This window comes from Falco peregrinus, chromosome 6, assembly GCF_023634155.1.
Source record: "Falco peregrinus isolate bFalPer1 chromosome 6, bFalPer1.pri, whole genome shotgun sequence".
Lineage (NCBI taxonomy): Eukaryota > Metazoa > Chordata > Aves > Falconiformes > Falconidae > Falco > Falco peregrinus.
The window spans coordinates 58112571-58173518 of NC_073726.1; the positions used below are offsets into that span (position 1 = coordinate 58112571).

A 60948-nucleotide genomic window follows, 5' to 3' on the forward strand; every position below is an offset into this window, starting at 1 on the left:
GGATGGAGGAAACAAAATCACAGCCCCCCAGGTGTGTTTATTGAGGGGTCCTGAAGGCTTGTTTCAAAGGCAGCTGCCCAGGGAAAGCTCATCTGCTTGCCAACTGCAAAACTCCCCAAGCGGTAGAGCTGGTTTCCACTGCTGAGGTGGTTTTCCAAGCAGCGCAGGTGCTGCGTAGAATGAATTGAAAGGTTCTCCACCCCTTAGATCAACACTACAGAGTTTCTAAATGAGACACACATACACACACAAAATCAGTTTTCCTTTAGACACCTTTTTGGCTCACATCTAAGCCAAGATTCAGCTAAAATTAATTGCCTTAGCAAACAGCAATGCACTCCAATCCAAGTCTTGTGAGGAAAATCTGATGAATGACTTCAGCTGTCTAGAAAAATGACATGTAGTCAAAATCGTATTTGAGAAGTGAAGGATAGCATGCATCTCTGTAAGGACTTCTGGTTCCACGGGTGATGGAGAGGTTTTCTTCCATCCGTCTGAGAGTGATGGGGGAGGAAAGAACATCACTCCTCCAAACATTTATGAGAATCATGCCACCATGATCAGAAATACAGAAAACATGACCTACCAGGAAGGTACTGAGCAAAATGAAGCTGTTCAGACTATAAACAGGGGCACAATAACAGTCTTCAGATACATACAAGTTTGCTACAAAAGGAGAAGAGTTCTCAGTTCTCAATGTCCACTGGACTGAAGAAGCAACAACATGTTTACATTGCAGTACACAACATTTGGTGATAAGGACAGTAAGGCATACAATGCACAGGCTGCTTGAGGATGCAGAGCAATGTCCTGCACTTCAGGCTTTCAAAACCAGGCCAGCCAAAACCTCTTGGGAATGATACATGCACTGATTGTCCTGAGATGGATATAAAGCCAGTGACATCCTGAAGACCCTGCCAGGCTTGTCTTCTGTGGCTGTCTAATCCCAAATGCCTGTGGCCACTACTACAATCAAGTGTTGCTATTGTGGTGCTTTTCGGGGAGAAACAGCAGCTGTCTCTCCCCTGGCCATTCCTTCCCCAGCAATGCCCATTTATTTTGTCTTCCTGAGAGTCTCACAGAGCCCAGCATGTGTTTGCAACACTTTGTGAATAATAACACTCATATATCTCCAGAAAAATAAAAAACTGGGTCAGCTAAGGCACATCAGGAGCAGCCAATGAACCCTACAGTGCTGCAAAATCCAACCCACCAGGCACACAGGGGTTATAAGGCAGTGTAGCTCCATGGGGGGAAGAGGGGAGAGTTCAGATATAACTGGGAGAATGCAACCATTTTGGTAACACTTTGTAGGCGAAAGCATGAATAAAACAGGACCTGAGAGGGGGTTCTAACAAATTGCTCAGACTGATATCCTGGCCACTGGGAGAGAGACAGTGAATGAGCAATTACCTCAGCTCCAGAAGCTGCCTCAAGTGCCTCCAACCTGCATGCATACACATCAGAAAGGGCTGGATGCAAATGAAGCCAGAGACACACACTTACCTGCTGTAATCTGCAAGAGGGTGGCTGAGGAGGGACATTCAGAAGGAAAAAGTGAGTCAGGAGCTCTGAGGAAGAGCTGAGACAAGACAAAAGCACAACATGTTGTAAAACAGAGATTCTTTTAACTGGGGGGAATTTAGAAAGGAAGGAGAGCCCTGGCTCACCAAGCTGGAGCAGGTTCCACAGCTGGTGGGAAGGTCTCAGGTGCCTGAACCCATCAGTGCTCAACTGGCTGCAGCCCATGCCAAAGCAACCACAACATATTTAAGAAAAGCTGAGCTTGGGATGCTGGCCAAGAGACCAAGATGGGGCATGTTTGATCTGTCTCTCTCCAGTGAGCAGGACCTTGGACCACCACAAATGGGCCAAAATCCAGACTGAAATTAGACCCTCTGCCAGAGACAAAGCTGTTTACTGCAGCAAGGCAGCCAAAAGTGAGAGAGAAAAAAGCCTCAGTAGTGGGACACATGGGTAGGAGCTGCCCAGCTGATTCATCTGGCCATCTCTCTTGCCGTATCTTACAGAGGCCTGGTGACCAGCATCAGGTTCCCTGAAAATGCTATCCTATGTTATCTCATCACGGATCCACGTCCTGCCCATTAAGGTACAGACCCCAGAAGGCAGAGAACTGTCTGATGCTACCCGTCACCCCTCAATCACCCCCGATTACCTTGGTGTAACGGGCCTAGGCCAGTTCCCCCCCCAAGGAGTGGATGGGAGACAGGAGAGAGCAACTGCCAATTTTAATGCGTACAGTGATAATCAGGCTGGCAAGGGCATACAGAGCACAAAATCAGGCAGCAGGAGTACACAGGCAGGGAGCCGGAAATAATTACCATGATACTGTAACCAGAAAACACAAGGCCAAGCTATTTACCATACTAATTACTGTTTATCCCTGTTTATGGCTCCACATGGCAGTGGGACTGGCAGCCTGATTGGAGGTGTAAATGCTTAAAGGAACAAGCTCTGGATATTAGAATTAGATGCCAGGTCAAGGGAAGGCCTCTGCTGAGCTGCGGACAGGGAGAGACGCGCATCCCTCTCTCTTCTGCTGGAGAGCTGGAGTTGCTGAAAGGAACATTCAGCTGGTCCTCTCAGCACATAGTTATGGGGAAGTGCCCAGAGCCTGCTACATGCTATTTATCTGCTAATGCATCTCCATATCTTCATCTCCCTCAGGTCTTTTTCTCCTACACTATTTCTCTTGGATGCCTCTATCAGATTAAAGATTTCCCCAAAGTGTTCCTTAATGTTCCTCCTTCTAAACTGCATCTGTTCCAACAAAATAAGATACAGTTTTTCCCATATTAAAGCAGAGTTATTTTTCCAAGGCAGTTTTCCCACACTGTCCCTCCCTCAACATCTTTTTCTTTTCATTTCCAAACAGGTTCAGAGTAGAGGCGCACAAAAAAAGAGAGGGATCTGCTGCAGACTGCCCAGTTGCCACTGGCAAAGGTCAGCATTAGGATGAAGATTCAGGAGCTCATAGCAGGAGCCCCTGCTCTAAACCCTGGCCCACTGCTCCTTTCTGCATGGTCTCCTGCTGGGATGTTCTGCCCAGCAGCAGCCAGCCAGCCAGCCTCTGCTGCCTGCTACAAAGCTGCCTTGACAACAGCAAAAGGTATCTGAAATACTTCCCTAACCATTTTCAAATTGTTTTTAATACTGTCGGCTATGTCACAGGGAAATATGTCTCTGGAGGTGCTGCCCACGCTAAGGAAGAGTCTGAGTGTCCAGACACTGGGCACTGGTGATTTCTCCAAAGCCTGGGTCCACCACCCCTTCCTAGAGGGCTGATTCACTCCTCTCTTGCACTGTTTATCACTCACACAGTCTCTTCCCTAGAAGCCGTGCAGCTGGTGAGTCTTGTCTCTGTCCCTTGCACTTCATTCTTCAGCCCAGAGATTAAAACAGCGCCTGTCATGAAGCTCTCTAACAAAATAAAATCAGAATGCTGCGTTGGCCCCAATCTGTCCCTATACCTTCCCTCCATGCTACATTACCAGATGCTCTCGTGGAGCTGGGCATGTCCTATTCACTTCCATCGAGGATGTGATATCTGAAAACCCCTGGGAGACAATGGCTTTCCAGTCTGGAGGATTTGCTTCCCCCACTGCATCAGATGTGTCAGAGCAGCATTTCATTTACCTTTTCCAGTGATTTTTATCTGTCTGGTTATTAATGAGGAAGTTTAACCCACTCCTGGGCAAGTATCTGGAAGTCAAACAAGTCACAGTGAGGGGGAACCAGTCTGTAAAGGAAACAATCATAAAGTGAGACAGTCTCCAAGCAGGCACTGATCCTTCAATGCATGAAGAATGATCACCCCGCAGCCAATCCTGCCCTCTGCAAAGGCCCATGGGTGCCCTGACTGCTACCAGCATGAGTTGCTGAGCATTAGCCATGTCACTCCTCTCAGCTCTCCCAGTATCAAGCACCCTGCACCACTGTGATGAGAAACCAACCCAGCCATGGCCCCTTCAAGCCAGTTTCTAGACACAGCCATGACCAAGTCACTGGTGCCTATCTGGGAATGACATTTAATTTCCTTCAGATAAAAATGAACTCATAAAATCCATTTGAGTCTGCTCCTCTAATAACCTGCTTCTCTCCTCAATCCTCCTCCTCCAGGATTATGCCCATGTTTGCCCAGCACCCAGACTTTCACCCCTCTCACACACTGCCCCCACCGTCACTACTGCACAGAAGGATGCCACCACACACCCTTCACAGTCCAGATACATGAGAAAGTGCCATTGTGAAAGTAAAACCTCACTCTCATCCTTCTCCCCCTCCAAAGGGGCTGCTCTAAGCCGTCCAAACTCCAGTGCTTCTAAACCTCCCCTCCTCCATACCCTCATCACTGTGACAGACAAGACCCATACCTGTAGCACTTCCTCTACACAACTGCTCCCAACTCTTCCAACCACTGCTCCCATAATGCCAGAAGATACCACAAGTACATCTTGCATTTATATGTTTTGGCCATTGAGGAGGGGAACCCAGAGCTGCTCACACAGTGTTTATGCTGCAGATGGCCTTGCCCTGGCACTCGTACAACTGTGTGTGGAAGCCAAGCATCTCCTCCATACCCACCAGTCTGTATATAGCTTATACTGACACAGCATGGCTGTTGACCCTGTGAACTATATAAGAAACTCACATGGCCGTATGTTGACAGCTCAAGCAGTACAGACTCACATCTTGGCTTGCAGTATGCAAGGGACAGCTCATGAAAGAGTTAAGGGTAATCACATTTCTTGTATATGCCTTGTTCTCACACTCTCCTGGCACACACGCACTCTCTGGCAGGATGCTGCTCATGGAGATTCGTGCAGCCCTACTGCTGCAACAGAGGCAAGTGCTCAAACAATGTCATTTGTTCCTAATGCCTGTGCACATCTTGCAGCCTTGGCACAGTTGGCTTTAATAGCCAATCTCTGCTGGGAGGCAGCTTAGAGAGGAGGGGGAGAGAGAAAGAGAACAGCAAAGGGGAAAGCAAGCAAAAGGAAAAGAAAGCAAGGTGAATAGGAGTCCACAGAATAGAAAATAACACTGCCAGGCAGAGCAGCAGCTGAATTGGCTGTGACAGGTAGACCCTCTCTGCACCTGGGATTCAAACACAAGCTTATTTTCCTGGTTTCTTCAAGAGACAATGAGTCCTGACTACCTGTCAGCATGCACCCAGGAGATGTCACTGGCAGAAAGGGGCCCCAGGTGCTCCTGGCCTACACAGCTGACACAGGTATGATGGCTGAGGTCACAGGTGGCATTTCCCAGAGATGTGCAGTGAGGAGCATAGAGGGAAATAAAAATTGAACAACGGTGGAAACCAGACACCCGAGGCAATGCTCTTGCCCAGACTCCTGGTGTTCCCAGAGGACACAGGACAGATTTACTGCCTGCACAGCTCCTGTTCTGTGCATCTGAGGGGCAGGGAAGCAGCCAAATGGTGTGTGCGCCTTCAGACAGACACACTTCTCCCCCAAGTCCCAGCAGACACACAAGTAAAGACATTCACTGTCTTTTCTCAGCTTGCCAGCTCACTGTGGGGCCACAAATGTAAGGTCAGGCTGTGCCAAGTCTCCTAACAAGCAAGCTACACCCTCAACAGCCCATCAGAACAAGGGTATCAAAATCATGTTTGACCACAAGGGAACCACAGTGGATCTCTTGAAGAAGACCACTTTTACCCTTCAGCATGGCCCGCCTCCCCAGGACTGACAACTGGTGGGCGACTTCAAAAATTAAGGGGTCACTAGTTGGTACTTTTAGTCTCCCTTCTTGAGAAGGACCAGAGCAGGTCACCCCACATCTCCCAGTGAGACATCCAGCCCGGAACCTGCTCCTGTGCCCTCCTGTGTTCATGCAAAGGTACCACCTGTGACTCACCACCTTCCCCTGCCTCCTCCTCCTCACAAAATCACCTGCACACCCTTCTCTGCTGCAGCAGGCCCAGCAGCTGCCAATGAAGAGCTGCTTTCACTAGATTTTAATAAGAAAAAAGTAATTGAAATTTAATTTAGTCAATGACCCAGCGACAAGGGAGAGTGTGTGAAAATGAACCAGCATTGGCTCAGGTTCCAGCAGGAAAGAGCTTGAACAAAGACCTATGTGAGGAGATCGAGTGGGGGGGAGAGGCGAGGGATGCCTGGGGCAGCTGAGGGGGATCCATACAGGAAGTTTCCAATCAGGGGCTCTCAAATCACCAGACTTCCCAACCAGATTTCTGGCCCAGCCCAGCCCCAGCACTATGTGTAAAGCCTCTAGGCACCTCCCTTCGATTATACTCATACTCCAGTGAAAACCTCCCTTCTCATCCTGTCCCTGCAACCTGCATGGAGCAGGGCACCTGTATCCTGCCCCCTTCCCCTCTGCCTCTAGGGCTGCTACAACCAGAGCCCTGGCAGCGCTGGCAGCCACAGGCCCATCAGCACAAGCTGCCAGCAGAGACAAAGGGAGAGAAGCAGAGTCCTGGGGGGCCAAGAACAAGACAGGGCTCGTGAGTCATCCCCTCCGCAAGCATGTACTCACGGCCCCGCTGGCTACTGCCGTGCTCCAGGAAGATGCTGAATATTCGATGAAGGGATTTTTTTTTTAGATATACTGAAAATGGCAAGGGAAACTCCACTGTCAAATTAAATAAAAAAATAAAAAAAGGGAAGAAAAAGATCACAATCTCATCACCACAGCCGGTCTTACACCTTCCCCAAGGATATGTTAGAACAGCCAAGGGTGTGAGAGGAAAGCAGTTCGTGGGGATCTGTTTCTGGCAGGCTGGGGGAAGGGAAGATGAGGGAACGGCTGTGGGAGGCTGCATGTGTTGCCATCTCCACCAGTCTGAATGGGTGCAGGTGCACAGACAGCCTGGGTTTGCAGTTGAAGGAATGAAGTGCATGCCATGCTGGAGGAAAGCATCACCTGGCTCTGTCACCTCTGCTAGAGGTCTCAGCATCTCTGCTGTGGTTGCCACTATAGAGGACCTTGCTGGGGAAAGGCGAGCTCCTATACCAGATTTTGCAATGCCAACCTGTAGGGCAAGGACAAGGCTCACTGGCTGTTTTTGCAGAGTCACACAAATCACTACAGAAATATGTGGTTACAAGGGACTACATGGGGTCAGCTAGTCTGTCTGCTCTTCCCCCAAATCAATGAGACAGAAGCAACCTTTTGCTGGTGGAGGCAGAGCAGGTCTTTACTCCTTAGCTTGGAAAGCCCCTTCATATGAGCAGACACAGGGTTGAATCTTCACAGTCAGTAAACCCTCAGCCCAGTAAGAGGGGAAAGCACTCTGGTGTGCCACACAGAAAGAGATGTGGCACAAGCTCTCTGTCCCTAAGCAGAGGGCTTGCTAGGAAGGTGGTGGGGATGGTGGGAGCCCAGAACAGCAGGCAGGGATGCGGGGCAGAGATTCTGGGCTGAAGCCCCTCAGCTCATCCCCAGAGGAAACTGCCACCAGGATGGTGCAGGGGGAATTCAAGTCTCACAGCAAGGCTGAGCGAAGGGAGGGCACTTGCTTGTGCGAGGGAACAGCAAGGGAGCAGGACAGAGAGATTTATGGAAATTATAGACATTTTTTTTTCTCCCACTCTCCTCCACACTGTCATTTTCTCTTCTCCACTTTCTCTTCTGGTCTCTGTCTCACCTTCTGTCTCTCCCTCTGTAAGTACTGATTGGCAAGTTTTCTCCAGAACACAGCTATTTTGAACGTGTGTTCCTCTACTTCCTTTACAATATTTGCTCTCTCATTCTCGGCATCTTCCGTGCTGGTGAAGCTGATCAGCTTAATGATGATAATATTGAACATGGTGAAATGGCTTCTTTCCCATGAAAACCAGTTCAGGTACCAGCCCCTTCCATGCCTTTCCTTGTTACATCAGATGCAGAAAGGCAAGTATCACCTTTTTTTTTCCCCCATCATCCTCTCCATTTGGAAGGAAAGGACATAATCTACCATATATTTTTAATCTGCTCCTTGATAAAGCCTGTTTTAGTCCTATCCCTCATTCTCAGTCAGATGTCACTCTTGGGGAACCCAATCTCCTCAAGTTAGTGGCTTGCCTAATGTGGAAGCAGCAAGCAACACATTCCTTGTCTTCATGGGATCTAGATCTCTGCCCAGCTCCTGTTCCCATCACTTTTGTGCTCACTGCAGAGATGCAACTCCCAAAAAGCAGAAGCTGATGGTCCACAGTAAGGTCCTGCATTTTCCAGCAAAGGAAGACCACAGATCACTTGTGCTGTGATTCATCCTAGTGGACAAAACAGTTTGGTCTCCCCATTTTACTGTACATCACAGAACCTGCCCCCAGTGGGAGCCCATAGAATAACTGGTGTTGAAAGGTATCTCTGGAGGCCTCTGGTCCAAAATCCTGTTCAAAGCAGGGATAACTTCAAAGCCAGAGCAGGCTGCTCAGCACCTCATCTGCTCAAGATTTAAGTATCTCAAAGGATGCAGACTCTATAATACCTCTAGGCCACCAACTCACATCTGAATCACCCTCATTATGATGTTTTTTCTTTATATGGAGTTGGAATTTCCCTTGCTGCAACTTGTCTCTGCTGTCTGTTGTCCTTGGTGCACACCTCTGGGAAAAGTCCAGCTCCATTTTCTCTACACGCTCCCCCCATTATCTTACCAATCAGATCCCCCTCAAATTGTTTTCCTCTGGGTTAAACAAAAGCAGTGTCCTCAGCATCTCCTCACATGTTATGTGCTCCATCTCCCTGATCATCTTCATGGACCACCACTAAATTCACTCCACTTTGCCACTCTTATACTGGGGGAGGCAATCCTTGACTCTGTATCTTCTTGCTTGGAACCTCCCTAGGCTGCATTAAAGCCTGCTCTGAATGTTTTCTCTTTTCTTTATTTCACTGTTAAATGGATGGTAAACAGCCTCCAGGGTATCCAAGTCAATTATATTCAACAGAAACCGCAGTTTGGATCACCAAGTTCGTAAGACTGCATCTAGATTTTACTATCAGCAAATCATATTCCTGGAAAAAATAAACCCAAGGCAACACCAGCATGAGGATTAAGATGATTTTGTGAACCTCTTAACAGGGGTGGGGAGCCAGAAAACAGACTCAGTCCTGTCTTCCTGCCCAGCTGTCAGTGTAGTTTGGGAGTTAACTCACTATGCTTTATTTACCATCAACATTTTCAGTCAACAGCCAAAACAGAGAGGCACATTTTTCCCCCATAAAAGGTACTCAGCCATATCACAGTCTCTCTCAGCATTTTCTTCTACCCGGCATCCTAAAACTCCTTCACTTGATTCTTAAACAGGAGGGAGACAAGCTCCAGGAGTCCCAGCTGTGTTTGGTAAAGGGAGGAGGAAGACAGAGTCATGCCATCTTACCATGCAAAACAAACAGAGAAAGGAGAGGACCCCAAGAAGGTGGTATGGGGAAAATTCTGCTCACTCTGTGCCAAGGATGACTGACCAGGGGAACTCACTGCTGCAGGACATTACCAACACAAACAGCTTGACTGAGTGTTTAACTGGAGGTGTTTAACTGGTTTCAAAAGTATAGATGGCCCTTAGGTCTTCCAGTAATTGTGGCAGCATCTAAGGGCTTCTAGGTCAAAGTCTGTTAAGTCATTAGACTTCTCTTCCTCCTTCCCAGCCAGACACCTCAAAACAAACATGACATGGGGGGTAAAATGGGAAGGATTCACCTCCTTCTGAAAGACCTGTGCACTAGCTCTTCCACTTTGCTGGGAGCTACCCAGTGACTTAAAAACACGGTGGCTTGCCCTGCTGGAACAGCTCCATGGAGAACTTCAGTGATGCCCCAAATTCACTAGTGGGAAAGTGCCACAATTCCCGTGAAAGGGTACTATGATTTCAATTACCTGGAGGTATTTGAGAGGGATTGAGAGAGAGATACGAGGTCCCACCTATTCAAATTCCCCACCCTCAAGCTCCAGTTGCCATGGTAATGGTACTGACAATTTCAATGCATAAACCCAAATTTGCATTTTAATGGAACATAATTAGAATGCTGAGATAAACGATTCTCCCTCACTAAAAGGTAACATAAACGCCACATCTCACAAATATGCTCTACCAGCAAGTAGTGCACATACACACACACACACACACACACACAGAGCCTATATATCACTGGGCTGTGGGAGCTGAGAAGTTGCTTTTGGTTCCTTTATGCCTATACTGGGAAGTTTTATATCCACAGCACAAAAACACAATTTCCAGATTAAAACAATAAATTTACCAGATGTCTGCTGCAAACTGACCGTATCACCTCCTGACCCCTATCCTGCCATGCCACACCTCCCCTCCCAGGTCCACGCAGGGTCAGGCCATATCTGCTGTCCCAACACCGAACCCTGAGATGCTCTGTATGCTGGCAGCCCCCAGGGGCTCAGCAGCGGGGATGATTTCCCAGAGACAAAGAAAACCCTGTCCCTCTCTGACTGTCCTAATATTTATTTGCCTTTTGTTTTGTAGCTAGATTTGTAGTGAGATGTGCTCTCACTCAGTTATCTGCAATATGCCCAAGAGTTTATTCTCCAGCTCTTGGATCAGGAAAGGAGTACTGTGTTAGCACCTGTCCCACACTGTCAGCAGAGAGGCCAAGTACTTAAGAGAGGGCAGAGGGAGATTTTAAAAAGGAAATGTTTCCAAGACATCTCTCTACTTCAGCAGCAGGCAGGGAAGAGGAATGGAGGGGGGAGAACCCATTCTGCACCAAAGAGGAAAGCAGAAAATTAATTTCTCCTGACCTTGATACAAACTAAATTCAAAGCAGGCAGCTGGCAGGAGCAAATAGAGATAGAAGAGAGAAAGAATAAAAAAAAAAAAAAAAAGGAGAGAAGGGGAGAAAAGGAAACAAGTGAATCATAAAAGCTGCAAACGGCCTGGAAATTTCATTTGGCTTTTCAATTGAGAAGTGACATGATGCCTGCTTGGGAAGGGGCAATCACATCTGGGAGAAGCTTAAAGTAGCTGCAGCACAGATCAGTTTCCTCCACCCAGCTGAACTCTGCTGGGTCTCCAAGCCCTCAGAGAACTGCAGGTAGCTCTGAGAAGGCAGCAACAGCACAGGATCCACCTCAGCCCATCTACCTCAGCCCACCTGCCTGGAATGAGGAAGCAAAGCCACAAGTCCTACTGAGCAACACTGACAGGGCACCACCAACACTGATTCGCTGTCTGCCAATGCATCAAGTGAACAACAAGAAGTTGCTCGCCAGGACCTCTGTGGCCTGGACCTGCACTTTTATTCCTGCAGAGAATTTCCACGGGGTCTCCTTCAAGTGCTGCTGCCTCCTATCAGCACTGGCTAACCAACTATGCCCACTTCATTAGATCTCCCACAATTAGGCCCCAGAAGGTTCAGGCAACCTCCTGCTCCTCCTCCACAATCACACCCAGTGGTCAGCCCAGAGCTCTGACCAGCAGACACACGGTAGTAAAAAGCTCCATATCCCATGCCTAGAGCTGCCCAATCTCAGCACAGCTTCACATCCAACAGGCACCAGGGCAGACCATTCAGAGCTACTGCTTGCAAAGGGGAAATCCTGATTCCTCCTCCAGGGAAGTCTTTCAGTCCTACTCCTCTGGACTGCACAAAAAAAAGAGCATAGCGCCCCCTCACCATTCCCACCACCCCAGCTGGCAACCCCATTTAATCTCTCTGCCCTCCTTCATTTGCCATAATCAAATATTAATTGGGCTGCGCTGTGATGGAGTGAATGTTAATGTGCCTTGGCACATGATCAAGTGGAGGTGGATTTAGCCTCCAGTGTGGCACACAGCTGGAAGAGCATGGCAAGGCAAGGCAAGCCCAGTGGGCTTGCCACCGCTTTGGCCAGCCCCAAAGGCTGCACATCCTGGGAGTTTGCATCCAATCTTTCACATCCTCTTTAGCACTGATGCACATGCATGTGTAAATGCACATACCCAGACCGCACACAAACACACACCTTTACCTAGAGCCACCCAAACCCCACGCAGTGAAACTGGCTGTACAAAATCAACGCGGATGCATGCTGAGGAGCCCACACACTCTATGTCCCATGGCTCTGCTTCCATGTAAGTACACCAAGGTAGAAGCTCATCTGGATGCTAACGCATATATGGGGTGTGCTCTCACACCAATGTAAATCCTGGTGTACCCAGTGAGACAGGAGGCTGTTTGCACAACCAAACAGAAACACTTTCCCAGAGTTTGTTCCCTTGTTTCTGGCTTTCAGCTGATTAACTTAAAAACAAAAACATGTAGTTCTCCTAAAGATCATCTATGCCACTGTCCTGGTTTCAACTGGGATAGAGTTAATTTTCTTCTTAGTAGCTGGTACAGTGCTGTGTTTTAGATTTAGTATGAGAATAATGTTGACAACACCCTGATGTTTTAGTTGTTGCTATGCAGTGCTTACTTTAAGTCAAGGACTTTCCAAGTTTCCCATGTTCTGCCAGTGAGCAGGAGCACAAGAAGACAGGAGGAAGCAGAGCCACGACAGCTGACCCGAACTAGCCAAAGGGATATTCCATACCACAGAACATCATGCTTGGTATATAGACTCGGGGGAGCTGGCTAGGAGCCACCAATCACTGCTTGGGGACTGGCTGGGCATCAGTCAGCCAGTGGTGAGCAATTGTACTGTGCATCACTTGTTTTTCTCCTTATGTTTTATTCCTCTCTCACTCTCCTCTTCATTACTAATATTGTTATTGTTGTTGTTATTAATTTTACTTTATTTCAATTATTAAACTGTTCTTATTTCAAACCATGGGTTTTACTTTTTTCTGATTCTCCTCCTCATCCCACTGGGTATGGGGGAATGGAGTGAGCGAGCAGCTGCGTGGTACTTAGTTGTTGGCCTGGGTTAAACCACGAAAGCCACAGGTGTGGTTCATGGGGCATTTGTTCACCAGTTACTCTCCCTTAGGATACAGCTTGCAGGTACTGCACAGTGGGACCCCTCAAAGGATAGAGATGTGATCACAAGGTCCAGTTCACAATCAAAGTTTTAGGAAAAAACAGTGGAGGAAGGGAGGAAGATAAGAAAAGAGCTGGCCTTATAATTTAGAGGGACTCAAGTACTGGGAGTCAAGCTCAAGAGATAAAAGGTCAGGTTAAATTATCATCCCCCTATAAATTTCTGACCCTGGTTGGAGAAGCAAAGGCTAGAAGGAAAAAGGCAGGACAAGGAGAGAGATAAATAGGCAACACAAGTCTAAAGACATGTATCAAAAAAGAGAGGGCATGAAGAAAGGAAAGAAAAAGTGAAAGAAGGAAAGCCAAAAAAAATGAAGCAAGTAAAAAGAAATTGTAAAAGCTTCTGCCACCATGTTGAGAATGTTCATGACTGTGGGACAGAAGGTCTCCTCACTCACTGCACAGGGAGGTCTTGTGCAAGCCAGACTTCCCAAGGGCACTCAGGTCTGTGGGTTCCCACCTGCAGTCATGCCGCACGTCTTCAGCAACAGTGGACACATGGCTAGCTTGTCACTTGGCTTCCTTGTTGAGAGAAAAGGCCAGTCCCTACACCACTCACCACAGCTCCACAGCTCTCACCTCAGCTTTGGGGGCTACCACAGTGCCTCCTCAAGGGTCCTCTCTGGTGTAGCCCTGCCAGGCAGTAACATAGCTGCTTATCATACAGAGACGTGCTGCAGCGAGGGCTACAGCTGGGTGATGGAAGATGGGGACAGTGACCAATGATCTGGGGCTGAGCATTAGCAAGGAAATTGCTGCCAAACCGGTATCATGACTGGCAGGAGATAAGCACTACTCAGACATAAGTCCTGGTGGCCAATTCACATTAAGGCCCTGGTGACTACCAGATACAGGCTGGGGTGTTCAGAGGTGGTGGTATGGAGTTGCACCTCAAAGTCCTCCTGCAACTTGCTGGTTCTATGCCCAAAACTTGCCAGGGCTGGGTAAAACCTACAGCAACTCAACGTTTGTCCTGCAAATCTCTTCCACACCCTCCCGCTGCTTCTGGCAGGGCCTTCCTGAAGCTCAGCACCCATCTCTCCTGGCTGCTGTGCTTGTGGCAGGCGAAACCCAGCCTCACAGTGACATCTAGTGAGGAGAGTCCTTGTGGCACCACACACCCGTGCTAGAAATGGCAGCCTGGCCTCCTCTCCTGGTGGCATTTGTTCCCCAGACTTCAGAAGACAGAGGCAGAACAGGAGATGTAGCCCTAGAGGAGAAGGCAGCCTGGCCTGGGGGGACTTATGTGGTGAGTGTATGTGTGCTGTGGTACCTAGTGCCTCCTGGGCTTCCCCTGCACCCCAAAAGAGCCGGGAGGGGGGGGTGCAATCACATGCCAGTGGATCTTCAGGTTTTTCTAAAACTGTCTTTTACACTGTGCTGAGGACAGCTAGATGGAAAGAGAGAGAAAGGAGGAGGAGAGAGGAGAGAGCCAGATGTGTAATTTAGAGGGACTCAACGGCTGGGAGTCAAGAACAAATGGCAAAAGGTCAGGTTGAACTGTCACCCTCCAACAGCCTCAGAAATTGCAGAGCCTGGTTGGAGAAGCAAGGGCTAAAACAGATACAGCAGTCAAGGAAAGAGAGAATAAGACAAGGAAAGACAAAATACAGCTATTAAAGAGAGCAAAGGAAGGAAAGAAAACAAAGGGAGGGGGGAAAAGTGACGAAAGTAGAGTGCAGGGAGAGAGGTCTGGCACCACACTGACACATGAAGCATGCCAGCCTCAGGACAGGACATCTCCTTGATCTGGGAAGCCTCATACGCTATTCTGTGTGGCTCTGAGAAATTCTGAAAAAAAACCCCGACGAATTAGGAAACTGAAAAGTGTGCATTGTGGCAATAAGCATTCAGCCCCACTGCTGCTTGCAGCTAAATGACAAGATGACCCACCTAGTGGATGAGGGTAAGGCTGTGGATGTCACCTACCTGGACCTTAGTAAAGCCTCTGACACCATCTCCCCTAACATTCTCCTGGAGAAACTGGCTACTCATGGCTTGGATGGGTGTAATCTACGCTGGGTTAAAAGTTGGCTGGGTGGCCAAGCCTAAGGAATGGTAGTAAATAGAGTTACCTCCAGCTGGCAGCCAGTCACAAGTGGTGTTCCCCAGGGCTCAGTACTGGAGCCAGTCCTGTTTAATATCTTTATCAGCAATCTGAATGAGGGGACTGAGTGCACCCTCAGTAACTTTGCAGACAACACCAAGCTGGTGGGAAGTGTTGATTTGCTTGAGGGCAGGAAGGCTCTGCAGAGGGATCTGGACAGGCTGAATCAATGGGCCAAGACCAATTGTATGAAGTTCAACAAGGCTCTGCGCTGGGTCTGCCCCTGGGTCACAACAACCCTATGCAACACTACAGGCTTGGGGAAAAGTGGCTGGAAAGATCCCTGGCGGACAAGGACCTGGGTGTGCTGGTTGACAGCCCACTGAACATGAGGCAGCAGTGTGCCCAGGTGGTCAAGAAGGCCAATAGCATCCTGGCTTGTATCCAAAACAGTGTGGCCAGCAGGACAAGGGAAGTGATTGTCCCCCTATACTTGGCACTGGTGAGGCCACACCTCAAATCCTGCGTTCAGTTTTGGGCCCTCACTTCAAGAGGGACATAAAGGTGCCGGAGCATGACCACAGAAGGGCAACAAAGCTGGTGAAAGGTCTAGAGAACAAGTCTTATGAGGAGCAGCTGTGGGAACTGGTTTTTTTTAGTCTAAAGGAGACTCAGGGGGGATCTTATTGCTCCCTACAGCTACCTGAAAGGAGGCTGTAGGCACATGGGGATAGGTCTCTTCTCCCAGATAATCAGCGACAGGACAACAGCCTCAAGTTACACCAGGGGAGGTTTAGATTGGATATTAGGAAAAACTTCACAGAAAGCGTGGTCAAGCATTGGAACAGGCTGTCCAGGGAAGTGGCTGAGTCACCATCCCTGGAGATATTTAAAAAACATGTAGATGCGGTGCTTAGCGACATGATTTAAGTGATGGACTTGACAGTCCTGGGTTAATGGTTGGACTTGATGATCTCAAAGGTCTTTTCCAACCTAAATGATTCTAAAATTCTATAATTCTATGATAAATCCATGATGCTGCCTTGCTCTCAATCCCTGCCTCAGAAACAAGGGGAGAGAGGATCAGCTATTCTGACCTGCTCCTTTCCAATGCATGCTGGTGGGCCCGCTGTCCCCTGCCCCACGACACCTTCACGACCCTGTCCCTCCTCCACTTCCTCCTGTTTTTCCTACTGTCTCCAAACGGCTCCCTCCCAAGCCTAAAGGGACTGGGGGACAAGGACACACATTTAGCCACTGAACCAGGGGATATGACACATCTTTAGCCATGGGAAGACCAGAACAGTGTCAGCACAATGGATCAGGCAGGAGCTGCAGCAGCAGGCGATGCTGCCCCCAGCTCCACCAGCTCTGCTCTGCACCACACAGCAGAAACATCCACTAACAAGGCCTGCCTAAGGCAACAAAAGCCCATGACAACACCAGCCCATCTCCTGTCTGTCTCCAAATCCTTAATGGTTGGTGACAAGCATAACTAGCTAAACTTCGCTGCATCCTGAGGCAGCTCCGGGGCTTGTAAACATTTTAAGGCCTTGGAGCAGAGAGGCTGGGAACAAAACATGGAGCCTTCCACATCTTTGTCACTCATTTGAAAGCAGCCACATTCAACAAGGACTGACATTCCCCAATTTCACATCTGCACAGCATGAGGATACTTAAGCTCTCAGCTCTAATACAGCCTCTTTGTGTGTTTCCAAGCTCTTTACATGACAAATCATGATTTCCATTGTAATCAGGATAAAATACATCCTTCCTGGAAGAAACAAGACTTTGTTTCATCAAAGGCCACAATATTTCCAGAACTGAGAATCACCACTGCCTTTTTACAAATCCCGCTAATTAAAGAATGTTATACTCAGAACCTTGTCTCAACAGCCCTGTTTCCATTTCTGTCCATTTTATGTGTATCTGGCAGGGGACTATTTTTAGGGATGAATTTCTCAGTCTGGCATGGAATATCTACAGTTCTGACCACAGCACAAAAGAAAGCTACAAAGAGCACATCAAACAATGTAAGGGAGGAATAAAGAGTAAGTTGAAAGCCAAAGGTGAAATGAAAGAAGGTCAAGTGTCAAGCCAGGGAGGCCAGTCTGCAGTTGAAAAGGGAAAGACCAATTCTAAAGCACAAAATGAAAAAGAAAAGATAGGCTGAAATCCAGGAGGAAGAAAAGTAAAACACTAAAGTCAACAGGTAACAGTCCAGCTGCTTGAAGCTGATTTGAAAGAAAAACAAAAGCTCCTGGTAAGCTTGGAGGCTCAGACGCTGGTAACTGAAGTGTAAGCCTCATCAAGCCTATCACTAACTGTAAGCTTCCAAAGTAACAAGGGAATATGTCCTGGAAGATTCTTCAAAGGCTTCCACCAAACAGCTTGTAACTCCTGGAAGGTGGGCTGATCCAGCATCACCAGTGACACAAAACCACAAAAGTTAACAAGTCAGATCCCCAAAAAGCAAGATATGGGCCCAAAGCTCTCCAGTTTTTCAGTAACCCCCAGTGTGTATATATGGCAGTACGTGTTGTCCACCCTTTGGTCACCTTCCTGCAATGCATTTCTTTCAGCCTGACAATCTATAAAGCAAACTTGTACCCACTCCAATCCCTGTGTCAGTCCTGCCTTTGCCTCCATCCTGTGTCTGCCATCTATTACTCCTGTTCTCCAGCATTTAGTGGTTCCTGGTCCACAGCGCCACCACATTTTATTCACTCAGGTCTATCCCTGCTCCACCAAAGGATCTTTATCCTCTTTTCCCAGGTTTTTAGGGAAAAGGAAAAGCAGCTACAACAGGACATCTTTTGGCCCTCTAGACTGGGGGAAACAGTAGCAGGAAGTTCTGCCACTTTCTCCCAGACCTGATGCTGCAGGAATGAAGTAGGTGGGGAGGGCAGGAGGAAGACGTAGGAATCGTGTTCATGGCCCACAGAAGGAACAGGGAAAAATCAGTCACTCTGAGCCCTGGGATTCTTCTACTACTTTCTCCCTCTCCTGATATTTAAAAATAGTGGTGGGAAACAGAGAGGGAAATTGTTGCCCTTCAGCTACAGACCTGTTTGCCTGATCCACTCTAGGAGGCGTGCAAGAACAGCAGATGCCCTTCTGAAGAGATTTTTCCCTTTTAGCAAAGACAGAAGTATGAAGGCACTGCAAGTTCAGGCATTTTTGTGAGTCTGGATGCAAAACCCCATTATTTCTGACCACAAAAACCTTGTGACACCAACTCTGTATTATGTGCAAAATATTACTAGCAAATTGCTTTCCTTCTAATATTTTAAGCCCTGAAGAACTTGTTTGGGTCTTTTCTAAATATAACATTTATGTTCTCAAAAATGTTGCCTCTCTCTACAAAGTGGGTTCTTACCGCTTCAACAAAGCTACCGATGCTTGCTTTTCTCCCATTTGGAGCCAAAAAACAGCAGGTGGAGAACAAGGATATGTTTTGGGCTGAGCCTCCATGTTGGCATTCGGAAGATCTAGTTTGAGCATTCATCCTGTCTCAACTACTTTGCAAGTTGCTTAGTCTTTGTGCCTCCTTATCTTGTCTGTATAGGAGGATAATAACTCTTGTCTTGTTCAGGGGCAGAGTTCATTTCGTACTATAGCATCTAGTATAGTGGGAAGCCAATTTAATCTTAACCTGTGCCAACATTATCTGCAGAAGCTGTGCAAGACAGAGCCACCTTCTTGGTGACCTGGAACAGGCTGAAAAATACATGGAAGAGAAAGGTATCTGCACTGGATTAAAAATAAATAAAAAAAATAAAAAAAAAAAGAAAAAGAAAATTAAAACAATTAAAAAATCAGAATAAAAGGCTTTCTGTCAGTCTAAAGTAACTAGGCACTTATCCATGACTCAGTAGTCCAGAAAGTCAAATTGCTTTTCAAAGGCATGTCACACAGTTAAAGGACAAAGGTTCCTATGTACTTAAAGGACAGGGCAGGCAGTGACCCATGGTTCTTTGTAGGAACAGTGATCACAACACAATCTGCTTCAAGTTGGCAAACACAGATAAGTCTTAATGACAGCAGCTGGTTTTTTCAATACTGCTGTTCAAGAGAAAATACAGAATACGGGATGTGGTGAAACTGGACAGCTGTCTAAAGCAAGGTGCATTCCATAATCCACAAGTTAAGAAACATACAGAGGTGAAAATCTGTTATAAATAATCTTGAAAATGGTCTGATTCATTTTGGAAGAGAAAATACAGATATATATGTCAGTGTGGACAATACCAAGTGTTCAAAGACCAGGATCCCATTTCCCAAAATCGTAAGACTGGTTTTAAAAAGCCCTGAACTAAATAAATGCTTGTGATTGTTGTATTTTACTTCTAATGCTCCTCTCTGCTTCTAACATTCTTCACAGTATTCCAGACTGAGACTCCTACGTAACTCCCTGAATCCAGAAGCTGGAACAAAAAGTAAGAGCAAACAAACAGCTGTTATGAACTGCCACAGACAGCAATATGATTAACCATGAATAACAGTAACATTTTTGTTAGCATGCTGTACAGAGTAATAAGATGGAATAGACCAAATGTACCATAATCTCAGACATCTTCCAAAGCCTAGAATAATAGGGAGAAGAATAGTAATGCCAAGAAGAACCAGAAACTTTTATCAACATATTCAAACAGGGGAAAATCCCATTTTCAATACCATAAGAAAGCAAGCAGAAAATGAACTGAAAACATTCACATATGGAGGTTACTTAAAACTTAAACTGATCTGTATATGTTGGGTTATACATAACTGAAAAGCCAGCTAGCTCATGGGTACCCACCGAGGCATGAGATTTAAAGAAAGCTATAAAACATGAACATTAGCATCAGAAAGCGTTCAAAGATAGCTTGACTCAGAAACAAAGACATTCTCAATCTGAAATACAGCACCTGTGGGTTTTGATATCCAAAGTTAGATTATTCAGGCTCTAAGACAGCAATTTATTTGGATTTTATACATTTAAATGAACACCATTTGACATCATTCTGTCTCCAAAGCACTTCAAAGAGCTAACTGCACTGATTTTTGAGGGATTACAAAGTGACAAAGTTTTCTAGGATGAAATTTTAATTTGAGCAGAGTATAATGAAATACTGATTATTTTTTTACTGACATAGACACAAAGTCTCCCAACATTAAATTTTTAACAGCACATACTAGTCTGGGAAAAGCTATTTGTAGGGTCTGCTCAACTGCTTTCAACAGTGACTCAGGCAAAAGAAAGTGATAGTTAAATGTATATATCTCCATGAAATAAGAAGCATATCATCCCTATGAGACTGATAAAGCCATGGAAGTCTGCAAAGAGAAATACAGCACTTTATATGCTGTGCTCAGCATAAAGCAGATTAATCAAATACAGGTAGTCGAATTAATTTAAGGTCAGCAGAAGATATTTTACAGTTTATGACATGTAGAAGAAATTATGTGATCCAAACGCCTAAAATTTACATATATACAGATTTAAAGTTACATATAATACACAGGTAAAATCCAGTTCATATTAAGAGACAATCATACATTCCTAACATAAATGTCAATATCAGTCAATAAATCAGTCAATAAACTGGTGTTGTTTAGCACTGCAGGGAAAAGTTGTAAGCACAATTCTCTATTAAAGTCAAAGAACAACGGAAGACTCTGCAGGAGCGTGAGAGGTATTAGTTGTACCAAAGTCACCTGAACAGATATGACAGATACTGTTATCACTATGTCTGGCAAGATCACAGCTGAAGCCAGAACACAGTTCAGAGAAACATTAATTATCATGCCCCAAGAAAAGCTGCCAGATTCTGTTAAAAGGAGCTGAAAAATATAATGTATTAACAACAGGTGCATTATTTTACAAAGTATTGAAAAATCCATGGCCCATGTTGGACCATGATCTTTGGCAACAGATCCAAACCTGGGGAACACATCACACCACAAAGTGTGCATCCATTTAATTTCTTGGTGCACTAACTAGCTCCAAGAGCCTGACCAGATTCTGAGGCAGGAGACTGAATGTAGTTAAAGAATGTGCCTTGCCTTCCCTCTTCAGTAAAGTGACCCCTGTGCACTCATTAAATTTTATTCTGCAGGTAATTGCTGACTAAAACCATAGCAAGTCTGCACTCAACCTTGCTGGTCAAAGGAAGCATTGCCTTTATTATGATTTCTTGCCACTGAAGGTATTTAATAAGAAGGGAGTCAGATTTTCTGAGAGACCTACACAACTGAGAGCTTTATTAATTGGCACAACAGAAATAGGATAGCATTAGTGATAGTTTACGATTGAAGTAGAAAATGGCATATATTTTCCATCAACAGGATAATAAACACTGATTTGTTAAACATGTTTTGTGGTGTTGGTAAAGAAGATGTTTTTGCTTCAGGTGCCTTTGTAACGCATTTATGAGGTTACACTGTTCTAACACTAAGCATGTGTAACAACAATATAGGTGGTCCTAATAAATGATGCAATGTAGTGTTTAACAAGTGGAACATGCTCTCTTGAATATACTATGCGCTATGTAACCATAAAGAGCTTACAAAAAAACTGTAAATTGTATTTTAGGGGCCAAAAGAGAGCATTTGACTGATGTAGTATTTTTGGAAACACTTTTCCTGTGGCAAGATCACTGGCAGCTATCATTTTTCTCATTCTGACCAAGATAAAGATGATCTGAGTATACAAGCAATAACAAATCTTCTGCTGCCTAGAATGCTTTCTAGTGCTCTCTTCAATTTCAGCAATAGGCTATTAATTCACTGCTTGTTCAGCTGCTTCTTTGCAAAAACTACGATAACCTCCTTGTAACTTTATTAGGTTTCACACAACTGGAGGGGCAAACCTGGCAGGGAACTAAGAGCTGAGCAAGCTCTATCTTCCACTAAATACTACCAGAAAACAAGAAAATGGAAAAGTGCACTGCTGTACACACCCACTGACTGTCCCTCCAAATCAACCAAAAAATTCAGTTACTGTAAAAGGAAAAATAAGATTGAGAAGCAATGTGCTGAACAAGCACTAAATGGTTAACGTTCCCCAGCCATGAAGCCAGGAATGAGTACCCACTAGGTCCCGTCCAGAAAAACATATTAGCACCATCATAAACCACGCCAGCAGATACTGACACAAGATGCTGGGATCCATCCAGGGAGTGATTCAGAAAAGAACAAACAATAAAAAGACAGGCATTGAGGTGACATCTGCAGAGGCTGAAGAACAATTTCCAGAGAATGAATGTCTTTTAATGAACCGAGGTTTAACTGTTACCAGGTCTCATTAGAGATCATTACTACCAAAACCAGTAAGAGCTGCTTGTATCCCTTTGTCCCTGCAGGACATGTCTGAGAGACAATAAACCTCTCTCCCTGTTCTCCAGTGTCAGCTTGTTACTGCCAGCACTGGCTATAATTGAATAAGCTTTATTCAGATGATAGCTAAATTTAGCAGACGTTAGCATCAAGTCTCTAAAGGGGTGAAAATGAGGGAAGAAAGCTTTAAATAAATAAAGTAATATTGAATAACTTACGCAATCTCTGGCAAAGCGAACCTCCGTGCCAGCGGAGCCTAGCAGAGTTAAATCTGGGGTTTGGAGCCTGACTGAGACAAAACATGACCGCGTTGCTGCTGTCCCCCTTCCTCCTGGCCTGCTATTATTACACCTGTGATGGCTAGAGGCTCCTCGGAGTCCCCACTGCAGTGGCTTTGTGAAGGTGTAGCGCAGGCAGCCTGTGGGCCAGCTGCCAGGCCACACACAGCAGAGGCGGAGGAGAGAAGTGCAGGTAAATGAGAACCACCAGCATGAACCCGACGTGCCCACTGCGGGCGACGCACGCTCAGCACGGCTCTGAGGTACTCGCCACATAACACGACGCCACAACATGGCGCCACGGACCTTCCCGCCCAACACGCGCCGCAGCTCCCTCTGCGCATGCGCGACAGGCCGCGCGCGGTGCCGGAACTGTGGCGGTGAGGAAAACGGAAGTGGCGTCACGCGCGGGCGGAAGTGTGGCGCCGAGACACAGGAAGTTGGCCGCCGGCGGGGGGTACGCCGGCATGTCGGCCTCCCTGCTGCGGCGAGGCCTGGAGCTGCTGGAGGCGCCGGGTGAGCCCGCGGGGACCGGGGGCTGTGGGGGCGTGGAGAGGGTGATTCCTGGCGTGCGGCTCGGGTCACTCCGTCCCTCCTTCCGCTGCAGGCCGGGGAAAGGCGCCGCCGCGACTCACGGAGGGGCGGGACGGCCCCAGGGCGGCGGGCGCTGCGAGGCGGAGGAAGAGGGCGCCGGAGCCCCGCAGGAACAAGGCCACGGTCAAGGGCAGAGTCGTGAAGTCAGTGATAGGTGAGTCCCAGCCCACCTCCGGGGGAAGAGAGGCAGCTTTGCCGCCCTCCACAGCCCTCGCACCGGGTCCCCTTGTGGTGTCCCACAACCACCCTCCCGGTCGTTTGTATCCATCCCTTCCTATCCTTCTGGATGCCTTCTGGTGTCCCCGGCTTAAACACAGCCTGATCTGTGAACACGCCCCAGTTCCTGAGCTGTCTTTTTCTCCCGGGACTTTGCTGATCCTTCTCTGTCTCTCTCTGCATACTGCCTGGATGAGCAGCTGATGTGTTTTATCCCTCTCTTCTTTGTTCTAGAGGAGTATCATAAGAAGAAGGCTGTGAATCACTTGAGAGCAAACCTGCAGTACATGTTGAAGGGACAATTTGTTGCAAACAAAGCCATCACAGAACAAGTAAGACTGTCATTTCTGTTTGGGAGTCTGCTTCTGCTGAGGGACACAGGTGAATGGGAGTCATCCCCAGATCTTCCAGTTAGACCCTGTGCAAAGGAGTCAGGTTAAGCTTCTGGTTGCAAATGATCTTGAGGAATTTCTGTGTGCACTGGCAAATAACTTACTAAGCTTTAAACTCTTGTTGATATGTTGTCGCCTGTGATGTTTTCTGATACTAATTAAAATGTACTGACAGCTGTTGGCTTTTCTTAATTATCAAAGATCTTTCGTAGCTTCAGCTGGCAAAGAAGCCCTGGTTCAGACCTTCACCTTACTGTCTATTGACCTGGCCTTCTCTGTAGCTGCAGGCTGTTCAGCAAGGAACCAGATGTGCTGCTGGCTCACGTAGTAAGAATTTAATAGCACCTTGAATGATGTTTCTCATAACTTGAGAATTTAACCAGTGGTCTTCCCCAAAAGGTAGTCTCATGCCAGGATTTGTAGAGGAGAAGAGCTGACTCTGCTAGAATTTTGGGCTATCTTTATGAGATACAGGCTGTTAATTTACATAAAACAGTGGTTTAGGCAGTGTTTCTCAGGCTGGAGGTTGTGAAAGGAGGTGATAATATATTAGAAAATGCTGATGGAATTCAACCAACTTGTTGGGTTTTCAGGTTGTGTCATGGACAGACAGGATAAAATAAGGTCATAGTTTCAGAATATCTCTGTGACCTTACCAGAGAGTAGTTTTCCTATTTGACTCCAAATACCAAGTTGGTATTTGCTGTTGTCCCAGTGACCTGCTTTGATTAACATCGGTGATTGCCTCTCGACTTTTCTTTGAAGGTATTCGAGGTTATAGCAGGGTACTAGTAGAGTAGCAGAGATGTTGCAGGTGAGCTTGAAAATCACAGTTTTGTGGTTTGGTCTGGATAACAATGACTTATTTTTTTCCTTTTTTATTATCTGAAGGTTCTTGCTCAGAACAGAGGCAGGAAGGCCAAAGATCAGCCTCCAAAGAAGATGGCAAAGAAGAAGCCTGAGGGCACTGTCTTTACTGAGGAAGATTTCCGTAAATTTGAGAGAGAATACTTTGGGAGACCATAAACAACATGACAGGGATTCTTGCAGCTCCAGTCCTTCTGCAGCTTGAGTGCTCAGCATACAGAACTGGCTATTTTGTTGGTGTATTTGAGGTAGTACATCAGAGATGTGCATCTGTCAGGGTGGGCTTTAATGTCATACTTGCAGAGCAGCTCTGCATCTGTGCAGAACTTGTTACTGGCCAGCTAGAGCCATGGAGGTTCTCTTGGCTCTGAGATGCACTCTCTTTACAGTTATCTCCCTCCAGCCAACATGTCTTACATCCTTCATGTAGAAGGGTAGACCAAGCCGAATATAAATCTTGTTCCCCCGCCTTGGGATGTAGGCCTTCTGCCACCTGTGTTATTTGGCAGAGTGCATTTAAAGCACTGTATCTGAATGGAGAAATGTTTTGGACCAGCAGTAATAAACCATGAGAAGGGAAGGATGCTTTGAAAGACTATTAAACCTGAGCAGTCCTGCACTTTCTGTTCTTATTACAGCCTCTGTCAGGTTTCTCAGTCATTGTAAAAACTTTTCATATGTCATTTGATTAAATACTTGTTGCAGACACAGCCTCTCTTTGCCTTTGTAATAGTGATTAATTATGACAGGCTACGACTGATGGAGACAAACTGTGTCACTGTTCTGATCCAAGCATCCCTCTTTAGGATGACTCAGTTGTGTGAATGGCCTATCTGATTCATGTTGACACATGTATTTAATCTTCTTTCTGACATGCTCAGGCCTTCAAGGAGTGCAGGTTGGAATGGAGGTGACTCCTCTGTTTTGCTTACTTAGTCTCCCCTCTCCAAGGAAGACCTTTTACAGGGAGAAAGTTGTCCTTTGGATGCTTGTACCTGAGCCTCCCACTCAGGTTCAGCCACGCTAGGAGGGCAGCACTGCTGGGCGCTGCCTGCTCCTGTACCCAGGAGGGGTTGTGACCCAGGTGTTAGTCCCAGCAGAAAGTTAAAACCTTCTGAGCCAGAGGTTGTGGTGCTGGGTTGGAGGGATGTTTTTTCTATCGGACTGCTGCTAAATACCCGGTTGCAACAAATAGAAGGCCCGGCAGGTGGAAGTGTTGTTCCAGACGCTTCCTTGCTAAACCACTGTAAATGCGCTTCTGGGGAGCGCCTGCCACTGCCCTTGCCCGCCCCTTACCTAAGAAAATGGGAAATGTGTCCCCTTTGGGGAAAAAGAGGTAAGGAGAAGGACTAATGCTAAGCTTTGGTTAGACTCAGGAGTTGCTTACAAGGGGCTTGGCTGACATGGGCAGCAGCTGCTTAGATGTCAGCACTGGTGAGAATTTGGTATCCCTTCCCTGTTTTCTGATTGGAATTCCTGGTGCTGTCCTCTTGCTGCCTCTTTTGTGTTCTTTCCCTCTTGTCTGCATGGGAGGGAAGGTCACCCAGATGTATGAGGTCCAGACAAGGGAAATAGTGAACATACTGAAGTGTGTGTACTGGGAATTGTGTAATAGCATGTGGGAGGGGCTTTCTTGTAATAGGATCAAGTTCAACTATCTGCAGCCAAAAGTGGTAAATATAGAACAGTTCAAAGACCAATTCCCTTCTTTATCCATTTGTTCTTGCTCCCAAAATTTTAAAAAGTGTAAAAAAAGAGAATGCTTCTTTAAAGAATGAAAGCAATAGTGTTTGAAAAAGTGGTTGATCAAAAGGTGTATATACCACATGTCTCCTTAAAAACTCTACAGTCTGTGCCTGCTGTCGTGTATGTGAGCTGGTCTAACACATGCAACTCCATGTGGAGTTGTCATGGAGACAATTAACAGTGTGAAAAAGGTGGTTGTGCCACAACTTGAGTTTTGAAAGAGGTAGATTTCTGGGGTGATACTCCGTTTCAAATCCTCATCTTCAGTATTTGGTAGTTCCTTTGATCTTACAGAGGTCCTTCATGTCACCCCATGTGCCTCCTTTACCTGTTTCTCCTGCGCACCCTTGCTTCTGTGGTTGTTCAGTTCCTGGGCCCTTCTTTTGCAGGCTGAGGAAAGCAAAAGCCATCCTTTGTTGCTCCAGAAAGAAGCACTAGTAGGGTAATGTGGTTCACTCTGTACAAAACCCTGCTTGTTTGCTTACAAATGTAAGTAAACAGGAAAGCTGTTTTTTCAGAGTTAATGAGGAACTTTATAAAGTGGGGCCCAGAGCAGTTTTCCCCAAGGATAATAACACCTGGATCTGTGGAGTTTTAAAGCTAGATGGCAGCTCTCATTACTGGCTGGAAAGACTACCAGGGCCAACTAAAGTAATCAACATACTTCTTGTGGGCTGTATGCCATGAGGTATTACATTGTTGAAGAGGTTAAACCTACCTGACTGGATTTTGCCATCTGAAATCAAATTTGGTTGTACAGTAAACAGTATCCTTAAATAAATTATACTTTATTTTGCAGGAGAAAGGAAAAGCAAGCAGAATGAATGGGTGGCTCTATATAAACAATATTCTAGAAGGGCAAAGATCTGACATGTTCTAGCCTTGATTTTCCCTCTCCCTAGCAGAGCAGCAGCTCCTATGAAAGGACAGCAGTGCCACCTGCACACTGGGTAGATAAGGGCAAGACCTGAGGAGAATGTCTACAGGCTAGAGGAGAGAATGGGTACCAGCCTGTCGCATGTGCCTGGTGATAAGCTACAGCTAAACATCTCATACTCCCAGCTTTCTATGTTATGGTCTAGTCATGCCTAGAGCATGCCAGCTCCTCAACTGTACTGGGACCCCATGTAGTGGCTATCGTAGAGCAACCTGTGCCATCTCTCTGTTCCTTGCAGCCAGATTTTTCTGCCCCATGTAAGAGAAGAGGGGGTTAGGGAAGGAGCAGCTGCCACAGCTGCTTTTCCTAGCTGGCCTCCAACCTCTGGTTCCCATGCTGGAAGCTAACACACTGCAGCCCTCAACCCCTGGACCTGCTAGACAGCATTTCTCTCCAGCTTGCAGCAGCGCAGGGAGACATCCCGCTGCTGCAGGGTGAGCACCATGTGCTGGCTGAGCTCATCGGGCTTCTGGCTCGCTTCCCAGCTCTGCGACACCAGCTGAGCATCCTGCAGCAGAAAATAGAGGTAGCTGAGCTAGGGAAGAAGGAGGAGGGTGCCATCTTAGAGTGCATCCCCACCCACACACAGCAGGGAGTTGGAATGGGAGGCAGCAACAGCAGCAACTTTAATATAAATGCAAATAAAAGCTCTGGAGTGTTATTAATGTGGTAGAACCTTTCCAGGGAAATCGTTTAAAGAAGGCAGAATAGTTCCCAGATGCTCAGTGTTGAGCTAGCTTATTGTGAACAAGATTCATCAGGCCTGTTAATGGCCTATTGCTGCCTCATGACGTGAATGGAAAGCAAATAGGAAAATTTGTTTGGATGGGTACAAGCTGATGTAAGCCAATACAGCCTCTGCTGTATGAACAAGTCTTTAGTGTAGAAAGCAACAACAGCTAACACCAGCATTATATGTGTATCAGGAGAGGGCAGGACTGCAAGTGTAAACCAAGAAAAAACGTGTTTGCTCAGGACGCTAACGAACTTCTTGCCTTTGAAATGACATGGCAGTAAGAAATCTGGCTGCCAGTGAACAGAGACTGACTGTAAAACTTGCTTAGGCAAAGACGACTTAAAATGCTGAAAAAGCTGTGGAGGAAAAGTGGGGGGAAGGCTCTTAAAAAGTTTTGGCAATCTCAGCCTCTGGCTTCTTTTTCATAACTGATTTACACTTCAGTCTTTACCTACAACACTGATGGGCTCCTGAATATCCTGGGTAAGGAGCTGGTTATTGTAGAAGGTGTACAGCAGCAGCGCCCTCAGTAACTCACAAAAGAAAAGTTACAGCAAAAGGAAGTGTCTCATTTTGAGACAAGAATACCCATCAACTCAACTAAAAATGAGGAGTGTAAAAGAAGGCAGGCTGCCTCATGCCTGTTTGCAGCTCAAAACGTGGAACTCCAGCCAAGGCAGGCTGAAGGGTTAGTAGGTTTGAGATGGATTAAAGGTTTGCATGTCTATCCATAGTTACATTAAATAGGATTAACAGTGCCAACCACTAATGGTGTGGGCAGGGGAAATAAAAAGCATGACGGTTGCTCTGCAGCTGTCTACAGGGTTACATGCACCTTTTTCTGAACGAATTAGCTGTTGGCAGGGCTAACCAGTAATCTAGCCAAGCTGGTCTGTCCTGAGCTGCACCGTGTGTGTGCCAGCAAGATCATTTATCTCTTTTAATGGGAGGCAAAGACTAGGTCTTTTTCTCTGCCTGCCTGCGCACTGCAATGAAAATGCAGAGGAGTTACAGATTTAGCCAATTCTCTGCCCTATATAAATTAAGCTGACATGTCTGCTGCACTTGAAACTTGCTCCCTGCCATTTCTTAAAAGGGTGTGTATGTATAAAAGAGGAAAAAAGCAGCTGAAGGAGAAATGAGAGATGGCTAGCCATTACTTGGAGAACATGCACCCACGTAATAGGGAAATTGGAGTTTGTGGGTAGGGCTAGCTTCATTCAGTGGCTTGTGACACTGCATGAATGCACTGAAAATAATGCAAAGACAGCATACCTGGGATACCTGAGCAGCCAAAATAGTACTGCCTAGGTCAGGGGACCAAACTCCTCTGTTAATTCACAAGGCCCAACCTGTAGGCCTGAAGCATTTCAATGGGAAATTCAGCAAAGAGTGAGCTTGTTTGGCTCAGCAAGGGATGCTCATGGTAAGACCCCAAGACTGTCTTTGTACTGGAAATGAAATGCAGCAGGAGGGTAGATGCTGGACTGCATGGCAGGGCTGTGAATACAGCAGGAGGACATAGAGGAATTTGTGTTATGGTTGTCTCCAGAAGCTATTTGAACTGTATTAGGAAAAAATCAGCATGCAAAAGGTGGAAATTATGCCTATAGAAAGGACAATATAGATCCTGTTGATTCTGAAGCCTAAGCCTATGGAAAGATAAAGAAAACTACTGTTATTCTGGAAAATTTATAGATTTCCCACAACAAAAAAAGGTTTTCTGAATCAGGAACAGATGTAGTAAGTGGAGAAGAAGGGTGGCTACCCAACAGCAAGGGCTGAGAAAGCAAGGGACGTCTTAAAACAGAGAAAGTATATGGATATCTCAAGAACAGAAGCTGAACCCTACCTAAAGAAAAGGTGAGGCAATACTTAACAAGGCTGTGGGAAATGTGGGTGAGACAAGAAATGTATTTTTTTCAGGAGGCATATGACTGCTCTCTGGAAACAACATGGCTTGGGGGCCAGGGGAGAGGGGGCTGTGACTGGACTGCCTACCACTCTATGAAATGGTTTTGATCAGAATAACCCTTTTTTCTTTCTTTTTCTTCCTACCAGTCCAGCTCAGGAGTGCTGGGGGAGCATTCACCTCCCAAAGGACAGCCTGTCCTTGCAGCTATTTCTGGGCTTTCTGCCAGGGCAAAATCTATTTGGAAGATTTTATCATCATTCTTTCTTCATCTTCTAAAGCTGCAACTGGGGGGTTATTTTTGTAAGCATGCTGCAAAGGTGCATCTGGTTCTTCATGCAGGCATGTGGAGAAGTTGTCAGTGGTGGTGGTTTCCTCTTTTCATTTGCAAAGCGAAATGCAAGCACTTGGTTCTCTCTAAAGGCAGAATGAAGAGGAAGGTAGTTATAAGTATCATTGTATAACAGCAGAAACAAGCTTGTGAAAAGAAGCCATATGTTGTCAGAGCAGCTTTGTGAGACGTGAACCACTGGGAGTTGTTTGGTTATGTATGGAAGTACTGGAGTCCTGCTTACTATGAAGTGCAAAATGGGCTAAGGGATCAGGAGCCTGAGGGTCATGCACACTCTGTGTGTGAAGTCCACTTTACTGCCCTTAATTCAGAGGAAATATAATTGAACCAGAAATCCCATCAGCCATGCCAACTTCAGATTCAAATAGGTTTTATATAATATAGATTGAGGGAACTCTGCTGTTTCCATGTATGTAGAAGAACTGGGCTCCTCTGAGTGTAGGTAAATCCTGCGTTTTATGCACTAGTCTATTTCTGGACATGGTATTATTGCACTGTACACAAGCCACAAGGATTCGATTAAAGCACATTTGTTCAGAGAGGCTGTGAGAAAAAGAAGACAGCTCCTGCAGTTTGCAAAATGTAAAATCAGTCACCAGCCAGGAGGCTATTAGACTTTTTCTGCTACAGGCTGGAGTTTGTTATGTGACAGTGTCCTCAGTGTTCCTTGCCTCCTGTGGCGGGCTGAACAAGCTGCTGGGATGCAGAGCCAAGTGGTGTGATGCTGGCTGTGCCTAACACAAGCCTGGAGGAAAGGTCTAAATGGAAAATGCCAAGGAAGAGCCAATCCTAATCTCCAGCCTGTGTAAAATCTTAACTAAGTTACTATGTATGGAAACATGGCGTCATTTCAGCAAGCGTTGCATAAGGTTGCTATATCGGATGCCTCTGCAAAGCTGCAAGCTCAGAGCCTCAGCAAATCATAATGACACCAACAGCTCTAAGAGCAGATTTCTGGTTCTCCTGCAAGGAAGGAGTCCTATAAAACGTGGATACAGGGCAGAGAGCAAAGCAGCACAGATGCGTCACGCATTCCTGTCTCCTGTTCCAGCTCTGATCTTCCTTGCCTGGAGTGAGTATAATTTGGTAAACTGGAGGTACATACTCTCTGGAGGGCTGTAGAAACCAAAATCATGTATTTACTGGCCAGCACAGACACTGCCTCGTCTGTCTGCAGAGCATGGGCTCAAAGAAAAATTGATAAATTGATTTTAGTCAGAACTGGCTCACAGACAGCCCTGCCATGGGGTGGGGTTGGGGTGGGGGGTAAATGTGCTGACAGTTTTTCCAGGCTTTGGGTAAGCTGAGTAAGGGCTGCAAAGTACACCCACTGCCCCACAGCCTGGGCTGCTGCCAGGCTTAAGCAGAAGTTGCGATGGCTCAAAGGGAAGCGGAGGTGCTTGCCCTGTGGCTGGAAAGGGGCATGGTTCTGGGGAAAGGAGGGGTTTGCCCTGCACAGACAAGCCACTTGCTTATACACTCACGTGAGTTGCCATGTTCTCTGCGGCTCAGCTGAGACCACACGTTGTCACCTCAGGTGCAGATTTGATCCATCAAGGGAGACTGTCCTGCTCATTGGGCTTTACTGCCTCTAATTATCCCCATCCCCAGCCTGGCAGGTCCAGCTGATCTGAAAGAAACCTGTTAGGCTGCTCTACCTACCAAAACAAAACACTCCCTTGTCCTTGCATGCAGTCACCGGCAAGTTCTGGAGAACAAAGCGGCACTTAAGCAGGACCTCGATGTGCCTGCAGTTTGCAGAGCGTCCCATTTATACAGCGCGTAGTAGTCAAAGCACTTGCCCAGGCAGTGAGCGATGGGGCAGATACTCCCCATGAAGGTGAGGGGTCTAGGCTGAGACCACTCCACAGGAAACTTGCAGTCTCACGAAAGCCAAGATGAGGGTCTTAGTTACCCACGTACCACTTCCAATGTGGCATGAGCCCCAACTCCTGACAGGGCATCGTTGTGCTGTACTGTAAACAGCACACCCACGTCACCCAGGCACGAGCTGTAAGCACAGACAGGTCAAGTCACCACCAAGGGCCCGGCCCGCTCTGCCCTCCCTGCCAGCGAGCAGCTGCCGGCTGCCAGAAGTTCATCTGCCCGCTGGAGGAGCCTTCCCACAGCAGGTCCCAGAGCGCAAGGCCGTTACCCCCATCACCCTTCGGCTAACGGCTCGGGCAACAAATAGGGCTGCAGGACTGCAGCCCTGACTTGAGGATGTAAGGAGCCTGAGTGTCAGAAACCAGGACCCCTGCGAGGCTGCAACTGGACAATTTCCCAGTATCACTAGGGACTTTTTTCCCTCCCCATCCCAGCACTACCTGGAGCCCAGCGCTGGCCAACGCCAGGCCTGAAGCTCTGCCTGCATCCACCAGCCAGGCTGGGGCATGCAGGTGTCTGAGCAGGGCAGCTTTCTGGGTTGTGTCAGTGCAAGTGAGAAGGAATTTTAACTCCTTGGGGAAGGATGTGCACATCCACATGCCAAAGCAGGTTCCAGCAGGCCAAGCAGGGATTAGGTGCTGCCAAATGTGGGTACCAGCAGCCAACACCCCCCCACCCTCCCACAATGATTAAAAATGGCACATTGCAAATCCTGAAGCTTCTTTTAGCAGAATATGGCCACGCTGGATGTGGAACTCCCTCAAATGTTCAGACCCTCACTGAACTACAACCAACCACAACAACCATTTCCTTGCAGTGAGTGGCTATAGACCTACCCATTAACAGAAGAGCACTAATTAATATCTACAGGTAGAAGCCACCCTGCTACACAGGCTCCTACCTGTCTCACGTTGGTGTTCAAGTTCTCTGCACCATGTGACAGACACCGTCACAGCAGGCTTAGGGGTTTTTTCTCCCCATTCCATCTTTTCTGTTGCCATGCTCCAGCGTTAACTCACCACAGCCCCGCGCGCTGTCAACAACCCCTGCCCACATCACTGGCACACACTGCTCCAGCACACCAGCACCTTCCGTTTACGTTTACACCTCCAAATTTGACTCTCCAGTGGCCGACTCGAGAAACCAAGTCTTTCAACACTTTGGTACACAGACACCTTCCATCATGAAGAGCAACAGGAGTAACCTCACCCACGTGCCCCAATTCACCTACTGGTGTGAAGATACCACTTTCACAACTGATGTTTTAGTACCCAGCCCCATTCACCTACTTCAGAATATTGAGACTGTAAAAAAAAAAACAAAACACACAAAACCACCAAACAACAAAAACTCCTCCCACCATGGTCTTCGTGGTCTTTTACTGACCTTGTTATCTTTTTATCATCTGATCTTCTATAGACCCTTCTTTGCTGTTGACTCAGGGCATCTCAGTACAATACTACCCTGTAAATTTTAAGTGAGCAAGAAGCCACCTGAGTCACTGTTACTAAATAAAGATCCCAAGCACCCTGTGCACTGGGCAACGCATCCCACTGCCTGGTGGAACAGGCAGCATGCAACAGTTCCAAGCTGTATTCCCCTCTGAAGACACGAGCAGCGCACCCAATAGCTCGTTGGGTTTCCACACAGTGGAAGTGATGCTTTTGCAAGTACCCAATTAGCCCACACCAGAATTGCAAGTTTACTATAAAATAATTTATTAGACAGCAATACACATTTTAGCAGCAAGCTTATATACATGCACATAAAAACAGCCGACTACCCTACTCGGGGACTCTAGCTCTTTTGCCCTTGGCCTTGCGGACCTCTTCAATCAGATCTTTCAAGTACTGAATTTCCTTACTAAGGGAATCTGCTTTCTCCTTCAGGGCCTGATTCTTCTGCTCCAACTCTCTGCACTCCCCAGACAGCGCCTCCTGTTCTGCTCTCTTCTTCTGCCGGTAACGTGTGGCAGCTGTCTTATTCTGCTCCATCTTTTTCAATTTCTTATCTATTTTCTTTTCTCCTTTTATCTTTGCTGGCACTACCTTCTCTGCAGGATGATCATATGGTTTGGACCGCACAGAGCCACAGCTGGCATCTGCAGGGAACTGGTTGTCATTGGGGGATCCAACTGAATTGGCAGGACTATGTTGGGGTGTCCCCAGGTAGGAGTCTGGGCTCATGCATATTCCACTATCATCAGAATGGTTCTCCTCCTCTTTCTCGGACTTGGTGATCACTACCACAAAGGTGGGGGCCTCCTGTTTTCTTTCTCCTTCCAGAACATCCACTTCACTACCTAATTCTAAACTAAACGAGTGGTCTGGAGTAGAAGTCAGAGACCCTGGGGAGAGGGGAAAAGACCAAAGGGAAGCCAATGGGGCCATTGGATCTGCTCCAATTGGAGATTCAGGGAGATGGGCAATTAGGTCAGTTATCAGTGAAGGTTCTTTGCTGTGAAATTCCTGGATGGTAGGGTTAAATAGGAGATCACACGTGTCTTCCAACGTGGCCATCAGCTCGTCTGGTGAGACGGTGGCTTCCAGATGTTCCATACCTAACAGGGCATCAAAATCAAATTCCTTCAGATCCATCTTCTCCACCATCCACTCCATGCCAGAGAAGGCATCCTCTGCACAATAAAGAGAAGATTACCAGTTCAGCTGAACAGCCACCAATGCAATTCAAGCTTCTGAAGATAACCGAGCAGCTCACACCTTTTAACATCTTTCCCTCTCATATCAATATGAAAAAATTCAATCATGAGGGGGGGAAAAATCCCCTGCCATTTAGCTGCAGAAGACTACAGGGTACAATGTAAGCTGTCAGCTGTTCCAACATTCCATCCCTCTTACTTGAGACCAGAAGAATTCAGGGCCATTTGAAACATACAGCCATGCTCATTTCTTGTGACCTCTGCCAGGGAGCAGTACCGTAACAGCTGGTATGTTATTAAAAGGGCAACAGAAGTATCACTTTACCATATGCCAGTCCAGCAACCAGCAATTCTGTATTGTGTAAGCAGCGCAGTACACATGCACAGAGATATGCATGTGAGGTTGCCTACGCCTTTGTGAAAGCTTAGCAACTTCATTTTTTAATCAGAACGTTAGTAAACACATTATGATTATGTGCCATTTAATTGCTGCATTTCATGCAAGTAAGTAATACCTTACCCTGGCTGCTATCTATGGTGTTGCCTAAACTGTCCACAGCAAGCCAATTGGAGGAGACTGCCTTAGCCTTGTCGCTGGAGAACCCATGCGAACCGAGGGGCTCGGCCACCTCCAGGTAGTCATCTAGGAGTCCCAGACTTTCCTCAGCCACCGAACACGGCTGGCTGAAGGGGGATAATGAATCCCCCAACAGCATCTCGTTGTTCAAGAGGCTCATCTTCGACAGTTTTTAATGCTTTGATGGTGAAGGATGTAGACAAGTAGAGGGTCTTTTTGTCGACTACAGCAATGCTGCTGTGCGGTGCCTTGAAAAACCTGCGAACAAAACTTTAATTCATCAGCACTTGTTTGACCAACATAGTACCTTTTCAACAGCAATACCACCTCAGGAAGTATGGTGGTACTTTCTAGGCTTGTCCAACTTCTCCATTTTCGGGATTGCTCTCTGCCTCCACAACATCATCTCTGCGCTTTTCTGACTTCTTCCTACTGGCTCGCCAGGGCCAGCCACAGGTGCGAGCCTCCGGCCGCGCCACCCGGCTCCCGGCTCCCTCATGCCGGCTCCCTCAGGCCGCAGCGCGGGCACGGCCGCCGGCCCCACCCACCCGCCGTGACTCACGCCCACGCCGGCAGCCGCAGCCATTTCGCGATCCTGCCGCATCCTCCTCCCCACCCCCGGCAGCGGCCGCCATTTTGTGTCTTGCCACGTTTCCACCGGGGCTCCAGCTCAGGGCGCCTCAGGCTGCCGCCCAGGCTTCGCATGGCCCAGCCGTGCCGAGAACCCGGGAGGCAGCGGTGGAGACGCGGTGGGAAAAGGACAGCGGACCTCTCCGAAACGAGCTGACGGCAACAGGGCGTCTGGGTGAGAAACCGAATCCAGTGTCAGACATTTTCCAGAGGCTTATGAAACCTCTCCAGATCATCGGGGAGACTTAACGCTACGGTATTACACGGAGTACAGTACTGCTGCCAGGTTACGAGCAGCCCCCGTTTATCTTAACTCGGGGACGATACACCAGATGGTATTTACGCTCTCAGAACCCCGGTGTCTCCAATACCCCCATTTCCCGAAGCTACAGAAACACGCTCCCACGCGGGGTGTGGGTACACCCTCCATAGAGAGGTACTGCTCTTACACCCACGAAAATTCCAGCGAATGGAAGATTCTCGGACATTTAGGAATTGGAGTTGTGTTTATGGAGAACACAGTAGTTTCTCGTAATGTGTTCTGGAATGGCATTTCCTGCTGTTTCTGGCACCCGCCGCCCCGGGGAAGTTGAGCCCCACAAGGATGCCTCCCCCCCGATCTTTTCTTTCCCAGCAGATACCACCCATTACCATACGGGTGATAAACACAGCCTCGAAGCCCACTTAAAAGGGGTAAGAGTGCGACTAACGCCACACAGGAGTGGTAACCCCCATGCCTGGCACACAGTACTCACGCCATGGTTGCAGATGCCGGGGATGTGCCGAGGCCGCCGCCGCTGCTGCTGCGCCTGCTGCACTGGCCGATGCCGCCGCTGGCCCTGCCGCCCTTAAAGAGCCATGGCGGCCCGGGGAGGGGAGGCTGCTCCGGTCCGCGCCGCGCGGGAAGGCGTTGCGCGTACACGCACTAGGACAACCTCTATTTTCGGCAACAGACACACAATGCGGTGGCACCGCCTGCGTGCCGCGCTTATATAGGAACCGCCTGAAGCAAAACAAGATCCGACTGTGAGGTATCCTTCCGCCAAGCGTCACCTGCCTCTCCCAGCGCCCGCCGGCCTGTAACCTAGCTTTCTGGGCTTCTCTCGTGTCAGTCTGCTGCGAATTAAACGCAGGAACCGCCGGCAAAAGCTACCGCTCCACGACGGGGCAGAGGCGGAGGGACTACATGGTGTACATCCGCGTCGGCGGCCTCCCCGCGAGGCGAACCGCGTCACGTGATCTGAGCAGTTGAGGACGCTCCCCCCGCCCCTCCCGCGAGGAGCTTTGGCGCCGGAGGGGGGGGAGCTGTTCAACCGCCAACAAAGACGGGGCGCTCGCTTAGCAGGCGTCACGCAGATCGCCACGTGGGAAGGGGGGTGCTCATTGGCTAGAGGCGAGTTGCTCACGTGCACTGTGCGCTGCCATTGGCCAGGGTCCGAAGGAAGCCAGATGCTGAGGGGAAGGCGGGGGGGGAGCGGCGAAGAGCGCAGGGGCCGGGAAATGGCGTCTGGGGCGGGAGTGGGGGCTGCGCCCCCTTACCACAGTCCTGTGCTGTCGCTGACTTGTCCCTCTCGAAACAGGACGTGTTCCCCCTTTTAATTTCCAACGGCCTTTTTTCTTCGCCACACGAAGTCTTGCCGAGGCCAAGCCGGAGCTGGCAGCTGCTGCTCAGGCCGAGGTGCTGGCACGGTTCCTCTGAAGCGCTGAGGCGGGGCGCCGCCATGGCTTCCTGCTCCCGCAGATAGTGTCGGCCCAGGGCCGCGTCGCCTTCCCTCCCTGCCTGCCTCACGCATGCAGCGCTTAGATTATGGCTGCTTCGAGGCGTAGGCTGTTTGTGTGTATGGTGGCATCTGTGTCTGACCTGTGCCTGCCGGCTTTGCAGCAGCCCCGGCACAGTATCAGCCTGGAGTTGTTCATGCGGAGCTTTGCTGGAGAGCCATGTTGCTGAGCAGCCGAGAGCATGAGTCTAATTAGTGACTTCAGCCTATGCAAGAGCTGAAAATGAAGCTGGTTATTTCCCAGCTGAGGAACAAGAACTTCCTCTCCTACTATGCAGTTTCACACTTACACAGTTGCTTTTCTGTTCTCTGTGCAGACTTTACTCTTGACTGATGTCAGCATTGATGGATCACTAAAGTGCAGTTTCACATTATGTTTTACTGATCTAAATCGACTTTCTGCTAGGAAAGAAGGCAGCCCTCCCTCCTCCCCCACCCTATTCCTGGCTATACAGTTCCACCAGCTGGTCTGGCCCTTAGTAAGCCAGCTAACCCAGCAGGAAACTCAGGGGGGTAAACAATTTTCTACTGGTTTCAGTCCCTTCATCATTTCACTCACATCAGACAAGCTTTGGCCAGCTCTGGTGAGCTGGGAAGATTGGTGCCTGTGTGCTTTTCTCATTGTGTTTGTTATCCAGCTTCAAACAGTTGTTTTTCTATGTTGCCATCAGCTCTGAGAACTGCGGTGAATCTTTGCTTGTTCAATCATCATCCTGCAGGTCAAATTGCTCTCCACTATGTCTGCAAAATGCTCCGCTATTTTCTCTAATACAACTATCTTTAAGTTAGGGCCTCAATAGTATTTTGTAAAGCCACAGCCTTCACCGAGTTTGCTCAGGTGTACCTGCCTGGCACTTACTAAACAACTTGACTGATGATTTGCGAGGACAGGTGTGACCCAGTTTCTACTTTTAGCAGTCTGATGTTACCATCATCCCTACAGAGTATGTCATTCCACATCTGTAAACTGAACACTAGCTGCTGAATGAAAAAAGCGATTTTTCCTCCATGTTGGTTTGTTGTGGGGGTTTTTTTTGGTTGGTTGTTGGTTTTGGGGGGGGGTTGATTGCTTTTTTTTTTGGGGGGGGGGGATGTGTCTAGAAGCAAGCACAGATTTTGGAATGAGTCAGTAAAATGGAGGAGGCAAAGAAAAATGTGCTCCAACGCCAGAAAACACCACAACAGCAACTGAGTGATCTGATAAATACACTATGGAGCAGGCAGATCTTGCTTCAAAGCGAAGTTTAGAGAATGCGGCAGTTTTTAAAGTAGCCAAGTGGGTGATTGGCTGGGTGGCTGGGTGGACAGCATCTTCATGTCCTCACTGGCTAAGGGAGAGCTCTCACATTCCCTGCCATGCCTGCTTGCCCCTCCTTTAAGTGAAAAGAGTGATTGTACAACCATAATCATAGCTAAATAAACAGAAATGCTATGCACACCCAATCCTTAATCTTGAAAAGATAATTATAGATTTCACTGAAAGGACTCTGGGTATGTGCAAGAAAGAATCATGCAAGCAAAAATGAAATATGCACTGAGGAACTTAACCCAGATCTGCCTGTTTCCTAGCTGCATGGTTTCCATTTTGGGTGTAAACTTAATGTGGAAATTTGCCTGCGTTATGAGCTCGAGATGGAAATTTTTTAACAATCCCCAGTCCAAAAAGTGAAATCAAGTAACCAGAAGCCAGTCATTTAGTGAACAGCATATTTTTTCCCCATTTCCTGAAGGACTGCAGAATTACTGTTGTTACATAATATCATGAGCTATATCCCCGATTCATTTATAAATCATCTCTCTGCATTTACACATATTACATCAGAAGTTTTTCCTTGGTGGCTAGAGTTTTTGACTGAGGTAGAAGACACTTCTCTAAGCCCAAGTAACAATTCCTTGGGAATTTTTGTACAAATAAAAAAAAAATTACGAGTCTTTTCTATGCAGAGAACTACTAGCTACCCACTACTAACTCAAAAGTGTCTAAAAAGTGTTCCTTTCCAGTATTACAGAATAGATTTGCAGCTCAGAGATTGAGAAGAAAATTGAATTTACAGTGTAAAAAAGGTAGTTTCTGCATGAAGATTAATTTGTGTGCATGGTCAGTGAACTTCTGCTGACACGTTAACAGTTTTAGCACTGTGGATGTTATCTTCCTGCCCTGGGTGCCATACCTCAGCAAAGAGAGCTCCTGTGATAGGTAAGCTCCATCCTGACCCAGAAGCAAGGAGCCAGCCACCGGCAAAAGGAGCTGCTCATGCAGAGCTCACTGCAGGATAGAGGCCAAAGTGACCTTGCTGGGAAGTGATGAACTGCCCTGAATAAATACAGCACTGCAGAAAGCCACCTCCGGCCAAACAGCAGCACCAGGGTGTGAAAAACGAACATTCCTCCTTCATTAAGATGGAAGGTCAATATATGTGGGGGTTTGTTTGTTTGTTTGTTTGTTTTTTTAAGTTAAAGTTGCAAAGGCAAAGAGGTTTTCTTCTTCCACCCGCAAGTATACAGGAGATAAACATGCTGAATGCTATGTTATTAAGTACACAAAAGACAGGGAGGACGTAAATGTTTCCATAGTAACATCTCCTTGCACAGCCTACACAGTCTGTATAGGATGCTCTCAGGGACTGTCAGTGGGGGTGAAATACTCATGGGCCTCTGTAGCAGGGGATCAAAGTGTGTGTGTGTGTGGAGTATATATTGCTGGGGCCAGGGAGGTAAACAGCAAAAGTAACAGAGATAGAGGTATTTGTTTATTTGTTCTTTCCTGGAGTGCTGGGAAAGCCACAGCCAGGGAGAAGGGCTGGCAGATGCTGCATCAGGAGGGTGCACAACCCCCATGGTGGCACTGGGCAGGCAGCTTTGGGCCCCCGCTGAGCCTCAGTGCCCTGGAGAAGGGACGAATGGGCTTTTGGCGGGCACTGGGCCCTGCTGGGGTGGCTGGGGAGGAGGGGTCATTGCCTGCTTTGCAGAAGGATGGGTGTGAGGGCAAACCCCAAGGGGATTCTTGTGATAATTTCTGTCCTTTGAACCTTCCATCACAAGGGACAGGAAGCCTTACTCCACACTTCAATGAGCAAATCATTTCCAGAGACCAGCAGGAATTTTTCTGGGAGACAAAAGTGCCAAGGGAAAGACAATGGGGAAATGAGGCAAAGCAGCTAGACGTTCTGAGCAATTTTGAGGGAGAACTACCTACAACCTCTATAGCACAGGCTAATTTGCAGTGCTCAGTTGCTTCTCTCCTCATGTGGCACAAACGGATATCTGAAGGATCTTTTCTGCCAGATTCTCATCGTAAGCTCTTTAGGGATTGCTTTATAGGCGTTCCATTTTAAAACTAGATTGAAAAGAAAATATATGTGATTAAAGATAAGGCTGGGAGGTATTAGTGTCCCTCTTTTATTACATACAAACAGAAAATAAGTTAGCCATATGCTCTGCCTGGTTTGTTTTGGACTAGTACACCAAATGGAATCTCTAATAAATCATTCATTGCTTACCCACCCCCTCACTATCTTCTGTTTCTATCCTGTTATGTAAATATCACTGACATTTGAAATGAGACTAATGAAAAAAAAAGCATTAAATCTGCAATTTACATTTGCAACTTACAGTTCAATTATTTTAGACAGATATGGAAACAATCCTGGTTGTTCACCTACATTTTTCTTACTGAACAAACGTGGGCATGCCAAGCACATGCTGATGGCTCACAAAATACGTCTCTCCAGAGGCTTAGTTACTCAGAATCAGCCAGGCTGTGGCCAGCTGCCACAGGTAAAAATGTTGTGCAGATCTGGTAAGAGGGAGGTGAGTTTTAACTTGTAACTTGCCCAAGCATGAATTTCTTGAACAAAGCTACAACTGGCTAAAAATGATGTTTAGCAAAAAATATGTGTGAAAGGCGGGGAGGGGTATGTGCTGACTTTTTGTTCAGACCATGCAGGATTTTTTTTTGTTTTCTCCATGTCCAGCCTTGTTTTATTATGATGAAAGGACCTGGAGGTCAAGAATAATGCCTCATGTGTGTTAGCACATGTGGGAGCTGTTTAGCACACAAACAAAAGCCTTCCAGTTGTCCAAGCAATAGAAGAACAGAAACATATCTCATAGCAACTGTTGTTCTTCACAGGGTTGTAGTTCATGTGACCTCCGCTGCAGACTGTGTATTCAGTGCGTATCAAAATGCACCAAATCTGTATGTTATCAGCATCTGCTGGAGTCACATATGCCAGGTACCTTGTGCCTTTCTGTGCAAAAGGATGAAGAGGAGAGCAGCAATGAACATTCCTTCTTTTCTAGCAGTGTGAAGTTAGCAAGAGCTGAGGCCTGACAAGCGGGTACAGATTATGAGAGTGCAGCGTCTCAGACAGCCACAGACACCAGTGGGTGAGCTAACAGCCTGTCACCACTTCAGTGGATTTGTCTTTTCAGTCTCTCAGTGCCCCTTAGACTTGTCAGAATAAGGGCTTCTTGCTGTAGCCAAAAAATGGCAATTATACGGCACTCCTGAATCTGGCATCTAAAGCAGCAGCTTTGTCAGAAGCTGGTAGAAAAGTTATTTGAGCTTTAGTTATTTCAGTCTTTCTATTCAGTGAGGGGGGATGCACAATGAAAGGCTGATAATACCAGACTACGCTCTGTGTACTCTGTCTGGGGATTTGTTTTTAACTTCACCTAACTTCAGAGTGTCTTGATACAGCCAGGAAGAGAGACTGTGAATGGGTATACTCTATTAATGAAATAAAACAGAATCATGGGGATGTCTTGTGTGCGTGTGAGATCTCTTTGTCTCTGATGCTGGCAGGCAGCTTCAGCAGGAACACTGACAAACCAGGTAGTTCAGATGAAGCTCTGAAACTCATTTGGGGATAAATCACTGTTGAGGCTGTAGCTCCCCAGGCCCCTGAGGAGGAGCACTGCAGACATTATTCAGTAGTATTTCTCCATTCTTCATAGGCAGCAGCTGTTCTGTGGCTGGAATTTACCAGCAGACTTCAATCTGTTTTAATATATACTTGTTTACAGAGGAGGAGAGAGAAATTCCTGGCAGATGTTAATGCAGTTGTGATATCATTGAATTTATAGCTTTTTCCTGAATAACTGTCATTTTCCCTCCTGAGATCTGTGTTAGGAGATTTGGCAAACAATGTCAGGTTCTTTCAGAAGACTTTGAGACTGCTCTGCTCCCTGCACTTGTGCATAAGCTTGTGGGTGGCCTCAGCAGAGCCTCCCCAGATGCATTACAGGGGGACTGGCCACGGGCAAGCTGGATAATAGTCCCCAAAAAAGACTTTGTGGCCAAAGTATTGTATTGAGTAGGTGCTGTGGCTGTCCACTGCCACTGTTACCGGTATCACTGTGGAGCTTGGTGCGGGAGGTTTGCTGTTCTCTTAACAGGAGGAGGTTTCTGCACTTAACTGCTGAGAGCGCTGGTTTGAGACTAAAGCCAGGTCTGTCTGAGGAACCAGCCATGGCAACCCACCTCTGCTGGGGAGGTGCTGCTGGCCTGCTCTTTTGGCACTCGGAGTGTGAGACACTGTTCAGGTCCTGTCCTGAGATTGTGATGATGGTAGACATCTCTGGGTCTGCGGTAACATCTCAGGATGGTAACATCTGAGCCATTCACCTTAGTCATGCTGTCTCAGTGAGACTGATTTGGTGCTGAGCGCTCACTGCAAATACAGGTCTCCCCTAGGCAGGGCAGGCTCTGTCTGACCATGGAAGTGTGCAGTCTGTCAGGCCACAGGGATCACTCTTTATTAACTTTCTCTTCTTACATATGAAAGAAATTACAAAATTATAAAACAAAAAGAAAGAAAGACAGACAGAGAAGAAAAGTTCCTAATCCAAATCACTAGCTCATTGTTCAAGAAAACACACTGGACTAGATACTTTCTGCTGTCTCTGTCACGGCCACAGGCAGTGATTTGGAAAAGAGAAGTTTTGTGCCTTGCTCACACGCTTGCAAGAGCCAACCTTCACTGGAATGCCAGGAAGCTGGGACCCCTGCCAACATGCTCTCTAACAAGCAACATGGGAGCTGCGGCTCTGTGGCCTGTGGGATGACTGTGTCTTGTACTACCTTTGCTTCAGCATACCTCAGGCCCTCTAACAGTGTATCACCACTGCTATAAACAACCAGGAGTTGAATATAATTCAGGTTATATTACCTATATAAGTGGTAGTAGTCATTATGTCCAAGGCTACAACTATCCTCTGTACTAAATAAATTCAAGAATTTGAAGGCAAAAATGTCTCTGCCATACTCCTTCCAGGAATGATTGCTTCTTGCCTCTCGAAGGGGGTAGGGAGCCTGCGGGGGCAGTACTAGTTTTGAAGTAATGTCTGTTGTGGAACAAGTAACGGGCCTACACAGTCCATTATTTGCCATCTGTGCCCTCCTGTCTGTTGCCTGTTAGGTCTCCGTCCTTTGCAATGCTAAGCAGAATGGGACAAGATGGTCTTACAGGACTGGGATCATTGTAGTGGGGTGGTTGATGGGACAATAGATCACTATATGTTATGTGGTATATGTGTATATATATATTCTGTGTATATATGGTAGTGTATGTGCTTCTGTGGAATGCTGACAATTCCACCACAATGAGAGGCAGGGGAAGGTGGGCTTGCGCTGAACCAAGGGAACTGTTGCCTTAAAAAGAAAATCCAAAACAAACCTGAAAACTCAAACAAACAACTTTTGCCCATTACTTGTACAGAGAAGGCTTTTTGTGAAGAATGTGGTTGGAATTGATATATATATATATTTTTTTTTTCCCCTGAGAAGCTTCGCACTGAGTGTTAATAGACAGATCAAAGAGCTGCTTGGCCACTGGAGCCAGGGAAATTGAACCAGGGCAGCAAAATAAAAATCAATCTGACTTCAAGTGTATTTAAACTGATTTTGTTCAGAACTGACTTCTGTGTGAGCACTTAGGAAAGCTAAAGATGATGAAAAAGTTTGAGTTCTGTGAGCTAAACCCTCTCCTACTCTCCTGCTATTCATAAAACAACAAGAACACTTTCTGTATAGAGAATTATTTCAGATCTTCCCTACCTTACCTGTTGGTCTGACCACCCTCTTTTGCCTTGCCTTTTGCAAGATTATTCCACAGGATCACATACTCGTGATCTGTGACTCGTGAATAATGCTGTCCTTAGAGTATGCTAGTAAAACTTTTACACCCTGCTATCCCTGATTGTGCAGGGGAGTCATTTGTTAGATGACAGCTATTCTAAGGTGTTTAATCTTAAAAAAAAAAAGAAGAAAAAAGGGAGGGGGAGGGTATGTCTTGAATCCCTTGGATCATAAACTCAGATCATAATTCAGCCTGACAAAATCCAGATACCTCGAACAGTTCCCCAAGTGCCTAGACTGCAGCAGTCCTAGGGCTGGAAGCCAATACTGGGTTTCACTGGTAGGGGGGAGAATCTCCCATTTCTTGCTTGCTGCATCTGTGAGTGAAGCCCAACGTTTCAAGATCCAGTCCCAGATTCTGTGAGCCATGCTGGAGCCACTGAATTGTACCTAGGGCAGGTAGTGGGCCAATATATTTTATTTTACCTGGAAGAGAACCTCCTTATTTGAAAGAGACTCCTCTTTTTTCCATGAGCTTAAATTTAAAAAGCAGCAGCTGTTTGCAGCTTTTCTGGAGTTCAGAATATTAAAATAAACCTTAAAAAAACACAGAGGTGATTAAGTATTTGGGCAAAAAAGAAACATTCATCATACAGTTCAACACTTTAGCATAATAATCTCACATTTGAGATACAGTCATTCTCTCTCCCCCAGCCTAAGATTAGCTACAGAATAGTCAGGCTGGAATGTATTTATTTTTGTATCTCTTCATTTTAAAAATAAATAAATAAGTAAAATGTCAGTTCTGCTACATTCATTTCCAGGACAGGACTGTGGTTATATAAGAAAGTGCTCAAACTATTTTGCTTTTTCAAAAATTCCCCTTCCTCCTAAGCTGTTTGTACCTTAGGCTAAGAACAAAAGAGGTGCTGAGCCTTTGCAGCCTGGAGAACCATTTATGTGCTGCTTCTTTGTAGCAACCTTTTCCATACTTGAAATAATTATCATGACTCCCCTCAATTATTTCTTCTGTACATTAAACAAACCCATATCTTTTGATCTTTCCTCCCTATTCATGCCAGGACAACTTTTATGCAAAGGTGCAAACCACCGCATACATTAAACATGTATTGCAAGCTCTAGGCTTTCCAGGGGCATTAACTTGAGTGGGTAATACCTGGCACAGATTCCACAGAGCAGCTTGTTTTAGCTGTTCCCGTAAGACTGCTTATGACGTGAAATGCGCTTGATCTCATCTGATCCGTTTCTACCACAGAGCAGATTAAAGGAAAAAAACAAAACCAAAACAACACAGGCAAGGAGTATCAGGGGAAAAAAAAGCGTACATGATATAGACTCCCTTTGTATCATAACATATCCTCCAAAATACTTAAATTTTAATTGCAGAGTCCTCATTAAAACAAGTCTCGCAAGACAACGTTGTCACTGTAGCATGTCTTTCCAGAATTAAGGAGCCTGGGATTCATCAAAAGCGGCATCGCTTCATGTTTTACCCGACATCCAACACTTCTGCCCCACCTTCGTAAGCAGGCACATAAAACTGGGTCTTACTGCAAAGAGCTTCAACACACCAGACACAGGCCCCTGGCACAAGAGCTTCCTCACTGCCTCAAGGCTGATGCTTGGATAAAAAGAGGAGTGCATTTGGCAGGGGAGAAACCAATGTGTGACTGGGCAAGGGTGGAGGAGTCTGCACAGGAAAGTTTAATATTAAAGAGGCACGGAAGCCTGTGAAGTCTGGGGAAGCCACAAGAAAAGCAGGTGCCTGTCGGGGCACGCGGGCAATCAGAGAAAGGATGGGAGGCACAGCACCATAATTACGCATCATCTTGTGACTGGTGTGAACGCTGCCAGGAGCCAGCACACTGCAGTACAGAGCTGATTGCTCTCTCAAGACAAGTTGCAGTGTGCTGAGCACCCAGAGCCACAAGGGAAAAGCAAGTGAAATCAGCAAGGGGCATGTCAGTCCCTGAGCAGAATCTGGTATAATCTGGTGTGGCACAGAACTGTCAGCATAAAGGTCATACACTGAGACAGAAGCAGAGACATGCTGCTTTGTTTATAAACACACCGAGACAACCAGGTTACCACGGAAAGTCATTTTATTTCAGAATTCCACGCACTCTGTCACAGACCATGCACTTAGACTTTCCCCTTTGCAAATCCCCAACCTCCAGGCCTGGGAGAGATGGGGTGTCACCTGAAGACCGACACTTCTCACCACAAGTACCCACATGCAAAGAGTGAGAACCCTGATGGCAGCTTGTCAGGAGGCAGAAAGCAGCCTCATTTCCATAATTGCTTTTAAACAGGGAAAAGAAATCCATCTGACTTCAAGGATTAGTGATGGAGCTCAGCAGCAGCAAAACCCCACAGCTGAGCAAGTTGGTCCTTGCCCTGTGGTTACAGGGAACAAGACAACAATCTCATAGGAACCTCGTGTGAGCCAAGCTATAGGAGAACACACAGAGGCATTCTTGGAGCCCAGGCAGCAAGCAGCCAGATGCACGCTCTGGGCCCCTTACAATCTCTTTGTCTCTGAGCCACTCTGCCAGGAAGGTGGCTGGGAGCTGCCCTTTTCACATTCAGCTTTAGGTCCTTCTGCTCTGTGCTACAGCTTTGACTAGGAAGGAGCCTACCTATAGGTAAGACAGCCCTCTGGGCTGTAGGTCAACACACGTACTGCATTTAATACTGAAAGGTGCCAGTTTGAAAAACTCTGCAACAGTCCGTTTGACCCACAGGCCAGGTACAACATTAGTGTAAGCTTCCTGCATACTTACCCTATTTCTTCTGTTTCCCTGCCTCTCTTGCCCCTTACGCAGGACCCTGCTCTTGAAACGCTCCTAATTGCAGTGTTCCTGTGACCCATTACATCTTTGGCCTTTGCTGAGACTGCCACTGCCACAGCAGCTATTGCCTGCTGTGGTGGCTGCCTGTAGGAAGTGAGCATTTGCCTCCCAAGAATGGGCTTGTGGCTACCTCAGAGGGCAAAACTGATGGGAAGAAATGATGGAAGTGATTCAAAGTGGAGCAAAGTCTACAGAAAAGGCAAAAAGGCAGTTTCAGTCTCCATTTGATGCACAAATTGAGCTCAATAGCAGCAAGAAATGGCCATAAAATATTAATTCATTAGGTTGCCAGGAAGAAATAAAAGCATTCATGTAAAGAATTCTATATACAGATATGTATGTGGCAACTGTTCTCAAGCCAGCTCAGACAGTGCTTCCTCCTGTTCATGTCTCACCTTTTTTTGTATCTACAGTTTTGATCATTCCAAACCATGTTGCTGCTCAATTCCATGTGAAGAGCATGATATTGGAGTCAGCACCAAGTGAGGGGTAGAGATCACACTGAAGAAATGAACTTATGGGGAACTCCTGACAACCCATGTATTTTAATATTTTTGTTGACCTTCAAGTAAATAAAAGAAAGGGGAATCTCCCCCAGGAGCCTATAGGCTCCATGTCTCATGTGTCTGCTTCTAGGGTAGGAAGGCTGACATCAGAAAGGCAGTGGAGGGCAGAGAAAAGAAGAGGGGGGAAAATCTGGGAACCAGAGTGAAGAGCAATCAACAGCTGACCAATACTGCTGCAAAACTTACAAAACACAAAATCATACAAACGGAATTTCTGTTAACCTTGTATAGACTACAGACTTTATATACACACAAAGATTTCAAAGTACGCATCTGGCAGTCTAGAAAATACCAGTACCCTAAGGATTAAATAATTTAAAATGCAACTTTGCATTATCACTGTATATGCAATACTATATGACACACCGGCTAAAATGGACGGATTGTCCAAGAAAGATGCTCCCTCCCCATCTCACCAACACTGCCTCTAAAAAGAAAACAAGGACTAAAGACTCCCCTCGGTGGTTCCACTCCTGAAACTCACCTTGAGACTTCTCTGTCAAAGGTGGGGGGAAGTCCTGAGACTAAGGGAAGAGAAAAGGAATTCCTGCCGCCTCCGAACTCTGCTGCTGCAGTAGGCCTCTCCATTGGCTAGGGAGGCTGGACAGCAAGGAGAAAAAAAGGTGCTAAAGCTGGGAAAAGGCAACTACGTTTCTGCAACGATAGCTGGTCTTTTGACCGAAAACCAGCCCCAGACTTGGGAGGACACCCTCCCTCCCCATTTTTGAAGACAGGATGCCAGAAGGCTTAACGCAGAGTACGCAGAGTCTACATGGCTAGTTTAGATTGTACCAACAGCGCAGCAGGTGCTCCCCTGAAACCCATACTGCAGTCAGCAGCAGATGGTAGGGCAGCCAAGGGAGAACAGCCTGACAGCAGCCATAAACAGGAGTGGGCAGAACTGCATTACCAACAGGTCCGAATGGACAGAATGGAAAGATGTGCCCCTACGAGCTTTCTACAAGTAATTCTAAACTGGGAGCACTGGAAAGTCAGCGCATGGGAATGAGGAAGGGGATGGACAGCCTCAGTTCTGAGGTGACTGGGGAGGGGACTAAAACACAAATTGAGAGCAGATGGCAAAGCCAACGTATCTCTAAATGCCAGCTCTACGTATGTACCCTAGTATCAGTATATGGGACAGAACCTTGCTGACGACACCAGTTCAGTCCTATCACCTTTACAGACTTATAGCTGGTGAGAATCTGGCTTACATGTGCTTATTACAAAGCCCTTTGAGGCATGCAGTCTTGCTTTCACCTCCTATAAACCAGAACAGCCATAAGCTCTTTGGGAAAGATGAAAAATAAATTAAAAAAAAGATCCCTGCTCACATGTGCGTCTCCCACCCCTCCTGCACATTCAACCTCTCTTCCTCTATGCTAGAGATATCTAAGGAGCCACACTGTTCTCCATTCCCCAGGCCATTCCCACCAGCAATACCCAGCAGATCTGGCTAGGCAGGAATGGCAAGTCCTGCTCCTTTGGCCTCATCGAATAGCCAAACCACAAAGGTTTCTTCCTCCCCACCACACCTTCAGTGAGAACTGCCCATACTGGAGGTTGTTGCAGCAGACTGGACAAGCCTCAGCTCTTACCCCTGAACCCAGCTGGCAAAGGATGAGAAGGCTCTGTAGCAGCAGGAACCACAGGCATGGGCATTCTCATATTCCAGGCTCTACAGTCCTAAATACTGCCAGTGTAATCATCACCCACTCAGAAATACAAAGATAAAACCCTATCCAAAACATCTCAGTCAGTCTGCCCTGCACAACTGGGTCAAAAGGACCAAGAGACACAAAAGAAAAATTAGAAGAGGAAAGTAAGTATGGTACAGCAGAGAAAAAGAAACATGGGGCAAAGTGAAGACTGGAGGAAAGGAAAGGACCCCAATACAAGTCTGCTAAAATAGTCACTGGATTTACCAGCCCAGTTCCACCTTCTTCAGACCAAAATGGACTTGCTGCAGTAAGTGTACTACAGGAGAAAGGAGTGCATAGTTTGGTTTATTTTTTTGGTAGACACTTAAACATCAACAGAATTTATGCAAAGATCTTGGAGCTGCAGTTTTAGCCTCTTTTCCCTAGCCAATGGATACCTGTTGGGGCAGAGATGGTGGAAATGGACCGGTAGCACCAAGAAATTCAGTGGGAGCACCAACTCCACAGCAGGAAATAGTAATGAACCAAAGGGGACAGGGGGGCTGGAGACAGAGGAGAGGTGTGTGGGGGGTGTGTGTGTGCGTGCGTGTGTGTGTGCGTGCGTGTGTGGAGAGAGGTGGAGGAGACATACTTTGCAGTAATCAAAGGACACCTTGGCTAAACCCTATCAATGCTTCCCTAGGTAAGGCCCCATTACGTCTGCAGCAAGACCTCTGGCTCTGACAGAGAGCTGTAGAGGGTATAGCCCAACTCATCCACTTCTTCAGGGGTGAGCTCTGAAAACAAGTTCACCTTGGGGTTCAGAGCACTAGGGAGGACACCTGCCTCCAAATAGTGGATCAACCCCTTCAGTGCCTGTAAAAAGCGATCAGCCAGCATGTCCTGAGACCAATTGGACTCTTCTTGGGATAGGTGCAAGATGACATTGGTGAGCTGGCTGGCAGTGAGGTGACCCAGGGCTGGGTTTGACTTGCATACTGCTTTGAAGATCTTCAGGCACAAGCAACGGCAGCCAGAATCACACTGGTCCAAGGCCCGGAGGCGAGCTGTTTCTGCTGGCCGCAGGCTCAATCGCCACAAATTGTCATTTTGGGCCAATCGATGGGGTTTGGCCACAAGGATGATGTCACCCAGTGTCAGGGATGGTAGGAAGTCAATAAAAAGATGCCGTTCTGGATCATACTGGACTTCCAGTGTCAAATCTGCTGGGGGAGCTGCTGGACGGATCACATAATCCAAGAGAGTCCCAATTGCTGGCCAATTGATGGAGCCAGCTACAACTTTCTCAAATGTGTCTGCTACAGCTTTGGGGGAAAGGTAACCTCCCACCACACAGCGGTCCCAGTAGCTGCTCCCACGGGGAAAGTACTCTGGGTTTTCTCGACGCACCAAGTAGAAGCCAGGAATGTTCATGATGGTGTCCTCCCCAGGGATGCACGACCACAGGTTCTGCTCCAGCATCAGAGGCACGATGAGCTGGATGTGGTCAGCTGTCACTACCTTTCACAGGAAAGAAAAGTCCGTAAGAACAAGCTTTCTCTCTCCATGCTCTTTTTTTCCATCACCTTTAGATAGCCTTCTGTTCAAAGGAACCTGGAATAAGGATTCAGCTGTCTCTCTGCGCTGGATTCACAGCCTCCCTTTGCCAAAAGATATTCTGAAAGGCTATTTCTCAGCAGCAGTAGGATAACTCCAAGGTATAGCCCAAGCTAGTGCTTACACAGTAGGTACTATTTAGAGATCTTTAAATACTTCAGGACCTTATATGGACTGCATATAGATTAACCATTTTGCGTCCTATTGCTCAAAGTCCACTCCTTGGATGTGAGATGCAGCTGGCCCAGAGCACAGCAACACCACATGATACTTTAAAAAAGGAGGCAGAGTATTAAGTTTCTAGGTAAGCTTAAGTTGCCACTGTTTAATTATCCCATGCTACAACCAGGTACTGCCCTCACCCGGTCTGCCACATTGTGTGGAAAAGGTCATTAAAGATTCCTTTTCACCAATGTGATTAAGACCCTAGATCTAAGTTTCACTGGACACAACACTCCATTCCAGAGCCCTGACTCAAACAAAAAAGCGTGCCTCTGAATCACTCACTATAGCCATGGGCATCTTGCCATCAGGGAGATATGCAGCAGGGACTGCTGTCCAATCCAGGTCTGTCATGCATTAAAAAAAAAAAAAAAAAAAAAAGTAGGGAAGACCTACATCAATACACAGGAGTCCTAAGGGAATATCATGTATTTGGAAGGAAATAGAAGGGACAGAGAGAAAACAGGTCTACTGGAGAAACAGCAGGAAAGACACAGCTAAAGGGAGAGACAGAGGCAAGGAAAGAAGGGCTGAGATACTCGAAAGAAATAAACCAGCAAAAAGCAAATGCTTTGCAGGCAACTCCAGAGCAGCTGGGTCACTCACGCCTGTTCAAACAGTATTGCATAAATCAACACCTGCCTTCATGGTGGGAAAGGTGACACTACGAGCCTTATTACAGAGGAATGCTGTGCTGAGCCAGCAGTGCCAACAGGGAAGCCTGAAATACCCCTACCTAGTCAGCCTTCTGAATAATCACCCACCATGCAGCCCCAGGAATTACCTGCAGATCATCATACAGGCTGCCGCTGAGGTACATGTCACGCAGGGGCATGTCTGGCAGCTTGGCACGTAGGAAGCTGCGCAGCTCAGCACAGATGTCCACAGCTGCTTGCTTGGCCCGGGCCTGCTCATCTGCTGGGATAGCGACCTTCTTCCGATAATAAGCAAAGAGCTTTTCTTGCAGAGACAGACGAAGGCGGGATTTTTTCAGCTCCACTTGACTCCTCTTGGCAGATGGCTTGGACTTTGTGGGTCGAAAAAAGCCTGCAAGACAGAAGGAAAACTGTTGATCGTCTGCAGTGTTTCACTGTGAAACGATCTGCAGAAGAAAATCTGCAGCATGGAAGTGCAGCCTCCTAGGTCTCAAAAAACTTTCAGCAGACATTTTGCACGCTTTACACAGGTACCAGTCAAAAGGGATGTGCTGAGAAACTTCAAAAGATACTACCTACAAGCATCAAACCAGATGAAAACAAGTTACTAGATTTGGAATTTAGCCAAACAAGACTAACATCATGTACAAGGAAGTAATTTTAATGGCTATGCGAGCAGTACCTCAGTTCAATTCCATCAAAAATTCAGCACTGTTAGCAATTCACAAGGTTTCAACGTGATGCCAGACCAGTGGGTAAAACACTCTTGAACAACCATCATGATCTCATTGAGTTTTTAACAATATAATGGATTTCTACAAGTTATCAGCAAAACCCAGTCCTGACTAGGGTATGAGGTCAGAGATCACACCACCTGGAAATGGAATAGTTGTTAGATGTCTGATCAACACTTATCAGGATGGTGAGCTGACAGGTTGCAGGGCCAGCAGAACTCAGGGAATCATAGCTCCAGTGAAATTTTCCTTCAAACCTTCAATTGTTGAAGAACAGAGAGCACACTCTTAGACACAAAAAATACAACAATGCAATGCTTCATGCTGCCATCTGTGTTATTAAGCAATGCCTAACCCACACAGCATCTCCAAGCCCCTTTTTTTCTGACTGGTTTCCTAAAGAAACGTCAGTGCTTCCCATCTATCTTTTAGATTTCTCTTAATATGGACCAAGCAAGAGTTTCAGAAGTTATCAGTGAGAATTAAGGAAGAATTACAGATCTAAGAGATCTTTGGAAGGGCTGTGGTATTTAACAGGTGCAGGAGAAACCCTGAAGTCAGCGATGCCGTTATAGCAATCAGCTGTCTCACATTTGTTTGGCAACAGACATTTGGTCACACAGCATGTGCAGAACGGCTGTCCAAGCTGCACACAGACCCATCTCGCCCAACCTCAGCAGCTGCTGTGTCTTGTCCCACGGGGGTCTTTTGGGCCGATTTGAGGGTCTGTGTGGAAAAGAAATAGCCCACAAAACCATAGGGAACCTGACTTCATTGTCTGCTCATGAAAAAAAAATATTTTTCCATCTTAATTTATGGTAATTAAGTCAAGAATGCAAGATGCCGTTGTCAATTATTTTATTCCTCAGTCCTCATCTTTGGGGACTTCAGTCAAGTGATCTAGACCCCATTTAACATAGCTGTCTAGTTACTTAACATTTCTTCAGCAGAAAATCCATTGCCATCCTGAAGATGATTTTCTTGTAGACAACCTGGAAATCAACTTAAAAGCTTGATCCTGACTTTTGTTTTACATCTCCTGGAGAGAACTGGGATAGAAAGTAAAACCGGTGAGAAACACCCACCAGACACTGAAGCACTCTAAACTACTTATCATCCCATTCAGAAAGGTGACTGCAGGTCACTTTTTATAGCCTGATGAAGACTCACTCAGTGATGAGCAGCACTAAACAGGCAAACAGTGTTACAGAAATTATTAGGGAAAAGGTAGAAATAATATAGGAAATACTGTTATATATTGCTAGTACATTGACAATTCGAATATTCCCCTGTTAAAAAGACAGAAACTGGAACAGTCCAAAGAAATGCAACAAAGAGCTTGAAAGGAACATAACGGCTTTTTGGCAGAGAAGATTGCACAAGTAGTATTCAGCTTGAAAGAGAAAAGACTGGGGGAGAATAAAGCTTAAGACCATGAAGTCATGAGAGGAACGAAGAATGCAAATAGATTACTATTACTCACTAGTACCCAATCTAAATTCTAATTCTTGAAGTTACTGGCAGACCTGCTTAAAAGAAAAACATCAAAATCCTGGGCTAGACAGGGTATTTTCTTTCTTACGTTCTTTTAAATGAATACAGGGTTTAGACCTGGATGACTCTGTAATGCAGGAGTATCACCCTGCTCCTTACCTGTGTCTGCAGCTGAAGGATCAGTGGGAAGGGTCTGTAGGGAGCGGCTGAGGCTAGTCTTCATGTCCTGGGTCAGTAAGCGTGAGGAGGAGCCCAGCCAGTTTGGCTCTTCCCAGCTTCTCTTTCCTGACTGGCTCAAGCGAGTGGGGCTGCTGGGAGCACTGATTGCCCGGTCGTACATCTAAAGCAACATCACCAGGCACAGTTTGAGTCATTAAGGGCCCAAGATTTGCATTCTACCCAACCTAGTGCCAGCGTCCTGCATCTTTTTGTTTCCCACTCCTTCTTTCCAGTGTCCCCATGCTTAGGTCCCACCCCACCGTCCCACATGCTCACCCGTTTGACGGCCAGCGTGGCAATGCCCAGCATAGCTGCTCCACCCACACCCAGCACAAGCCGGGCGTTGGACAGTACAAAGTCAATGGCTGTGCCAATGCCGTTGTCATCTTTTTTCCCTTTGCGCTGCCCAGTGCCTGCCATCTCACCTGGAAGGAGCAGCAGTATTAAACAAATGGGTCAAAACACACAGTCCTAATGGCTCACTCCATTCTCCTCCATCTCACACTCACAGCTCTTGGAGTCTTAGCACAGAGCTATAGGAAGGGACCACCCAACCCTACAGCCTCATTAAGTATCTTCCCTTGAAAAGCTGCTTATTCACAGACACACAAGAACAGTGCTGACCAAGTTCTGCAATGACAGCATTCCTTGGCTTCTAGCTCTGTTTGTGACCTGAAAAACATCCCAAACTTGATGTGAGGCTTCTAATCATTGAAGCAAGTTTAATTGTGCAATCACTTAATGTTTTTTAAAAAAGAAAGATTTACTTCAGTGATATTTTGCAATAAACCCCTATGTATTATGTAAAACTCTATGACCATTCAGGTTTCTTCCTGTTAGTTTGTGCTTCTCATGATTTTTTTAATGCCAATTTATTGTCTTATTCTCAATCTAATGGGTGAAAGTTTTCTCACAGACAAGGCAATCCAGGGATGGTCAACTGCTTGTTTGCAATAAATTAGAATCTTCCCAAGAGTTGCCAAGGCAGTCTCAGAGCATCCACTTCCAGGATTTCTGGGCAGTGGCTAGTCCCAGATACTTCAAAGACACCCAAGAATCAACAGTAGAAATCACAACACACCACAATGGGAACAGCTCCCGTGCTTTCACTGGACATTAATTCCTGCCTTCAAGGCTGGTGGGTTTGACTCTCATAGAAGTAATGTATAACATGAACATTAATATTTTTTATGTACGTACTTTTGTTTCCTCCAACTCCCATTTAACCTGATCTTGATATTTAAATTTAAAGAGCCTCCCTGGCCAACTACACATGTAAAACACACTTTGCCACCGCTGTACCTGCGGATGCATCCTCAGTGAACCTACATGAAAACATCAGGAAACTCTTCCAACCTGACTTGAAATCTGTTTTCTAAATCAGTTTCAAAGGTTCAGAGCCTTCCTGACTTGGGTGGTTTAAAACTGTCCTTAGGTTTTTCTAAGGTCAAGCTACAATCTTAGGAAGAATGTTCCTGCTTTGATGAATCAGGAATCCAGTCACTCTTCACCCCTAGGCAGAAAAACCCCAACATCTTCACAAAGCTAACTGTAATAGTAGCATGAAGAACATGGTTACATCATTGTAAATGACCTACCTGTGACCTAATGCATTTGTAAAGAGAACAGGAGAGTCCTCCTGGTGTGCCTGTAGAAGCACGTTCCAGACTTCTTCAAGATAGTGGTAGACAAGGAACGTTAATCATGTCTTTTAGATGGCAAGTGGGTTTTGGAAAGAAAAGAGAAATGGGGCCAAAATGAGCTACAGGGGATCTCTAAACCAGGCCCCCAAGTTTGTTCTGCAGGAAAGCTTGCCCCTTCTCCAACTGTCTTTCCTTGTCCTCTAGCCGCTGCAGCCCCTGGTTCTTGCGGAACTCACGGCGGATGAAAGCAAGGTAGAAATCCCGGTCAGTGTAGCGCAGCCCACGGCCCTGGCGCAGCAGGGCCCGATAGAGGGTCAGGACAGCCTCCCGGGACCACGCTGCCATGGGGGACAGGTGCATGGAAGAACCTAGAGAAAGGTGACGAAATGCGGAATCTGAGTCAGCCTTTCCCTCCCCAAGGGACGCACCGGCCACCGCCTCCCCCTTCATGCTCGGCCCCACAGGCCGCCGTCCTTCGCGGGCCGGGAAGCGGCTGGACGGCCTCTCCAACAGCGCACCGAGGATAACGGGCTCTCCCAAGGGCGCCCGGCCGCCCGCCCTGTTGCGGGGAACCGGGGGGCCCCGTGGCCTGACCCCTCTCATGGGGGGCCGCCCCGGGGCCGCCCGCAGCACCCGCTCCCCGCCGGGGTCCCAGGCTGGGGTCGGGCCCGCGGAAGCCCCGCGGGGACAGGCCGCATCGCACTCACCGGGAAGGACCGCGCTGGGGAAAGGGAAGCACTCTGGGACCCTCAAGGCCACCGCTTCCCTTCAGCGGATGCCGCCACCGCCTCCCCCCCGGCACCGCTCCCGGGGTCACCCGGCAACATGGCCGATGCGCTTCCGGGTCGTGACCCAGGCCCCGCCAATCATAGAGCTCGCTCGCCGGGGCCCAAACCGTTCCTTCGGCAAAGGACTTCCGGCCGGCGCGCGCCCGAGAGGGGCCGGTGGCGCAGCGCTGTCTCCCCCTGCCGGCGGGGCGCCGCGCCCGCCGCCGTACGGCGAGGCGGGGGGGGCCTCTGCGCGCCGGCCGCCCGCGCCGAGAGGCTGCCCCCTGCCGTCGGGGAGGGGGACTGCCGCCCCCCTCGCTCCCAGGTGGGGCTGGGACGGGCAGGCTGGGTCCGGTGCTGGCCTGGTTTGAGGAGGCCGTGCCCCTCAGGGGTGCCGGCTTCCTCAGCAAGGGTGGCTGAGGAGAAGACGCTGGGGGAGGGTGGGGGCCGGGGACACCCTGAAAGCCTGTGGGGAACAGCTGAGGGGAGCGGGGGGTAAGTGGGACCCCCACAGTGCGGCCTGGAGGGACCCAAGCTGTGCCTGGACAGCCCAGGGTGGAGCAGCCCCTTCCCACCTTGTTCTGAGCTGTCCCCATGGCAGACAGGAGCCTCCCTCCCCGTTTAGGCCTCCCTTAGGCTTGCCGCTGCCTTCGAGGCCAGGGTGGGTACCTGCGCCGAGCCCACCTCATCACCGGGCCTGTTCCTCTCGTTTGCAGCCTGGGCTGCGTGTGCTGCGGCGAGGCAGGCTGGGCTGTGGGCCTCGGCAGCTCCACGTGCCTGCGAGTGTGCTCCCCGCAGCCCAGAGCAGCTGGAGCACTAGTCGGTGCTTCCTTCAGCCGTTCTGGCTTTGATGGGCCTAAATGCCATGAAACAGCTCAGGCTCGGCTCCGTGTGAGAAAGGTGAGAGTTCAGCATGCTGCGGCGAGGCAGCACCCACCCACAGGGTGGCATGGCCATCACCAGCTCTGCGTGCTGGCTGCCCAGGGTAACAGGGGTAGAGAAGGTTTCTTTGGTGCTGCAGGGCACGCAGAGAGCAGTGGGTTAATGCTGCATATCTGAAGGTACCTCTGACTACCCTGATGCTTTTTTAAAGAATAACTTATCAAATTCCAGTTCCTTATCTTTATCTCCAAGGAACCTGGGTCTGGTCTGGAAGTCTCAAGGGTTTTGGGAGAAGGGCAGTAGCTGGCAGCCTGTCCAGGGTCTACCTGTGGAAGTGGAAGGAGCCTCCTGAAGCCTGGACCTTCTGTCCCTCTGTCCAGGTGCAAAACCCCCCTTTCTATTCTCACCTTTGCTACTACATGCCTACTCTGGGGAATAATTATTCCTCCGTAGCCATCTCATCTTCCCCGGATCCTACCAAAATATAAAACATAACTGTATGTGCCATGCCTCCCCTGGGGAGAGGGGGAGAGAAAGAGCAAACTGTGTGTCAGAGGAGAGCCACATCCCTTCATACACTTCTCAGTGACACCAGATATAACAGTGATAGAATTGAACAAGAAGAAAACCAGAAGCTGCAGACCAGCTCGCTCCATGCCAATCTCCTCTTGTTCATTTCCTTTCAGAGATAAACAGCCCCAATCGTTTTGATCTCTCTTTGTGAGTGAGTTTGCCATGCCCCTAATCAGCCCTTTCTGAGAAAGGCTTACTTGAACTGCAGACAGTATTCCCAGAGAGGCCGTGCTAGTGATTTACATAATAGCATTATCATATTTTCCATATTATTCTCCCCTTCTTCCTTCTGCATGCTGATTTTTTTTTGTGTGCTTTTTTTTAACCTGCAGTTACTCACAGAGCCAGGGTTTGTGTGACATCCAGATCCTTTCCTGAGTTGCTAGACACTGTCTGGAGCTTTGTAATTCTTATGTGCAGTTTGTTATCTCTTGTCTGACTTTGCATGTGCCCAGTTAAACCTTGGCAAATGCATGGTGTTGCCCATTCGTGACATTTGCATTTTACTTAAAGTCCTTTCTGATCTTCTCAAGAGTCAATAGCTTTGAGTCATCTCTGAAAAATGTTTGGTATATTGCTCATCTTTGTTTCCAGATCACCACTTCATATACTGAGCTATCCAGGACCTTGGAGGCAGTGTTCATATTCCCTACCCTTAACCTTCTGCCAGAATGAAAATTGATCTTTGAACCTTCTTACTAGCTTCCTGCCTCCTCCTCGGGTTGTTGAGCCACAGAAATACTTCAGTCCTCACAACAGGGCTCTGTTGCCTCTGGGCAGGTGCACTGATGAGCCCAGCCCCTGAAACTTTCAAGTTCGGATCAAAACCTGTGCAGTGATGTGTGGCAAATCCCTGACGCACTATGAATGGGATCTGCCAGATCAGGCTGGGCAATGATGGGCTTTCCTTGCTGCCCTCCTGCCATGGCAGCCAAGGACTGCAGGCCTCCATAAGTGCCCCCTCCCCAGCCTGGACCCCTTGGGTTGTGCAAGTTTTAAGAGTTTCTGTGGGTTTTTTTCACCCTGGTCTGGCTGCCAGCTCAGGCCCCCTCACTGGCAGCTGTGTGTGTCTGTGTCTGTGTCTGTGTGTCCATGTGTGTGTCTGTGTGTGTGTGTGTGTGAACTGCTCCAGGCACGCAATGTGCCCGCAAGCTGCCCTGGCCCCTCCGAGGAGGCCACTGGCTGTGCCCACTGCCTGCTTGGGCTCCCCACACCCACACTGTGTGAGCACAGGTGTTCAACCTGCCCCTTCTGTCTTGCAAAGAGAAGGGCAAGTGCAATGCCAAAGTAACATATGGCTGACACCATCCCAGCTGCTGTGCAAGTGCCAGACTTCTGGTGACATGCTGGGGGTTGTAAACTCGACCTGAAACAGTGAAGCAACATCCCCCCTCTCTCCAGCCTTTCCCAACTCAATCAGCTCCTCTGCTGACCCACCACATGCAGCTGTGCTGGTGGGGACGCACCCAGCACCCCCCCAGTCTTGTGCTGCCCTGATGGGATGCTGGCCTTGGCACCCATTTGCCTGCCGAGCCCTGTTGCCTGGTGGCTTCTTTGCCCGTGGACCCACTGGGAATGGGGTGCCCCCCCCGACTCCAGCCTGCATGCCTGCAAGAAAGGGAATTTACTTTGCCGTGACAGGGAGAGGTGCAGGTGGAGAGGAGGGAGCACGCCTTAGCTGTGCACCTGCGGAATAATAACAACCTTTGTTTCCCCAAATGACTAAGGGAGCTTGTGAAATATCAAAGGCAGCGTGGGTGACAGCACAATAACCCATGCTGTTACCTGGGATAAGGCACAGACTTCCCCCCCAACCACGGCCTTCCTGGGAGTCTCGGGAGCTGCCACTCCTCTACCAGTCTTCTCATGCTTGCAGCCAGTCCTCCCGCTCAAGCAGCCACTGCCATAGACTCTGGTGGCCACCAAAAGCAGCAAACCGCTGCCTCTTAGCCCAGCTTGCAGCCTTTGCTCCTGGGAGTCAAGTGCCATCTCCGGGGCTTCCCATCACCCATTTTGCAAGAGCAGGACCATTCCCAGCCAGGGAGACATCCCTGTGCTGCCCACCACTAGCC

At 47.5% G+C, this 60948-nt stretch overlaps 4 protein-coding genes and 1 long non-coding RNA gene across 5 annotated transcripts; 1 reads left to right on the top strand and 4 right to left on the bottom strand.

Annotated features, from left to right (window-relative positions):
• The first annotated feature begins 22998 nt into the window (after positions 1 to 22998).
• Positions 22999 to 25405, top strand: RPS19BP1 (ribosomal protein S19 binding protein 1). Its single transcript, XM_005232927.4, has 4 exons — positions 22999 to 23142; positions 23234 to 23374; positions 23671 to 23768; positions 24720 to 25405. Exons 1-4 carry the CDS (start codon positions 23094 to 23096, stop codon positions 24852 to 24854), a joined length of 423 nt encoding a protein of 140 aa, XP_005232984.1. The 5' UTR covers positions 22999 to 23093; the 3' UTR covers positions 24855 to 25405.
• Positions 25322 to 32334, bottom strand: LOC129784808 (uncharacterized). The gene is made up of 2 exons (XR_008747910.1): positions 31863 to 32334; positions 25322 to 30443 (listed from the first exon to the last, which is right to left on the bottom strand). It is a non-coding gene; the product is annotated as an uncharacterized LOC129784808 (long non-coding RNA).
• Positions 32335 to 33959: 1625 nt separating this feature from the next.
• On the bottom strand, positions 33960 to 37350 carry ATF4 (activating transcription factor 4). The gene is made up of 3 exons (XM_005232908.4): positions 36887 to 37350; positions 35445 to 35759; positions 33960 to 34900 (listed from the first exon to the last, which is right to left on the bottom strand). The coding sequence occupies exons 2-3, from the start codon at positions 35659 to 35661 to the stop codon at positions 34050 to 34052; spliced, it is 1068 nt and encodes a 355-aa protein (XP_005232965.1). The 5' UTR covers positions 35662 to 35759; positions 36887 to 37350; the 3' UTR covers positions 33960 to 34049.
• A 9745-nt stretch (positions 37351 to 47095) lies between these two features.
• On the bottom strand, positions 47096 to 56747 carry MIEF1 (mitochondrial elongation factor 1). The gene is made up of 5 exons (XM_013295558.3): positions 56610 to 56747; positions 55288 to 55436; positions 54952 to 55132; positions 52693 to 52955; positions 47096 to 51590 (listed from the first exon to the last, which is right to left on the bottom strand). The coding sequence occupies exons 2-5, from the start codon at positions 55429 to 55431 to the stop codon at positions 50784 to 50786; spliced, it is 1395 nt and encodes a 464-aa protein (XP_013151012.1). The 5' UTR covers positions 55432 to 55436; positions 56610 to 56747; the 3' UTR covers positions 47096 to 50783.
• A 39-nt stretch (positions 56748 to 56786) lies between these two features.
• Positions 56787 to 57014, bottom strand: LOC129784742 (MIEF1 upstream open reading frame protein). The gene has a single exon (XM_055808312.1). It carries the CDS (start codon positions 57012 to 57014, stop codon positions 56787 to 56789), a length of 228 nt encoding a protein of 75 aa, XP_055664287.1.
• Positions 57015 to 60948: the final 3934 nt, after the last annotated feature.

Excerpts from the sequence above, each read along its gene's own strand:
- RPS19BP1 (XM_005232927.4), top strand. The coding sequence starts at position 23,094 with ATGTCGGCCTCCCTGCTGCGGCGAGGCCTGGAGCTGCTGGAGGCGCCG. Across the intron at positions 23,143-23,233 it reads GGAGCTGCTGGAGGCGCCGG|GCCGGGGAAAGGCGCCGCCG; the intron begins GTGAGCCCGCGG and ends CTTCCGCTGCAG. Across the intron at positions 23,375-23,670 it reads AGTCGTGAAGTCAGTGATAG|AGGAGTATCATAAGAAGAAG; the intron begins GTGAGTCCCAGC and ends TCTTTGTTCTAG.
- ATF4 (XM_005232908.4), bottom strand. The coding sequence starts at position 35,661 with ATGAGCCTCTTGAACAACGAGATGCTGTTGGGGGATTCATTATCCCCC. Across the intron at positions 34,901-35,444 it reads CACCATAGATAGCAGCCAGG|AGGATGCCTTCTCTGGCATG; the intron begins GTAAGGTATTAC and ends TTTATTGTGCAG.
- MIEF1 (XM_013295558.3), bottom strand. The coding sequence starts at position 55,431 with ATGGCAGGCACTGGGCAGCGCAAAGGGAAAAAAGATGACAACGGCATT. Across the intron at positions 52,956-54,951 it reads TCCTTCAGCTGCAGACACAG|GCTTTTTTCGACCCACAAAG; the intron begins GTAAGGAGCAGG and ends TCTGTCTTGCAG. Across the intron at positions 51,591-52,692 it reads GCCTGTATGATGATCTGCAG|GTAGTGACAGCTGACCACAT; the intron begins GTAATTCCTGGG and ends TTCCTGTGAAAG.
- LOC129784742 (XM_055808312.1), bottom strand. The coding sequence starts at position 57,014 with ATGCACCTGTCCCCCATGGCAGCGTGGTCCCGGGAGGCTGTCCTGACC.